This window comes from Ziziphus jujuba, chromosome 5, assembly GCF_031755915.1.
Source record: "Ziziphus jujuba cultivar Dongzao chromosome 5, ASM3175591v1".
In the NCBI taxonomy this organism is placed as follows: Eukaryota; Viridiplantae; Streptophyta; class Magnoliopsida; order Rosales; family Rhamnaceae; genus Ziziphus; species Ziziphus jujuba.
This window is the reverse complement of record NC_083383.1, coordinates 18,171,959-18,240,072: the sequence shown is the minus strand read 5'-3', so window position 1 is coordinate 18,240,072 and position 68,114 is coordinate 18,171,959. Positions and strand designations below refer to the sequence as shown.

Sequence of the window (68,114 nt, the reverse complement as noted above, 5' to 3'; positions counted from 1 at the left end):
TCCCTTCCCTTTTCTTGAATCCGTTCATAGAATATATGCAAGTAAGATGTCATGTTTTAAGTGCAGTTAATGTGCTCAATTACTTGATATTCAAGCGGCACTTTAAATTGGTTCTATAATTTCCAAGTTTTCCACACACTTTTATTAGGAAATTGCTTTCCCCTAAGTTATGATGCCTTCAACGTGATGGGTACAAGTTCATTTAGTTGAAGTTCCTAATAGTTTCTTGATACATGATAACTTGGGTTGATAAAATGCTTCTGCTTTTGCAGTGTAATTTTCTGTGAAGCCGTTGCCATATATGGTGTTATTGTAGCAATCATCCTACAAACTAAATTAGAGAGTGTTCCAGCAGCAAATATATATGAACCTGAGTCTCTTAGAGCAGGATACGCGATCTTTGCCTCTGGAATCATTGTGGGCTTTGCAAACCTTGTTTGCGGGTGCATCTCCTCACTCATGTCTTTCGTTTTGAATAGAAATTTGTGAAGAAACATTTTCCCTCTTTTTTAACTTCTGTTTGGCAATAGATTGTGTGTAGGAATAATTGGAAGCAGCTGTGCTTTGTCCGATGCCCAAAACTCCACACTCTTTGTGAAGATTCTCGTGATTGAGATTTTTGGAAGTGCACTTGGGCTGTTTGGAGTTATCGTGGGAATAATCATGTCCGCTCAAGCAACGTGGCCTTCAAAGACAGGGTGATTCAATGTGTTAGTACACTTGATTTGGTATTCATTTGGTATATTATATATATTACGTACGCCATTTGGACTCTTCTTGTTCTTAGTAGGCATCCAAGTCCTGACATAAAAATGCTGCCTTCAAATGAGTTTGTGTTCTAGTGGATGGAATTTCTGGACAAATGTAGCATTTGTACTGTAATGATGAGTTTACAACATTGTTTTGCCTTGCTATGTACTAGAGTATCTTGATTTTGTGCTGTATTTGAGCCTGCCAATCATCTTATTCCTCAAACCACCTTCTCGGATTTTCGTTGGAGTGTTAATATTGTTGATCAATTCTGTTCTTAGTTAATGAATTCTCACCGACTTTGTGTTTGGTGAGGTATGTGATCTTGACTTGTGACTCTTGTCTTGTATGCTTGGGCTAATGTCTTAAGTGTTTCGATACAGATATTCCATATAAATTAAAATATTCAAGTGTATATTACATTCATCCAATAATCCAAGTGTTCCGATACCGATTAAAGTAGATATTCCATATATATTAAAATATTCAAGTATATATTACATTCATCCAGTAAAGATTTCAAAAGGTCTATACATGAATTTGTTATTGAGCAATTGCATTAGATCATACTTTCGACATAAGCTATACCAGATAGAATGGTGTGGATAACTAAGCTTTCCTCTAAGAAGCTTTGATTGGAAAGGCCATGCTTCATCATCTAGGCAGTCATTTGTGCATAACGCGAATCAACCACCAATGGGACATCAGCAAAGAAAGGCATTTTTTTCTGTTGCAGCTCCTGACAATCCTCAGAACTAGCAGTCTTGGGATCAAAAGGTCTACGATCATGAAGACCTAAGCCTTGTTTTATACGACCTACTCGCCTTGAATGCAGGACTTGTTGCGAAACCACTGGTAGCCGAATAGATTGATATTCTTGGAGAGCTGAGTGTAAATTTTCAGGTCCCCATTTCTCAAGGCAGGTGCCTAAAACTGCTGCATCAAGCAGTGACATGTTTGTACTTCTCAAACCATGAGGAGTTGTAGGGTGAGCTGCGTCTCCGATTAGCACCACATTGTCCCAAACGAGTTGGTCCAATGGATCACTATCATATATCACATTTAAGAAAGGCTCCTTTGTTTGTTTGATTATGGTTACCAACTCAGGAACCCAAACATTTTCTGCCTCTTGGTGCATCTTCTCAATCATGTCGTCACTTACTTTCATTGTCACTGAGTTACCCTGAAACAGTTTTAATATTTCAATAAATTTTTGTCAGCTTCAATGTGGTCTGCACTCTGCAGCACCAAAAAGATCCAAAGCAACATAGCTTCTTGCTCTGTGGTTAAAAGCCCAAAAAAGAGTGGGGAAAAAAAAAAAAAAAAAACTTATTTGTTAATTAATTAATTAATTAATTTTTTTAATTCCCCCACTTTATCAGCTTGTACTGCTCTAGATATTTATCATGAAAATGATGAGCCAAAGACCATGTCCTGGAGAATGAATTACACTAAAACAAAAAAAAAAAAAAAATCTCTAGCACTATTTACCATAGAGATAATATCAATTGTTATGGAGGGGCTAAGAGAAATATGATCACCTTCAGTTGGGGCTCTGGTTGGTTGATGTACCAAATCCAATTGAGCCTTTTGTTGGGAAGCTCATATATGACGGAGTGAGTCCTAGAACCCAAGTCAAAGTACAAGCCATTCCCAAGTTCAGGATAGGCCTTCCTGATCCCCTTGATGGTTTCTGAGTTCTCGCTTCTTGAAAAATCAAGAACCCCTCTCCATGCACAATAACCTGAATACCTATAAATGTATTTAGCCATTAAAAACGCATAGCTTACAAATTCTCTAGCTTGGTATTTATACATTTCCTTAGCCTAGAGAGAAAACTTACCTGAGTTTAACGTCAGGGAGAAAAGTCCTGCGGATGGAAGAGAGACACCCATCAGCTGCAATAAGCAAATCCCCAACAATTTCTTTGGTCTCATTAGTTTGGATGACTTTGGCCTTAACCTTAACTGATTTTCTGTCACTTTCTATGCAGAAAGAAAGAAAATGATGACCCCATTGAAATATGTTTGGTGGAAGAGCATTGTATAGAAGACCATGGAGGTCAGCCCAATGTGCAGCCCTGAAATTGAATTGCTCGTCTCTTGTTAGTTTCCAGCTCACCTTTGTCTCTCCATCTGTTGCTTGATTCTACCCCAAAAAAAATGAAAAGGAAAATAAAAAAAACAAACACGCAGAAAATCAAAGTGGTAACTATAATTAAACAAAATGGTAAATGGTGAACTGAAGCTTTACCTGATCAATTGTGAGGGGTAAGGTTGCGTTGTGGAGAAGTTGGGGTTGTTTAAGCCAGGACCTAATTAGCCGCTGAGCCAGAGGGTCTAGTCCGAGTCCAGCCCCAGTTGGACTTCCAGTTGGGGCTGCGTAGGATTTCTCGAGCACTACCACGTCCCACCCAGCTAAGATGAGCGTGTGTGCGCAGGAAACCCCTGCTATGCTTCCTCCAACTATTATCGCTTTGGGAATTTTTTTCTGAGTCATTTTTCTCTTGTTCGGTTTCTTCTCCCCATTGTCTCTTTTACGGATTGGAAAACTTCTAAAATTTTTGTTGATTGATACTGGAGGAAATTATCATTATTATTATTTTATTTTATATAGTGCTTAAAAGTCATTTTTAAATATCTAAAATTTTTATTTTTTTAAAAAAGTTGAAAAGAAATTCAAGTCTAAATGAAACAGATAAAATTTTTATATCTAATAAAATTTTGTTGAAATTTATATAAAAAGTTATGTCAAAATATTTATATTAAATTGTTAATGATTTGGTTAAAAACTTAACAATATCTATTGAAATTTTAAAAATTTTCATATAAATTTTAAAAATATCTATAAATTTTTTTATAAAAAATTCATAAATATTATTGATCTTTAGTAAATTATTTTATCAAATTAGCTTTAGTGATTTTTTTCATTTTTTAATTATTTTTTAAATATTTAATAATATAAATAAAATTTAATGAATTAAATTGAATAACTTTGGTAAGTTCTATTTATTGATAAAGTATATATATATTTGCTATACATTTTATATAAGATACATGATTTAAATAATTCAATATTTAAAAATTGTATCTAAAATAATTGGAAAAGTATAAACAAGAATTGATATAATTTGATCATTATGAGCAAATCTAAAATCTTCATAGACAAAGCTAATCATTAGTTCCCAACTGTATGGCGAATGGAATCCTATACATAAATTAGCTAATAAAAGAATAGAAAATGTTTTTATTGTGTTGTTCAAGTTATATAGGAATTCTTGAACCCAAAAGTTCAAAAAATAACGAGTTCATTATTGGATTTATTAGAATCCCATAATTACAAGTTAATGGTAAATGATATAAGAATGCAAAATAATAATATAAAATCATAACATTGAAATATAATATTATATAGAATTGGTATTGATAATATTTAAATTAATAATATTAAGAAAATAAAAAAAATGATAGAACATATTATACTAAATATCAAGAATAATTATATTTAATACAAAATATATATAAATGACGTATTAATAATTACATAAAAATAATCAAAGAGATATATCTCTTAATAATTACTTTAGGTTTCACATCTCAAAATGAAAACAAAAAAGATACCAACAATTTTCAACCATCTATAAATTCTATGAGTATTAAGATGATATTTATTGAAATATAATATAATTGTAATAATTATTTTATCTTAATTAATAAACAGTTTTTATCAAATATATAATTTTTTGCATATTTTTATTAATAATAATTTATTTATGATTATTACTGCTTACTATAAATTAAATTGATTAAGAGAAATATAATTTCTATTCAATGTTTTTGTAATTTTTATATCAATTTGATAATTGATTGATTAAATAAATTTATTCTAAAGTTTCAACAGAAATTTTTATTTTCTAAAATAAATTTTCATAATTTTTTATGAGTTTCTATCGATATTCGATATTTTGCGATATATCCATGTAATTTTTCATATTTTGAACTTTTTTTATTTCCATCATTACTGAAAATTTTGAACTTCGATTAAAAGATAATTTAGTCATCAATGCCTATAAAAAGGAAAAATTCTATTTATTCTACAAAACCTATTAACACACTACAATTTTAATAATTTTTAAATATTTTAATAATGCCCATTGATAAGATATCATAAATAGTCTTAAACAGTATTAGCAACACTACAAAGTAAAAATCTTTTCTTTTGATTTCATGTTGCATGTTATCAATTAAAAAAAAAAATGATGTTTTGTTGCATATCAATCACTTCTTCGTATTTGCAATCCATTTTTTAATATTTCAGCTAAATCTAAAATCGCTAAACCAGGTATTTGAATTTTAACAAAAGCTCAGTTTATTTGTTTGCCGTGGTTGTATCTCTTATTTTGAATTTAACCTTGGAAATGGATAATTTGAATACCAAGTTTCAAATTCAAAAAAAAAAAAAATAAAAAAAAATAGGAGAATGAATATTTGAATAACTCTAGATAGTCAATGAATGCATGACAATCAATGAATGGTAAGAAGGAGAAATACTTATGCAGAAAGGCTGACGATTTTGGTTACACACACATAAGGAGATAGAGAGATGAGAAAATGAGGAAAAAAGAGGGTTTTTTTTTTTTTTCTCCTATAACAAATATTAGAACAACAATTTTTATAAAACTTTTATTGTTGATTTGATTTGATGAAGTGGAAGACATGAAGCTTTTTTATTTGATTTGGTTTTTTTCAAACCCTAAACACCAAGTAAAAAACAATTCAATGCTTCTATCCATATTTCGCTTTTCTTTATTTGGGAAAAATCAACCTTGGTTTGGAATTTTTGATAATTTTACTTGTAGTGTATTTAAGTTTCCTTTAAGTCATTAAGAGTAAAAAAGATATAGTGTATTAGCATAGATAGAAAAAAAATAAATTTTAATATGACTGTGTGTAGAATGTAGCATGTTAAATAACTTTGTAGTGTGAATAGAACTATTCATACAAAAATCATATACAATTATATATGTTTAGAAAGATGAGTAATAGGCTAAATGGCTAATAGCTAGTGGTTCCAAAAGGTGCTATCTTAGTCATTGTGTTTTTGGATGTTATTAGTCATTATTTTTAGAGGTATAAATGAGTTAAGTTGAACCAAGTATTAATATTCTTAAGCTTAATTCACATAATTTTAGAAGTAATCAAAATTCGGCTCAAGCTTGTATAATTTTGAAATTTCATATTCAAGATTGGTTGGCTAAGCATGTTTATGAAAAATTTAAGTTTAGCTCAACTTAACAAGTTTTTTTCTATAAAAATAAATATAAATAATATTACTTATGCATTTAAAGTTTTCTATATGTTAAATTACAAATTACAAATAAAATATTTATACATGTATGTAACATGTACATTCAAGCTACTTATAAGTTATTCAATATTAGCTAACTTATTATACAAGTTTCATTTATTGTGCAGGATAAGCTCATTTATAAGATGAGTTGATCATAAATCATTCAAGCACATTTGTAGCCCTATTTGTTTTATTATATGCTAATATATTTATAGCTATAATTTTAATGTTTAAAATTTTGAATTATCTTTGCAAAAAATATATTATTTACTAAAGCAAACTTATAAAATAGAGCAATATATGATGTAGAGACAAAGAGAAAATAGAAAGGAAACCATAGTATTTTATATATTATTATATATCTCATAATATGATGACCAATGTAGGTGAGTGCAAAAAACGTATTGGCAGACTATTTGGCATCCAATCTCATATCATTCGGTGTGAAATGGGGGATAATTCGGATATAAAGATAATCATTTTTATAGCGCTAAAACCTTTTCATAGAGGTTGGTTTCAAAATTCAAAAAATTTTTGTAGTTAAGCATGCTCTAGCAGGAGGATAAGTGACCTCTTGAAAAATCTGAACAAAAAACCTTATATGGAGTATAATGGCTCAATTAGGGACAATATCGGCAAGTGTGACAAGTTTCTCAGTAGATGAGGGATTTTACGAATAGTATCAGAGCATGTACTCAGTCGAAAGTATGCCAATGAGGATGCTTGGTTCCAAATGTGGTGGATTATGATGACCAGTGTAGATGGGTGCAAAAGACAATGATAAGCTATCTCATATCTAATACCAAATCGATCGAGCATGGAATGAGAGATGATTCAAATGCAATGATAATAACTTTCATAACGCCGAGACCTTTTTATAATGGTTGACTTTAGATTTGAAAGAACTTTGCAATTAAGCATGCTCGAGTGGGAGGATGGGTGGCTTTTGGGAAGTTTGGAAAAAAAAAAAAATCCATACCGAGTATGGTGGCTAAATTAGAGACAATATTGATCGCTATTTATTATTACAATAGGTGTCAAGTAGAAGTGCAATGATGTATGTAGAGTGAAAGGATTAGGTATTTCCCAAGAAAGTCTTAAAAAAATAAAAAATACTAAATGCTGTAGATAAATTGGCAACAATATTGGTGGAGAGTGGAGGTAGGGTGTTACACATAATTTCACCTTATATATATAAATTAAGGTTGCTAACACAATTGATTTGATTGTGGTCTAGTAATATAAAACCTTTTAGACTCAATAACTTGGGTTGGTAATTGTATGCTTCCATAATGAAAACAACTTATTAAGGATATACATACTTATCTCATGTACATGTTTCTAAAAAAATACAAGTAGACAATAATTTAGCAAAAAAATATGCAAAATTATTAGTTTAGCAAATTTTTTGGATATTAATTTCACCATTCTTTCGTAACTTTTGTATATAAAAGAACTCAATGAAATATACTCGATTCTCCCTTGTTTGATACATCTACTATTTATTTGTGTAATGTAAGTTGCATTATGCTTAACCAATATATTTGTTTGAGACTAAGCCATAAAACTCACAATGTGTTGAACCAAAGACCCCAAACATGCACACTCAAAGCCAAAAGTCTATAAATGATTTCAAAATATGACAACCAAAGCTTGCTTAACAAATCATATTACAGTACTTCCACTAAAGAATACATGACCAGCCTATGATTTGATTTGGTATTTTTGGTTTTGCAAGTACATAAAATCATAACAATTAATAAAAGAGTTAATAGAATATCATTTCCATGAGGATTTTAATGAATTAAGTATTAAAAATAATTTTTTCTCTTGTTTTTTGGAGACCAATTTTTAAGCGGTAAAAGCAGTAACTATAAAAACAAAGTCATTAAGTTCATAAAGTAAACAAACAAGGCAATCATGAGAATTCAATGATGATAACCTTATGACATATATCATTTCACATTTTCCAATCTAATTCAACTTAGTTGTTAGAAACCATAATCTTGTTAGCTAATGTTAATCATTATTGAATCAATTTTTGTATGTTAGCAAATTTATGATTCAAAATATTGAGTAGTAAGTGAATCGGTTTTAATCAATTTTAATTACAAATCTCGATTAGGAATGTGAAGTATCTTGGAAACTTTTTCTAATTATTAGATGCTTAGGAATACACTGTCTTACATAACATTTTTTCTAGAAAAAATGTAGTTTTTATTTTCACTGATTTTTATGTTTTTATTTGGATGTATGCTTAGGTATTTTGACAATAATTTAAAATGTCTTTTTTACAAAGTTTTCGGAAGTCAAAATAAGAATACTTGGCTAGGTTTGACTCATTATTTGAATTATGAGTAATGCTGTTTGAATAACACAAGTGTTATTCGAATATTGTATTTTGTTATTCAAACATGACACCAATGTTTTTTAGACATCACACTATGTTGTTGGAACAACACCTGGTATTATTTGAACAATTCTTTGCCATGTGTCATTTTATCGATGTTATATCTATTATTATTCAAACAACATCTTATTATTCAGACAAAACTCTCTAAGTCTTTTAAAATCCCATATTTCGTTAAGAAAAAGGAAGAGAGAGTGATCCCCAAGCCTTCATTGGTCACCATTTAAGTTTTTCACTATTTTTGTGAGTTTTGGATGTAACAATTCGTACGAAAATATCCCTGCTTATAAAGTGGAATATTCCAAGTGGAAATAATAAAAGAAAATAACTCTCATATTAATTTACCTCCATTATTTTGGAATGTTCCTAGTAGTTAAGAACTATTGTGGAAAATGTAGGCAATGAAGGAAATTAAATCCTTGCTTTTCTAGCTTTGAAAATACATAAGGAATTATTAGAGTTGAATAACTTTTAAGTCCACAATATATGACTACCTACTTTGTTTTTGATAGGACCACTTCTGAAATCCTTTCTAGACATTCAAAGTGGTCCTGTCTAGGGAAACCATATCGAGCTAGTAGCAAATAGTCCAATGGGACCTTCACATAAAATGGGTATAATTCAACAGTACAAGTAAGAATGTCAATAATATCTTTTAAAGATTTTCCATAAATCAACAATATCAAATCAAGGATTCCAAATCCAAATTCAATAAAGAGAAATAAAATCATGAGTCATATATATTAGATCAACCCACCAAAGCAAACTAAATAAATAAAAGAGTTTTAGATTAAATAAAAGACAACGTAAATGCTAAATCCAACAGAAGTATGCAAACAAAAAATATATCAATAATGGAAGAACATTGGCGATAAAAATATGAGATGATAAATATACTGGGTAGATGATGAAGTTGCCAAACGTAATGTGCTTAATCTATCAAGTAAGGCCTAAGGGAACAATTTAAAAATAAAATTATGAGACGAGCTTAGTAAGTGAAATAAGATAATAATATGAAAATAATCATTTAGAATTCAAACATTTTTACTCATAATCACTCTAAGAGAATGAAAATATGAAAATAATCACTTTCACTCTTTTGAAAAATTCTCCTTTTTAAAACTGTTTCACAAAACCTAACTTATACCTTAAAACAATATTATGGAAAGAGCATTTCATAATTAAAGAATTTAAAATATTGTTAACTAACTGAAATATAAAGTTAATGCTAAACAATAGACAATATAATCATAATTAAGAAATAGTAATGAAACTTAATAAAACTGCCAAAATATATATATCAGAAAGAACATGTACAATGTAGTATATGATATACCTAGCACTATTTGTTGGTGTATGGCATCTTAAAATACCACTAGATAGTAAAGAGATGCTTAGAAATCAATGTCATAAAAGAGTGGCATACAACTCATCATCACTTCAAGAGAATGGCATATAACTTATTATCATTCTCTCATATCGTGTCAACTTATCATCATATGGTCATGAGGGAATGGCACGCGACTCATCATCACTCTAAGAGAATGGTATACAACTCATCATCTTTTTCTCATATCGTGACTATATATAGGGTGACTAAGCCTCATCTGTCTAATAACATAAACAAAACTTCCTAGTATCATATGGTGCACCATTTAAAAACTACATTGCAGTATTTATAAACCACCCTTTTGGTACACCATCTAAAAACAACATTGCAGTATTTATAAATCACCCTTTTAAAATCATACTTTCTATTTTGTTAAATAAATATAGTACCATAAATTAGAATATAATATTTAAACCTAACTATTTATTTAAATACTTCAAATATTCAAATCATCATTTATACCAAAACATAAATATCAACAAGCAAAAATATATATTACCATAAGCCATTTTTTAAGCATTTTGAAATATAAACACTTAAATATGCTTAAAAATATGCAATTTTAAATCCATTTTCTACAAATAAATTATTTTTCAAAATGACTAAAACATCAGTTTAAATACTTAGATATTTAAATACCAAAATTTTCAATGTCACCGAAACTCATTTGAATTTAAAACCATTTAAAATATTATCAAAAATCGCATGAAGTGATAACACATATGTGTAAAATCATATATTTATACATGTATAAGTTAAGTATTTAAATCAAAGCATATATATATATATATATAATATTCAAACCATATATATATAATTGTACTAATATGCCCAAAATATTTAAAAATATATACTACTCATTGATACGGCTGATGTTTATTTCAATTCCTTTGCGGGGTCGCCTCCAAACTTAGTACAGATACCTATAGTATAACAAAAAATTTTTGTAGCCTTCAGAAATCAAATCCAAGACATTCATGCATACCTAATGTCTTAAAATACTTTATACAACGCTCAAATCATATACATTGGACATCAAAGGATCTAATTATACTATGACCCTTTAAGACTCCGTATCAAAAATTTGAATTTTTCACCCGGAGGTCAATGTAATGAAATTAAACCTTCTATTGAGTTTCATTAACACCTAATTATACAAATTCAACTTCAATTTTTTGCAATTTATTCAATTTTATCCAACACCACAATCCAATTTTTATCTATATTTAACTAATTGATCTAAAAATGGAAAAATTATTAAATGACATCTAAAATTACAAACTTTATATCAATAAAAGCTTATGTAATGGGTAATAAGAATATAAGCTCACCTTAATCCAAAAACATCGGTAGTGGCTGGAAAACACATCAGAAAATTTGGCCAATTTTAATATTAATGGATCTCTCAAATCATGAACAATTTCAACAAACAAAGGTGCCAATAGATTCAGAGGATCCATAATAGAGGGGAGGATATAGGGTTGAGCTAAAATGGCCAACCCACCGGAAACCTAACTGCTCACTGCTGCCAGCTTCGAATGGCCAATTCGACGCTGTTGGTGGCAGATCAACTAGAAAATTGGACTTTTGGTCAGAATTTAATGGCCTTTAGGTTGGTCCAACACATGTTGCTCCCCAGCGGTCATAAAACATTGAATCAGCATTGTCTTGGTTGGTGGTCGTGATAGATTGGGTTGACCCAGTTCACAAGTGTCAAATCTGCTGAAGGATTTTGAGACTGTTTGAATATTTTTCAATTTGTTTAACAAAGGCAAGATTCTCAAGGTAGATATGGACCTTGGGTTTACTAAAAGATAAAAATATAGACTAGTTTGGATACAAATAAAATACTAATATCTAAAAACTTTCCAAAATGACTTTTCTAGCCATAATCTAGAATTAGATATGCCATTAATATACGAACTTGTATCGACAAGCTCTATGCTATGGTATATTGGTTAAATCAAAATTCTTGATCATATAAAAAATCTAATTTGGAACTTATAAACGGTCCACCGGATCAATCTTAATCAAAAATTCAAATTCTAGATGTTTCTCTGGGACGGATTGTTACAGTTTTACTGTAAAGTGCATTTTTTTTCTTTCTTAGATGCCTCTTTCTCCTTCTTTATATATGGTTAGGATCCTTTATCACTCTCAATTATTAAGTTCCCCACCTTTTAATAAAATTCCATGCCCCTCCTTAAAAACTCTACATTTATCTTTTTATGATGCATAATTTTGTTTAAGATATTTTCTCTATCTAGTAAATTTGCTTTATTATTGCTCTATTTTCTTTTTGCTATTTTTGCTTACTATTATTCTATTTACTCTACCTGCTACTTTTGCTTCATTTTTGCTTTATTATTATGGAGTGGCAGATAATTATCTTACTTAAAGCACTAGGTATGAAAGCTAATTACATAACTAAAAAGCTAACTACATAACTAAAGTCCTCAAAAGTTTATCATTATTTGACATATGACACCAAATCATACTATAAAATAATATAATAGAACAATAATAAGCCATGTAATAGAAGAAAATTCTAAACATAAATTGCAAACATGTCCAACCAGATTCTACTATCCCTTTCCATTTCCTTTCCCTCCTACCAAATAAGAAAATATCCTACCTCAACACCTTCTATCCCATATTAGTTTCTTCCATCAAATTCCTTGCAATCATGCCCATTAACCACATCAAGTCTCCAAACTATAGAAAATGAGGAAAAAAAATAACTCTAGTGAATCCTAAGTTTTAACAACCCGCACCAAAATACCCCGCTTGTACAAGTTTGACCAAGTGAACAGTACGTGAATCAAAAGTTGACTTTTTCTTTGGATAAGATTTTTTGTTTGACTGATGTACCATTAAGTAGAGCTCGTCGATATGAGTTCATAGACTGGTGGCACGCCAAATTTTGAGTTACAGATAAAAAGTTATGGTTCTGTAAGATTTTAAATATCAGTTTTATATTAGTATCCAAACCAGTCCCAGATTTTCGTCTGTTAGTGACCCAAGGCTCTATATAAATGTTGAAAAGCATGACCAGCAGGAAACAAATTTTAAGAGACCCATTTTGTCTCCCAAACCTGAGATATTTCTCTCTAGATCCATGGATCTGCATCGGGTCATTTCGAACCCGTTTTACGCCAAACTGGATCATTGCCATTTTGTCCAATTTTGGCCACCCTCCTTATGCACACGTTGGACACCCTTCTTACCCACCCCTAGGTGACCTCACTGGCTAAATTTCAGGCTAAACCGCCCACCAATGGGTCGGCATCGGCCGTTTGAAGCTTGTGGCCGCCGTTTGGCATTTTTCGGCCGTTTGACTGTTTTTTGACCTTTTCAGACCAACCCATACATCTATCCCATCATTTTTTGGACCTTCTGAACTCATTTCTATGCTTTGTTTGCCAAGATTCCTCACCGTTTGAAAGATATATCATTGTGGAATTCGGTCGAATATTGCGATGAGTTTTCCCGCCACTAGTGACACTTTTAGACCGATGTGAGTATACCATTGCATTTCTTATCTCTTGGCCTTTCCATTGATATAAAGTTTGTGAATTTTGGACGTCGTTTGATAATTTTTCTATTTTTAGGTCAAATTGGACAAAATTGAAGTTAGATTAGTGAAATTAGATATTATTAGGATCCATTAGAAGGTTCAATTTTGAAAGAGTAGCCTTTAGGTGAAAATGCCCAATTTTAGGTACCGAATAATAAGGGTATGCGGTATAATTGGACCATTCGGTGTCCAGTTTATGTAATTTTATGGTGGTATAAATCATTTTAAGACATATGGTATGCACCAATGTCTTTAGTTTAGTTAATGGAGTCTGAGAAACATTTTATTATATTACAGGTACTCGAGTTGAGCCTAGAGGCAACCTTGCAGAGGAGTAAAAGTGAGCATCTGTAGTACTGAGTGGTTATATCATTTTAAAATATTTTGGGTATATAGTATAATATATATGTGCTTCGAATATTTTATGTATATACCATTTGATTGAAGTGTTTGTTTTATGCATATAAAAATATCTGCTTCCACATATATGTGTTATCATTTTATGTAACTTTTGACAATATTTTAAATAATTTTTAATTCTAATGAGTTCATAAATTGACTTGTGGTATTTAAATATCTTGGTATTTGAATCAAGGTTTTAAATCATTTGGGAAATTAATTGATTTGAGAAAACATATTGAAAATTATATGATTTTAAGCATTTTCTAATATTTTATAATTTTATGTGCTTAAAATTGATTTGTGATGAATATTTTTCATTGTGGTAGTTTTAGTCTTAGCATTAAAAGATGATTTGTAATTTTTGAAATATTAAAATAAGTGGTCGAGTTTAAATATTAAATTATAATTTATGATACAGTATTGTTGGAAAAGTATATAATCTTATAAGATTATTTTAAGGATACTGTATTAATTATTTTTTATTGATGTACAATATAATACCAGAGTTTTGGTCTAGTATTATATTATAGGGTGCGGGTTGCCACGGTGCCGTGAGGTTGATTTCATCCTATAAGTTATTTATTGCCACGGATTGTAAGGTTGGGTTTATATCATAGGTTTATTATTGCCACTGTACCATGAGGTTAGGTTCATCTCACAGGTTATTTATTGATGCGGACCATGAGGTTGGGTACGTCCTGACGGTTTACTATTTCTACGATGCCTTTCGTATATTAAAGATCGTGAGGTACATTGCATATGTTTTGAGTACATTGTTGGTTTTCAAATATTGTGGTTATTACTGCACTTTCATAATTATTTTGTGGAATTGCATTTATAATATTTATGCTCAGTTTTTACATTTTGATTAGGGCATTTTATATTATTATATTGATTGTTCACTTTACACATTTGAGCATCTATTTCATAATATTGGATTGGGGTACAAATTTGGATTTTTTGAAATGATTTTAAACGGGGAACTTTTCACACTAGTGGAACGAGAGGTCTTGAGAGAAATATTTTATAAAAATAAATTATTATTATTTTATTATACTATGCCACTCACTGAAATTTCTTTATCTCACTTTTTATTTGTTTTAAAGTCGTGCCCCTAGGCCCAGACAGTTAGTAGCAGACTCCCTCGCACATCACTCATCACTTGTTTCCTTTCACGACAATAGTAGTATTTATCCTTTCTTTATTTTATCTTTATATTTTTGGATGTACTTATTATTTATTTGTACTTATAAACTTTGCAAAATACTCTTAGAATGCTTAGAGCTAAATACTAGACTCAATAGAGACCATATTATATATGTGTGTAGTTATGGCCTGTAGTATAATAGGCAAAATGTGGACTTTTATGCTGTCATAGTTTTATTTTTATATATTGAGGTATTATTTATAATGTTTGTGTTCAGTTGTCTACGTTTTAAGTAAGGTTCCATTGGATATTCTTTAAGGATTGTTCAATGAGACTTCACCAGATTAGACCACCCTGGAAATTCTAGGAAGGTTCTTGAGACGGGTCCTATCATAAGTCATATCCTTGTACATAATCCATTTTGATTCAATCTTTTGTCTTCAGTTTACTAATTCTCAAGTCCTATCCATGTAAGAAATTCATATCAAAACTCAAATTAGAATTGACGGCTCCAATTGAAGGCTGGAAATGATGGTCTCCAATCAACAGTAGGCTTGTCCAGAGGAATTCATATTCATTTTTTGGTGAACAATGTTCAGAGGCAAGATTATTGGCTAGGGAAGAAAGTGAGATAATCCCTAGGTTGAGTTTAGAGAGAGCGAGAGATATGAAAGAAATGGTCGAAGCTAGGTTTGGGAATTCTAGGTTTGATAAGGGTAATTTTAGGGAAAAAAAAATAAAAAACATAGTTTGACATTGCCAAATAAGTGAAAAGTTAAAATTTTTAGCTTATTAGAATATGAAAAAAATATCTTATTTTAAGTGCTAAGTGGAAAAAAAAAAAAGCATAAAAGCTATTATATCTTAAAATAAGTCAAAATAAGTGATAAATGGTAAAAACAAATAGACTGTTAGTCACCATCCCCAAATTAGAGGGTATAGATGCATAAAAAGTCTTTAAAAAAAAAAAAAAAAAGAAGGGGGGGGGGGGGTTGGGGGAGGTGAGGGGAGGGGCCTATTATAAAATTTTATATTTAATAATATAAAACAATTTTTTTTTCTTTTTTTGTTTTAAAAAAGTAACATTACAAACCAACATTTTTGGAATTTGCATTTTTGTTTTTAAATAACCAACTCATTCAAAATTTGGAGCAAAAGATGTAAGATTTTATAACCACAAAATTCCTAAATACAAAACTTGTCATATCATAGGCATTTTATATGTGAATTTTACATGAGTTTGTGCCTAGGTATTTTGTAGCGTTGGTCCATTGTGATTTTTTTTTCTTCCAAAATTTAACATAAATTCAAGCCATAACTAAGGTTTTTAAATATATGATATTTCGAGCTATCGAAATTTTTCTAAAATTTTCATTTTTTTTTCAAAGAGTCGAAAAGAAATTTACATACTAAATGGCAATGGATATAATTTCCATAATATTTATCGAAATTTCTGAAATTTCATCAAAATTTCCATGTAAATTTTCATCAAAATATACATATCAAATTTTTAACAATTTGGTTAAAAAGTCCATAATATCCAACGAAATTTCAAAAATTTTCATTGAAATTTAAAAAAATTCCTTATAAATTTATGAAATTTTCATAAATATTATTGATATTTAGTAATTTATTTTACCAAATAAACTTTAATGATATCTTTTTTTTTATGCTTTATTATTTTTTAAATATTTAATAATATAAATAAAATGGAATGAATTAAATGGAATAACCTTAATAGATTCTATTTATTGATATAATATTTATATATATATATATATATATGTACTTGCCATACATTTTATATAAGATGGATTCGCGAGAATCTCATAGTTACAAATTAATAGTTGATTATATAAGAATGAAAAATAATAACATAGAATACAATATTAGGTAGAATTTATATTGATAATTTTTAAATTAATAACATTAAGCAAACAAAAATAAAAAGATGATAAAATATATTATATTAAACATCAAGAACAACTATATTCAATATAGGGTACTTATGATTGATATATTAATAATTTTATGAAAAATTATTAATAAGATGTATTTTTTTAATAATTAATTTTTACATTTACATTTCAAAATGAAAACGAGTAAGAAACTAATAATTTTCAACTATTTAATAATTTTATAGGTATTGAGATGATATTTATGAAATATAATATATAATTATTTTATTTTAATTAATAAATAATTTTTATCGAATATATATATATATATATTTTTTGTATATTTTTATTAATAATAATTTATTTATGATTATTACCTTTCAATATAAATTAAATCAATTAAAATAAATATAATATCTATTTAATATTTTTTACAAATTTTATAATTAATTGATTAAATAAATTAATTTTAAAATTTAAAAAAAAATTTATTTTTTTAAAATAAATTTTTATCATATTTTATAAATTTTTATTATTAAAAAATATATTTTAAATTTTTAATATTTCGCTGGATATCCAAATTTTAAATCTTAACCATAACTGGACCGATTCCTCGAATAATCAAATCCGCTCCAAAAGTTCAAACGACATTCTGACGAAGCTACCGAAAGAAGTATCTTTAAAGTTAAAAAAAGCCCAATTCGGTGTCCATAGATACAAAAAGCCTAATTCACTTAATCTTCCTCTCTCCCCGTCTCTCATATTTCATGCCCATCGTATAAGTTCGCATAATACACTGTCCCTACAGTTCGGCAACCTCAAGTTGCAAAAACCACAAAAACCTTGTTTGCTGTTTTCTCTCTCGAATGGGGGCTGGGCGTGAAGTCCAAATCTCGCTGGACGGAGTGAGGGACAAGAACTTGATGCAGCTGAAGAAGCTTAACACTGCTCTCTTCCCCGTTCGCTACAACGACAAATACTACGCCGATGCCCTTGCTTCAGGCGAATTCACCAAGCTAGGTTCGATTATGCTCCTGGGTCTAGCTCATTTTTGCATAATCTTTTTCTTGTTTTTGTTTATTCTGTGCGATAACGATGGTATTTTCGATTATTTTCATTGAAAATTCGATGGCTTCGTTTTGTTTTAGTTTTACTTCTTTGCTTATTGCTGATATGTGGGTTTTGCTTCTTATACTCGTATAATGCTCGCCTTAGTTGTTTTTGTTGGTACTTGAACTGGGATTTATAGCATTTCTGCTTAATGCATTGGAAACTGTTGATTTCATGTTTTGCCTATTTGGTTGCATTTATTATTGAAAAGAAATAGACGTGATGTGAAAGTTTCGTTCTGCGGGAGAATTAGGTAGTGATTAACCCCTTTACCTCAAAAGGGGACCAAATAAAAAGTGCTTTGATATTCTGCCCATTTTGACTGGGTCATTAATGGCTTGTTATAGTTACTGACAATTGTCTGGTAAATGAGTGAATTTCATTCTTTGGCCATTGGGTAGATCAGATGCCTGATATTAGTGCGGATGTCTGGTTTTGATAGTCTTTGAACCCAAAAAGAGTGTCCCCAGTGTGTGGCTTAACTCGTAAGTTTTTACAATACAATTGGACTGCTCCTGTTTGTTGCACAACACTGGATTTGTTAGCTGAATATAGAGGGCCCATGCATCTTTTTAGTTTCTCTCGAAGTTGGATTCTATAATGAGGTAAGCTTCATGTTCAGAAATGATTATTACATAAAGGTTCGTAATTAAATTTAAAAGTAACTAATAAATACTGCTCTTCCTTGAACATTTGCATTTTGTCTTAGATTTTAGTTCCTATTAATCCCATGTAGTTTGAATTATTGGTTCTTCTTACATTTTATTTATTGGGAAATTGAATTCTTTCTTTTGCTTCTGTCACCTGATTACTGGACTCTTATTCATCTTTCCATTTCAATAGTTTTATTATTAGGTTGTTTAGAATGATGGAAATGGAAGGAAGAACAAAATCAACTAACTTAGTTTTATGCCAGTTAGTTTTTATTGTGTCAATGAATTATTTTCGTTCTTTTTGTTTTTATCAAGGGCTAGTTTCTCAATTATGTTCTGAGCCTCTCTTTTCTTTCTTCCAGCACTGACCTGTATGACCTTCCTTGCACCATCTCGGTGCACTTACCTTGAAAGAAATAGAAATAGAAAAAGAAAAAGCGGGAAGCAAATACAAACTGCTCCAAGTCATACATATATCAAACAAGTTCCCCTTTTCATTCTAACTTTTTTTTGGTGTTACTCATGGTTCTTTTCACTTTGTTAACCGAGATTTCCTCTTTTAGTAGTCAAGTGGTTTAACATCCTAATTAGACATACTTCTATGTCAAGGACTACTGAAATTCACTACTTCAAAGGAAAATAAAAGCACAATTATAGAATACCCAGGGATACAGATTATATTTATTTCCGTTAGGGTTTATTTTGCCAATTAGTTAACTTGTCATTAATTTGCATGGTGGATTCTATTTTTCAAACAAACATAGTAACCTTGTTATTCCAAAGAAGAAACATGTGCATCTTGTAAAATAGAGGATAAGAGCCATTGGGGGCTTTCCTCTAACCAAACAGAGCAGTTAGAACATCTCAAAGCATGCTTGGCAAGCTTGTAAGCCACACAATTTTGTCCCTATGAGCAAAGAAAACACTTTATTTTACTATGTCATTCATAGTCCACTTTATTTGCTCAACTAGATTTCCATCTCCTGCTAAATAAACCTCCCTCTCCTCCCTCCTTTTAAGCATTTGCACCGTGCTAAGGGAATCACTTTCCAATACAGAAAATCAATTGGTTGAGTACATGCAAAAAGAGGCCCCTCACTCATAGCCATAAGTTCTGTTGCCAATGGAGAGTGAAGAACGGAAAGGTTTTGCCATAGCTGGTAGATCCCATCCAGTTGCATCACGGATGAGTATGACCACCCCAATTCCAATTTTTCGCATTCCTGAATCAACTGCCCCATCAACATTGATTTGTGAAAATGAGCCAAGCAGCCAATTAGATGTATTCTTTAACGATATAGATGATTATGTTCTTAATTTTATGAGACATTCTTATTTTCTGGATTTCAGTAAGGGGTGTTTTAAGTAACGATAATAGTTTTCATGTTTCATTCAACAATTTCTGGGATGTCAAGATCTTTATTTATTATTTTTCCTTGGTATGGCTTTGGCAGAATTTTGATGTAATAATCTCAGCAATTTCCAATTCCTAACATAGTCGCTTGCTTTCTTATGAACTGTAGGAAGTTGTCTAGAAAATATGTGCTTGTGTGTTCTTATGTTCTTTTCCAGCTGTGAAATTCATAGCTTTTCTTCTGTTGGCCGGTTGGTTGAGGGAGCAGTTATATCTCATGTATACTTGTAATAACTCATGCATGCAGAAATGTGAAGGACAATGGCTTCAAACTGTAAATGGTGGTGTACCTTTATGTTTTTATATGTGCAAGCTGTGTTCATCTTGTTGTGTATTTAACCTAGGAATCAATTATTTCTATAAGGATCGCTAATGGAGTGGTTTGCACAGTTTATTAATGCTTATTGACTGGGATGCCAAAGTGAATTTGTTATGGTTCCTCCATTTAGGCGCCTGATATTCTCAAGAGCAATAGATAACCTTGTAGAATGTTTACTGAATTATAAGTGCAAATATATTCTATATACCTCTGTCTGCATGCTATTATCAAGGACCTTCCTTTTTGAACACTTAGCATCTGTGTTTAATTTAACTTCCTGTGCCATATTTGCATGATAAGATGGCTACTTTAAACCTTTCAACAATGCTTGTTTTGTTCTACCTCCATTTCAGCATACTACAGTGATATTTGTGTTGGTTCAATTGCATGCCGGCTTGAGAAGAAGGATGGTGGTGCTATCCGTGTCTACATTATGACATTGGGTGTTTTAGCACCATATCGTGGACTTGGAATCGGTAAGCAAGATACTTATCTTCCTCTTGATGTAATTTTGGACTGTTGTTTGTGAAACCAAACGCAGTAAAAATGCATGAACCATGTTTAAGCAACCTAGCGTTCTGGGTTTTATGACACAATTCCCAACCAATTATCTGATGGAAATTATGAGCAGGATGTCAAGAAATATGCCCACATACTATTGTCTGCCAGTCAACGTGGACACTTAATTTATATTATTCATGTTCTCCCTTTATAAGATCCTGTTACTTTCTGCTTTACTTTGTATAAGTTCTGGAATTTGTGCAGGTACCAGGCTGTTGAACCACGTGCTTGATCTCTGTGCCAAGCAGAACATTTCTGAGATCTATTTGCATGTGCAGACAAATAACGAAGATGCCATAAACTTCTACAAGAAATTTGGGTTTGAAATCACGGAAACTATCCAGAATTATTATACTAACATTACCCCTCCAGACTGCTATGTTCTTACCAAGCATATAACACAAACCCAAACGAAGAAATGACATGGCAAGTCTGGTTCTCAGAGTGGGGACTCCCTATTGTTCGTATTGTTTAGCTTTATACTGCCTCTCAGTCATACTGCATTACAAGTAGAGTATGTCGAGGTTCTAAACATGCTACATTGCATTTTTGGTAGGCTGAGTTATTTGATGCTTAATCTGATTCTTAATGGTCAGATTAGTCTTACAAACGCTTAAAATTTTTCCATTCTCTTGGATTATCAGATGACGGTCTTCTGTATTTTTATTAAGCAAGCAAGCGTTGTGAAATATGGTGAGAGGAGTTGGGGATTGCCTTGATAGATTCTTGTTTGGATAAATGACATCTGTTTTTTGTTTTTTTCCTTTGCTTAAAATTTGGTTAACGATTATAAACGTTTGCCTATTCACTTTCCTTGATCTGTTATATTCATTTGTTTTTTGTTTTTCTTTTTAACGATCTGAAGGGGTTGAAACCCGAAGCAATTACGCACAAAGAAAGAAGGCAATGCCTTGCCATTCAAGGACTGGAACAACCTTATGTACAAAATCTACTTGGACTATACCTTACACAAATCTAATCCAAAGTTCATGAGGTAACTCTTAAACTAGAAAAGCCTGTAAGGTTACAGATTACCTACTCTGAAATCATCTATTGGCCTGACCTTCATGTTTCCATCCGTCTCGGAATGCAACTCTTTAATAAAGGTTAATTAGCACAGCTTAGAGGCTTCTAATTCAACTCAGAAAAATATTTTTATTATTCTTTGTCACATTTGGTTCCCAGTTAACAAGCTTTAGATAAAATAAATGGCCTTTCTGGTAATGTTTATCTTAATTTTTTATCAACTTTTGACATGCACTTCATCTTTGTTATCCAAACTCCTTATAACAGTTCATTTTAGTCATCCAAACTCCTTATAGTGAACTAGAATTTTACTGTGTATGTGTAGTAAAAATGCTGCCATTACAACTAATATGCTTCTCATTGCAGCTAGGTAACTGTATTAGGCCTTGATCACGATGAAAATAAGGGACAAACAGAAGTCTATGCTGAAGCAAAAGTACATATAGCTCCCTATCTATAAGGAAATGAATATACAATTGTTCAAATTTATAAAGTTCAACCATATGCATAATGAAAGGCATTAATATTACAGCACCTTATATTCACTATATACAAACACTACGGTTAGCAATAGGCAAAAAATATCATCGATGAACATCAAGCCAACAGATATTCGGATGCCCATTGTATGAGAGCGGCATTGGATTTTTAGTATGCCAACCCTCCGGCAAATGTATCACCATCGTGAAGTAAACTTTCTGTCAGCCAATAACCATCCCACGAACCACCAACCCTCTGTGAATAACATGCTGACACATGATCAGTACAAGTTTTGAACAATTGTAGTTTCTACAGTAATTCTCAAGCGAAAATGAAAATGAAAACCCGAGAAATCCACATATTGTGAATTAGATAGCTTATCATTTACAAAATAGAAAATTACAAATAAGGTTTATCATATTCAACAAAACTCTGTCCGGTCTACAACAATCATAGTTTATTTATTATTCAGTTCAGTAGTATCCATACCGAACAACCCTGAAATGCAGTGTTCAAACCAGTTTGATCCGGTGCTGCCTTACATAGATTTGTGTTCGACGTAAATCCATTACTAAGAAAGACTTCCTAAGTCTACATCTACTAGTTTTTCTTATGCTCTTTCATTTTCCCTCCCCCTTGGAGACAAGTATATAGTGCCCTTTCCTGACAAGCAAGGAGTTGCTTGCTTAAAAATTACTAGAATAAACCAAAGATACAGTCGCCAAACCTGAACCATGGTAAACTGAAAAGTTTCTTCTTCCTCTGGGCGACTTCCTCGTATCCAAACCCGTTGCTTAAACCGGTTCTAGTTAACAACACACAAATCCGCAACACTAATTAGATGGTAAAAATTATAAAGAACATCAAAGTACTTAAAACTCATAGGTTTGCAATTCTCAAGTTAGTTCACGTATTCTTCATATCATCATGCATATAATATACCTCCTCCACAGACAAACTACTCAAGATCTTTCTCTCCTTGTGACCTAGCAATACTCTATAGGTTGAATGGTGAAAAATCCGCCTAAAGCGTTCAAACTGCAGGCCAAATAAAGCAGAAAACCAAGAAAAAGAATTAACTATTTATCAATATTTTTAGTCCTGAAAATTTCAAAAGGTTAAGAAACTTTAACCAACCTGCCCCAAATCAAAGAAGGGTCCAAAATAGGTCGACCTTTCAAAAGGATCAAACCCAGCAAACTGCCATGCCAGAAAACAATATTAGTTTTAAAAGGCCATGGCTTATCCTTCATGCCAGAATCCAAAACCAATCAAAAAAAGCATAATAAAAAAAATATCAATAAATTACCCTGTACATAACCTCGATGCCATAATCCTGACGGGGTTGATCATTGTACTTCAATGCATCAAGTTGACATTGAACAGCTTCTTCTGCACTAAACTATAGAACAAGTCGCGTAAATTAACATACCATAAATAACCATAAACCAGCCAAAAAAATTTTTAAAAAAAAAAAGGGAAAAAAAGTTTACATTTAATCTTGGGCCAAAGGGTCTCTTCTTGCGAGATTCAAGCCTGCAATGTTATTGCAAGGCAGAGAATAACACATCCAGATATAATTTAGATAATCTCTATATACATATATGCATCAGAATCAGTTTCAAATACTGATATTTTACAGGTTTTATTTATTTATTTATTTTTTCTGCGGGGACAAAGAAAAAAGAGTATAAAAATTCAGATGATTTTGAATCTCAATTTAATTTTGATCGCCATCCAAGAATCATAATGAGTAAATGGATTCAGAAACGCAATGAAAGAGAAGAGAGGAAGAGAGAGAACCAATCTGCGGAGAGGAAATCCGGAACTTCAGCGGAAGCTCTGAGGCGAGTGCTGAAGGAAACGATGGCAGGCTTGCAGTCTCGGTTCAAGGGTTGGGCTTTGGAAAGTAGAGACAGAGATTGAGAAGAACATAGAGAAGACAAAAACGACATCGTTTACGGTACACTCCCTCTTTGATTTTCCCTCTGAATAGGAGAGCGAGCGGGAGCGAGCTATGGTTGAGCTAGAAAAAGGTCAGCGGTGTTTGAGGATGAGCTTGCATGGTAATTGGTGGTTGGTGAAGTCGTAGATCTTATACTGACCGTAGGATGCAAATAGAAGGATATCTGACGATGGAGATGTGAGGACGACGAACTCCACACATACAGGATAGTCGTTGATCAATTTCTTACATAAATAAATATAAATGAAAAAGCCGCAAATCGAGTGTAGTAGATGAATAATAAAAAAATCAAAATTAGTAACTAAAAAAATTATTTAAAAAAAAAAAAAAAAACACACGCGGCTTAATGAGCGTGAGCCTACGCAACGGCGCTGCCTGATTTTCCACAAGAGCTGTTTCTTCCTCGATGAGGCGCCGTCTTCATCCACTCCAATACGTCGTCGTCGTCCCTACCGACGCTTCCACTGCCTCCAACAGCACCGCCGTCATGTCTTCTCGGTCTCCTGTATTGAATTTATCTCTCACCTCTCTCTCTCTCTCTCTCTCTCTCTCTCTGTTTCTATATAAGTTTGCATTTAGAGCACTGGCTCTGAATCTTCTACTGATTCTATAAACTTTCTGTTCCAGTACCGCGGTGGTCTAAACCAGCAGCGGCGAACCTTCTCCGACCGGTCGTACAGCGGCGGAAGAGGAAACTACGTCACCGGAGACTCTCATTTCCAGTCCGTTCGGGAGACTAACCTAGGGTACCGACAAGGTGATAGCGGAGGTTTTGCCAACCGCGGAGGTTATCAGCCTCCATCTTTCGGTGCAAGGCCGTTTCGACCGCCTCATCAGAATCAAAGCCAGCAGTTTCGGCCGTCGACGGCGAATAATCCAAACCAACATCTTCGTCGTTATCCGCCGTTCGATCAGAATCAAGCTCGACGGATGCGTCCGCAGTTCATGCCCCGCCCTCCGGATTATCGTAATTGGGAATATGCGAAAATGGCACCACCTCCTGCTTCTGGTATTGTCTTTTCGAGTGTTTGTTGTTACTTGTGCTTGATCAACTTTTTTTTTTTTTTTTGTTTTTTTTTGTTTTATTTTTGTTTTTTGTTTCAATGGTTATATTTGCGTTTCATACAGAGCGGTTTACAATTCTGTCGTATAACATACTGGCGGACTACCTGGCTACCAACCATCGGAGCAAGCTTTACTATCACATACCTCTTTATATGATGGACTGGGAATGGAGAAAGAAGAAAATATTTTTCGAGCTGGGATTGTGGTCGCCTGACATAATGTGCTTTCAGGTGTCCCCCGCCTTCTACACCTCAAATGGTCGCAATTTTTCCATAGAAAATGCTTGTGATTCTTTATTTTATTGTATTTTATTAGACTTACACTTGTTTAAAGGTGTAGTCTTTAAGATTGGAATTGGTTACCCAAATAGAAAATTGTAATTGGAAATTTTTTAACCATGTCTAGCTTTATGCATATGAAGATTTGATTTCAAGTTAAACCATTACGATCCCTTAGAGGTTCTAAGCAGGGAGCATGTTCATACCAAAAACGCATAGTTTCTCCTTGAAAATTGCTTCCCCAGGTGGGCAGCGCATTAGATATTTACCTAAGCCAGTAGGTCCTTGAGGGGATACCGTCAGCCCCAAGATGTCTTTCTCTAGCTAGAAAAAGTAAATGCTTGAGCTTGAGAAGCTTCTGGTCCAGTAGGCCTGTTAAACTCACTCTAAGACTGGTACACAAACTCCAAGATGGCTAATAGATGAGAGGTGTTGATAATTTAATTTGGTATTACAAGGATGAGTCATTATTTCAGACATGGTGTGTAATATTTTGGTTGAAAACTTATGAATTATGTGTACAGTCAGACTTTGTTTGTTCCTAAGAAATACATTTCATTTTATTATTATTATTATTTCTTTTTTCTTTTTTGGGTTCATGTTTCATGGAGTTTTACGCTTAAATTTTGTATGCAAGTCAATAGGATGAGTGATATATGTATTCTTTTTGCACTCGTTATGTGGTTTGACTTCAACTTTTGGCTAGAAGGTAAATTAGGGGATGGGTGATTTCTCAAATCTAAACTTGATCCCATATCTGGTGGCATTTGCATGTGGTTGTTTTCATGTGCGGTTACGTGACTGTCTGTAAATTGAGTTTTGTTAAGACTTAAAGCTACAACTACTACTGGTAACTTGATATAAATTTCCTTTTAATGCCATTTATTGGTGTTGGTGTTGTAGCTCTTTTGTTCCTTTACCTTTTCTTCTCCAATGTTCTTGCTTAGTGTTCTGTATGATTAATGATTTACCGGTAATAGTGTGTTTGAAATAACCTAGTTTCACATTTTTCTATTTTTGTTGCTCAGAATTTTTTATGCGTTGCTTTTCTTTTCAGGAGGTTGATAGATTTAAGGACTTAGAGGAGGAGTTCAGGCTTCGGGGATACAATGGCGTTTGGAAGGTATGCTGATAAATGTTACTCTTGTGCTCTATGTTATGGATCAAGTACACTCATTTTCTAATTTTTCCTCATCTATATATGAATATATTATATATGTATCTATATATATATATGGTTTTAATATGGTATGGGACTTATGGAGAGGGATTAATCATCCACAGCTGTCAAATCACAAAAATATGCAAATCTGGCATCTGTGGATGCTGTCACTCAGAGTCCTTCTCCATAAGTCCCTTACCATTTATGATATACATATATATATATATATATAAATGCATAATGAGGTTCACGTGAGGATATTCCTAACTTTTTAACTTGAGGATAAATGGGCTTGTTGATTTAGAGCGGATTGCATGTAATATCACATCAAGTATATGTAATCCAACGACTCTGAATGATTAAGCACATTTATTCTCAAGTTAAAAAGTTGAGGATGTCGTCACTTGAACTGGACTGTGTATATATGTGTGTACCTGGGTCTTTAGAAGTTAAGACTTTTATCATGGCCATTGGATTCACAAAATTGGGCTAGGTCTCATCTTTTAAAAGCAAATCCAAGGGCATGATAGTAGTCTTTACTTTAAAAGTCATAGGTTGTCATCACCTGAGATCACTGTATATATTATATTTATTCTCTGCTTACAGGAATGTCCTGTATAACATACAGCCAGAAATAATCAGGAATATCAGTACATTTATTAAATAAATCTTTTTTTGATCCAGTTATTACGTGATTTCTACAGTTCAACTTTGTTATGTCTGAATTAAAGCTTACAAAATATCAAATTAATAAGAAAAAAATGTTCATGGTTTCTCTGAAAAGAGATCTCTTACTAGATGACTATGTCCAGTATTTTGGAATAAATCTTGGGTGGTTGCATGTCATATTTTTTAAGATGATGATACCATTATGAACCAATATCACTTGAAAATTGATTCACAATAAAAGTGAAAATATAAGGAGGATGAAGTTGTAAGCAAAGCGAGCTTTTAGCAAATGCATAAACATTAACAAATATTTCTTAGACAAAAAAGAACCAGTGAAGTGGAAATCAATTTGACATCTATTGTTTACTTAAAAACGTTCATTTTTGCACCAGGTTGTTATATTACGTATCAACTACATCAATAGAATATTCTGGATGAAGTACCGTGCTTGACATCCTGACATTAAAATGCTAAGTCAAGCTGGATTCAAATTTGTATTTTTGTTGGATTTGGTATAGTGATAAATTTTTAGCTTGTATTCCTCTTTTAAACATTGGTGGCAAGGCTACCTGAAAATGCTGTATGTTGATCATGATGTCCTCTATAAGTTTACAAATTAATCATAAAGTTATATTAGTGACTAGCATATTATAAGGCAACAATATCAATATATCTTGCTAATTTCAAAAAGGTGAAAGTAAGTTGTGTTGTTAACAAGAAGTATAACAGTATTTTGGCTATTTTAGATGCGGACTGGCAATGCAATTGATGGCTGTGCAATCTTTTGGCGTGCATCAAGGTATATAAACATGCCCAATAAGTACATGTTCTTAGAGTTTTGAACATTAATGAGTTTGATTTACTGTGCTACTGGTAAAGGGGTAGGTTGACTCACTTTTCTAATTTCAATTTATAGTCAAACTCTTCCAGCACAAGCTAATTTCGAAATGAAGCTAGGTTGTCTACTAATCTAGTTCTTTGTTGCATCATCAAGTTTTTCATCATTCATATCTCTTGTATAGTTTTCATCTACCTACTTTTGTAGATCATTATCATGGTATAATTAATGACCCTTTTTTCATGAAGACTGAACATATACTTGTATTTGTACCTTTATCTTTCCCAATCTTCAAATTGAAAGGCTGCTATGTGGAAGCACATATTAGATATCTGGTTCTTTTTCAATGCAACAGAGTAATAAAAATATGAACAGCACAGAAAGCATGACAAAAGTACAATTGAATCAAGTGACTGCATATAGTGGCATATATTTCCTGATTTTTAGGGTAAATTGAAACAATTCAATGTCTCAATCATATCGTCTGTGAGCCTGACAGTCTGTTAAGCAATTGTGATTTTGTAATGTAATTTTTGATTTAATTTATTTACTTCTTAACAGATTCAAATTACTTCATGAGGAATCTATCGAGTTCAATAAGCTAGGTCTACGGGATAATGTTGCTCAGATATGTGTACTAGAGGTACATAAGATATTATGCTCCAGAATATTATGAAATTTTCTTGTGTTAATTTGAAATGTTTCATCTGCTTTTACTTTTCTTAAAATGGTTTTAGCACAAATTGCATTCTTATTCTCTTCTTGGACAGATGATGAGTCGAAATTCTGCTGAAAATACTGCAGCTCTTCAGCGAAAGTAAGTTAGAAGTTTCAGATAACTTAATTTGTGTTCAATGTTGCAACCTCGGTTTAAAGTTATTTTAAATAGTATAAATGGAATTAATCAACATTTGAAGTAGACTTTGCTTATTTAGATGGTTGAAGAAACATTGGGTGAGGGGATAGAGCGTGGAGCCAATCTCAATGGTGCTCGCTTACAATATTCAGCTTTTGTGTTTTTTATTTTATGGAAGTCAGTTGCCATTGTGCTTTCCTGTGTTAGCCTTCCTCTCCTCACAAAAAGTTTACAATTTCTTATGGTAAAATTCATTTTTATTTTTGCTAGGATTTTTTTTTTTTTCTCTCTCCTTTGGAGGAGCATCTAAATTGAGTTGATGATATTCTTACTAGGTGGTTGAGCTAGTGATGATCAAACTGTGATGACCTAAGTTAATTTGGGTGGTGAAAACTATTGTAAGTGGTCTGTAGAAAATAGTAGTTTCTAATTATATCTCGCAATTGTTGCCTTTGTTAAGCAATAATTATTATTTTGACTTTTTTCCCCTTAGTTGATGGAGTTGGATAATGTCTCTTCTTAAGTTCTGGAGCTTTGCTGATATATTGTATAGTTAGGAATGCCTCTCAGGAGATGTTTTTCATTCTCTCTTTACATTTTGACTCCAGAACATCATTTTAAAAGATGTTTAAAAATTTAAGTTCTAATAGAAATTTGTCTTTGGCCTCCATCTATAGACTGCAAATTCTTGATTGATTCTAATGTTGATTGCAAGCTTGTTGATTACGTTTTTAATTGTTTTTTAAAATCTTACCATAACCAAGGCATGAAAGAAAAGGAAAGCAGAAATGAGTTTTGTTTACTAGAAGTCTAGAAAGATGATAGGAATAGGTGCACAATACAAGAGAAATCTTATAGTTGATTTGGCGACATTTATATCTGCCTTGGGAAAAGGAATTGTTCATTCTTCCAAATAATAAGTTAAATATATAAATCTTTGAACTACAATCAAAGGTGTAATTTGGTGTTCAATTACATTGGATGCTCAAATTTAACCTATAATATGAAATTACATCCACAGAATTATTATTATTATTTTCCCAAAAAAATGGTTTAACTCTTAGGTTGCACATGATGATATAATATTTCAGATTATGTACTTTTTCATTTCTGAGATGTTTAATGGGTGCTTTTCTGCTCTTTTCTTTACATATTATAATTTCTTTTTGGTCATAATAAATGAACCTTATTTTATTATGCTCGAGTAAAGGGAATTATGTTTCTGCATCTGCAGCTCAACAGATTCCAATAAAGTCGTTGTTTGTAACATTCATGTGCTTTACAATCCTAAAAGAGGAGAAATTAAGCTTGGCCAGGTAACTGCTACTTCAGAATATGGTATATAGCTTTTTCTCTATCACTTTCTCTTACAATTATTTTATTTGCTGTTGCATCACTTTATTGTAATTTTAAGTTGACTCGTGTCGCTAGAGTAGCATATTATGAGGAATGTTTTTTCTTTTCCCCCCTGAAGCGATGGAAGTTTAGCTTACAAGTTATTGACCTTTTCTTTTCTTTTTTTTTTTTTTTATAACATTATTATTATATTTATACGTATTGTCAGGCTTCACTTCCTAACAATTAGCTTTTTAGGACTTTTATTAATTTTAACATAATAACATAGTTGTAGGTCTTTTTTTTCGAAACCTTTCTTCCATAACTCAAAAATAGTTTCTTATTCTAGATGTTGGGCCTCCTTTCTTAATCTATATGTGGAAACCAAATATAAGGTGCAAAAAAGATAATCCCCCTTGTACAACAAGGCTGAAACGTGTAGGGGAAGTGTTAGAGTTGATATTCCATTCTCAGTCCACCTCATATAAGCTTGGAATTTTAAGAAAAGTAGTGCTTTGACATGGTACCAGAGCTGTTGTCTGATCCCATTTTTGTTGGAGCATCCCCAACTGGGATCTACTAAAAGGGCTACCACTACTAACTATTAGCATTGGCGTTGAATTTTTCATCTTCAGTGGAGAATACTATATTTTGGCAATTCATTTCTGGAGCCCAATATAGCACCAGAAATGGGCACTATCAAATCTTGAAAACTGAACTCCCCAAAAGTAAATTGGTAAGTGGATGAAAATTTGACATTGGCATTTTAGCATTTTCCGTTGAGTGCTATGCTAAAGTCTGGTATTGACAATTTAGCATTTGCATAGGAGCTCAATTCCAATTCTAAGATATGGAATTGGCATTAGTATTTTAGCATTTCCGATTGAAAGTACACTTAATTTTTCGTGTTGCATGTGTAAGCCCACTTCATCTTCTTCAATTGGAAAAGCATACACATGGGACACAGTATTGAAGTGTTTGTTTGTGTCAGTTTGATATATTGGGTCTACTTCCTAACAACTTAATGTTGATGGTGGCATAATATGTTGTTTCTTTTAGTTGCATTTTGATAACATTATGATTAACCATTAATGATTAAAGTTTTGGCATCAGATATGATACTGCAGTATGTGCAACTCCCTCTTTGTTCTTAAACCTCTTCTATTTCATTTTATAGGATAAATATGACCCAATGGTTGTGGAACCCATCTAATTTATTGTGCTGCTGCGATGTTAAACCTTTTCCTTTACGTGCCACTTGTAAATCAATATTTTCATGTTATCTTCCAAAACAGGTCAGGGTGCTTCTGGATAGGGCTCATGCTATTTCAAAACTCTGGAATGACGCTCCAGTTGTTCTTTGTGGGGATTTCAATTGTATCCCAAAGGTTTGCACTGTTTTCACTCCATTATCTGCTTTTATTTATTTATTTTTTTTTTTTTTGGGTAATCTGGAATGAGTTGTTTTCATATTTAACTGGCATCTTTAAGTCTAAATTCTAGTTATTCTTCCATTGACAATAAGATTTCATTTTACTTTGTTTCCAGAGTCCATTATACAATTTTATCTTGCAACAGAAGGTAATATTCTTGCAACGTCCATATTTGATGATTAAGGAGCTTGTGAATCACAATGACATTTTAATTAACTTTTGCAGTTAGATTTGTCTGGATTGGATAGAGATAAGTTATCAGGACAAGCTTATGCTGAAATTCCTATACAAAGAACTCATAATTATATTCCTGGGTAGGGTTTGTACGGTCTAGTTACTTAGATATTAATCTAGCAACCTCTGCTGGATTTTGGGTACAGCTATTGAACCTTGAAGTGATAGCTGGCTAAAATATTGCAGGCATGCTGATAATTTAGTTCAAGCCCCGTCAGTTGTGCAAGGCAAGAATGTTGATATCCAGCTGAGCAATTCTTCCCTAAACATACAGAAGCCATATCATTCTGATAGCAGTGTGGAGACTGTTCCCTCAGTTAACAATTTCTCTCAGCCTCAATCTTCTGACAGTCTTAATGTATTTGATAATCCATGCACCAAGGTAGAATATGGAAAGGATAATGGTGCACAACATGACATGAAAGAAGAAATTCAGCAAAATGCTGTGAATTGCTCGAAGGTTGGAGGGGGATCAGCATTCTGTGTTCCAGGTGATGTTGTAAACGAAAATATAACTACGGCTTATGGTGAAGCTTGCCTTTCTGTCCATCATTTCAATGATGATATTCACATATCTTCTCCTACAGTATCTTCCCATCCCGAAGAAGCAGACTTTAACATGACTGACATGGGGGACAAAGAAAGAGTGGATTCTGTCTCTAGTTTAGATCCTGGATTATTAAGTAGACATTTTGATTCAAATGATGACTTGAAAGACAAAAGCTATGCTGACAATCCCATGCTTTCCTTATATGGGGACAATCATTCTATGCAGGCCAAGGTTGACTTAGAGTCTCTGGATCCTTTGATTGCAGAAATTCCTTCATCAGATCCATCTCATGAAGCTTGTTTGTCTGATACTGTTGAGGTCTGTTTACTGCAATCTGGAAACATTTCCTCTCAGCCAATTTCTAGTGACGCTGAGGATAGCTCCTCTGATCCATGCAAGCTCAATGCCTCACCTGCATGTACTAGCATTGAAGCACAGGAAAAACTTGAGAATTTATGTCTCAATGAACTAGATGAAGCAATGACAGGAGGAAATAAAGCTGAAGATGTTACTACATTTTCATCTGCACTACACAACACTGAAGATGCATTTCCTTCTGACCATGGTGAATTACCAAGATCGGATCTCACAGAACCAGATAGGTCCAATGATGTCGACGATGATTTGTCTCTTCACCTGGACTCGGAGCCTTCTGATGTAGGAAAATATATTTATGACCCATCATCGTGGACTCCAATGGAAATAGAAACTGCAACGGGCAAGGCAGACTGTACTTCCTTGGAACACCCTCTAAAGCTTAGAAGCACCTACACCGAAGTGGAGGTAGAGCATATATTTTCATGTTTCCTTCACAGCTATAACTCATCCCTGGAATTTGCAGTTTGACATGCATAGCTATCCCAGATTGTTGAGCATCTCCTGGTCTTAGACATCAATTGTTTGTTTACACATACAAATCTAAAATAGAAAGATTTCAGTTATCATTTCTGTATCTTTGCAGGGTTCTTTGGAAACTAGAGGTTTAAGCGGAGAGCCTCTTGTCACCAGCTACAATAGGTGTTTCTTGGGAACAGTTGATTATATTTGGTAAAACATCCAATGATTCAGCTTTTTTATTAGCTTAAAATAAAGGGAATGCAAGTTGTTAAAGAACTTTGAACGTTACTATTGTTGACATAATATTCCTTGTTCTTAGTTTTGTGATGAGTATGAATTGATTGAAACTTGGTATTACTTTCTAATGATATCCAGGCATTCTGAAGGTCTTCAGACTGTCAGGGTGCTGGCTCCAATACCAAAACATGTCATGCAAAAGACTCCAGGATTCCCAACAAAGGTATACTTGCTGTTGAATCACGATGATTCGTTTTTAGGGCTATAGTAACTAATAGGTTTCCACAAATATTAATGAAATATTCATATATTCATCATGTAAGTTGTTATAATAGGAATAATTTTTTATCAATATGATTCTCAAAATAAAATTCCCATTCTGGTAACAGTTTAGTCCCAATGTTTATAATTAATCAAGCAGTTGAGTTGCATGAAGTCTTCCGATTGGATCCACCATTGTTTGGCTTCATATCCTACCCTAGCTAATGATCTTTATCAGAATATTATAAGTGAATAGGTTTCAATTCCCGTCGTAGATTGTATGAATAGTTTAGTATATGGTTCTTTGGTTTACATTGTTAACTGTTTTTTCAGAAATGGGGTAGTGATCATATTGCCTTGGCTTCGGAGTTGGCGTTCATTAGAGATGAGACCGATGACGCCACAGAGGTCCAGTAAAAATGGTGGGATAGTTGCACAGAATCGTGAGCTTCTAGTTTTGCTGGCACTATTTGTTGTAGGTTGTGGAGTTCATTGTTATTTTTCATACAAATGGAGGCTAGTCACAGTAGTTTTCTCCTATTTGTTTTGTACATATCTGGTTTCTAATCCTCATGGCAATTGTTTACGATTAAAAATTTTGTTTTCATTAGGAGAAATTTTATACTAACCTTAGTTATACCATGCAAATTAAATGGGAATGTTTTGGTTCTCTATCTAAACAAGCTTCGAGTGTTATCTGAATTATTATTTTCAATCACATGAGGTCTCTTCATGTGGAGAAGTTTATGACTTAAAGAGGAATAAATTCAAGGAAGAAATTAATAATTGATTGATGAAATTAATGTTGAGAATTAGCACTAATTAGGCTTTCCTTTATTTTCTTAATTACCTATATTTTAGAATCAATATATATATGTATATAATCACTAAAATTAATGTTATCAACTCCATTTGAAAAGAAACATTGTGTTCTCTCATTCTAAAGAAAACCGTATTTGGAGTATTTCAGTGGTCTTGAGTGCTTTTTCTTTTTTTATGAAGCAATGGTCTTGAATGCTTGTTCGTTCTATTCTATAGCTTTCTTACAGCTTGAAAATAATTGGCGTCGTTTGGACGGTTGACAAGGTCGACCAAATACTCTTGATCCGTTGAATAATGAATCCCAAGAAATGAAGGCTAAAAAAAAAAAAACAACAAAAAAAAAAAGGAAAAAGAAAAAAAGGGAAAAGTCGGGGTGGGGGAGGCAAAAAAGAAATGTTCTCATGTTTGGTTGATATGGAATTAGTCGACCAAGAATTTTTTTTATTTTGTTAGTGTTTGGTTACTAATGGAAAATATACAATTAAATTTATTTGTGTTTTAAAATTGGATATAAATTTATTTTTATAAAATATATAAAGTAAATTCTTAGAGAATCTAAAAATAACACTTTTTAAGTGAAAACAACTTTTCACCATATTGAATTTGATTTTTATGAATATGTATTTTTCATTTTTCAAAACTTCGCAAATATTAAAAAAGTACACTTTAGAAATTTCAAATTCATACTAATTTTTGACATAATTCAAATGGAGCCCAAAAGTGCTAGATTCTCCTCATAAAATTCTGTTTGTATTTCTTAATCCTTACAGTTTTTTTCTTAACCTATTAAGAAAAACTTGAATCCTCCCATTTTTATTTCTTTTCCATAGCATATTTTGGGTTTCAAACTTATAGTTAAGTAATTGAAAAATAATTCTCTATGAAAAGTAATGTGTTAGCTTGATGTACGTAAATAATTAGATAAAGAGAGTGATTAGATGTTGGAGACCCAAAAAAAAAAAAAAAAAAAAAAAAAAAAACCTTTATAAGCCTATTTTTAAAAGGACAGGCATGTAAATTTTTATATGCCTACATTTTGGTTGCCCTCAATTGTCGAAATATAGTGTGGTCCAGTGCAGCAAAATCCTAAACATATGTAACATTTTAAACAAACGAAACAATACAATTACCGCAACTATACAGCCTTAAGGTCATATCGGTAGTTCCTTTTAGTATTCTTCTAAATTGTTCCAAGTATATTATTAGATTTCTTCACTTGCAAGGACAAACAATGAATTTTACCGATAAGTATATCCATTTTGTCAACCTTAAGCTCTCATTCTTTTGTCCAAATGGATTTACCACATTCTTTTTTCTGTGTCAATTGAATTTATAAAATGAAAACCAAATGAAAATTTAATTAATTTATAAGCAATAACAAATGACAATTCAACACATTCACAATTCTGTACGACTTGTTCTCCATCTAAACATTTTCAAAATTGACGATTTGGATTTTTATCTGTTCTTGACATTTTTAAATGCATATATTGTCCACATGAGCACATCCGGATCAGTTGAACTTCACTAGTACTAGTTGACATGCTTACACAATTAATTTCCAGATATGACTTTTGAATAAGACAATGCAAGATTTAATAAGCCATTGGTTTGCATTAAATAAACAAAAAAATAAAGCAGAGGCTCACAATTACTAACCTTTGGGATTGTCGAGGAGAAGGCCTGGACAGTGGAAGCAAAGAATATCTGGGGTTGGGAGCAGGAGATGGCGGATTTTATTTGGGAACTTCAAAACGCTGAGAGATGGTGAATTTGAATGGGAAATCTTGAAACAGTTCAAGATGGTGGATTTTATTGAGAATTTTGAAATTTTGAAACGGTGAAAGATGGATTTCGAAATTTTGAAATGATGAGGTCCGTGAACAGTTGTGCGGCACGGGAAAGGAAATGATTTTTTATTGTGGGATGATTGCAATTTCTCATGTGTAACATGGAAGTTTCTAAGCTGTTTATTGGATACGTTGAAATCCAATGACTGGGCATTTTTCCATGTTTTTGGACCTCACCCATTATAATAAGGACCGACCTGACCATAGAATCTATATATATATATATCTCCCCTTAATATTGTGTTAATAATGATAAGTTAACGGGTTGTGAGTTCATCTCTAGGTTTTACATAATTTCTTTTAACATTAAAGACATTTTGCATTTTTAAAATATGCAATGTTTATTTATTTTTTTTTTGTTGGGGGTGTACTAAAAAAAGGGATTAACGAACCAAACCAATCCATATAATCCAATCCAACTTAGTTGATTTAGTTATTTCATAATAATTAGATTGGATTTGATAAGAGGAATATAAAATAGAAATGATGAAAAATAAATGAGAAATAGAAAACCAGAGGAATGGGGAAATTCATATTTTTCCCACCAGATATTTTGTACGAGATGAAATATGGTAAACTACTGTCCATCATTCATTTAATATAGAAGTGAGAAATAAAATGAAGAAAAAAACTTTATGTAAATTTAACTATTTTTAATTTATAGAATGTTTTTCCTTCTAAGAATTCCTCCATACATAAAATAATTGTTTTAGATGGAAAACTCATCTTCTAATTTTTTATTCATCCTCTTTTCCTTTTTAATCAGACAACAAGCCTATTTTTCCTTCTACTTTTCCATCTATCTTCTTCCTTCCTTGCACTTTTTCACCATAAAAAACAAAGCAAGCCTAATGTGCACGCTTTTGAGCTAAGCCTATTAGAATCTCTCTACTAGCAAAAGAACACGAGAAATTCACATTGCATGCTAACAATTGCTTAATCTCTTTCACTAGAAAGGAATTCACCTCAAATCATCACTAGTTCGTTTATCAATTTAAGCTGCAACGTGTGAATCACTGATGACCTTTCCATCAGAAAATCCCACTTGTAGACAAAATAAAACAGCATCCATAGGCCCATAGCTCAACAAGCGAGACGCATAAACATATGTTTATAAATTATATTTTCTTTCAGTTTTTCAATTTAATTCATATATAGTTGTTTTTTTATGACAAATATCTTTCATCAAAAAGCATATTACTTGTATTATGTGGTTCATTCCGACCAAATTTCGAATAGGTAACAGCTAAACTAAAATGAAAATAGACTAATAATTCAGTATATAATTGAAATTTTTTTAAAGATTGAGGTATAAAATGGAATATACTATATAATTTCAAAGTATAAAATATTTTTAAAGGAATATTTCATTTTGAGCTCTTGAGGTTTACATTAATTTTAAAAATTACAACTATTATATTAACAGAAAATATATATGATATTTTAAAAAAATGTGAATAAATAACCAAAAAAAATTTGGAATATAAATAGTATTTTTAAAACTACAAAAATTAAATTATATTTAAATCAAATTTCAAATAAAAATTAAATTATATTTAAATTAAATTTTAAAATGAGAAAGATAAAAAGATAAAATTAACCTATCTTTAACCATTTGCTTAAGTTTCTATATGTAATTTATTTAATTATTTAGTTTTTAAAGAAAAGCAGATTCCTCAATCACGCCTTCTTGTCTTTTCAATAGGCATTGCTCAACATTTTGATTTTTGTAGACAATAATGGACCGTCACAATAGTCTTTCATCAATCATATGTCAATAAATTTATGATTACTATAATATCCCGCATAGCCTTTTTTTTTTTTTTAAGATTAAATTTAGTCCTATAAATATAATAATAATAATAATAATTTATAGATATTAATACGATTAATGACACTTTAGTAATATCAATGGAAATAGTTTAATAGAAGTGTTCACATTCTTTCACATTTATAATTTTAAATTTGAGTAATTCAAAATGAAAAAAAAATAAAATTACACTTTAGCCATTTCCATTAAATAATTACATTTTAAAAGCATCTTTAACAAATTTTTTAAAAGTATTATTTTTTATTTTAAAGAACCATACTCCATTTTCATAACTTCAATAAACTGTTCAAATTAAAAAAAACCATTTGATTCTTTAAATGTAGCAATCAAATTCATTTTTTTTTTCTACAAAAGCATTCAATGAAATCATTTATAATTTTACAATTTTCTATGCATAATTTTAATTAATTTATTAATTATATTTCATATTTCAATTTTTTTTAAATACTACTTTGGTATAAGAAGGAAAAAAAAAAGAAAAAGTAAAAATATGAATCCAATTATTTATAAAGAAATGCAAAATAAAGAATTGTTATAGAAACTACTACTGAAGTTAGATAAAAAAAAAAAATCGTACTGTTTATTATTTTAAAATTCTTTAATATAAATTTTATTTTAAAAATTATACTCTTTGAAATAAAAAAGATCTAAATAACTTCTATTTTAATGAAGTTATCCAATATTTAGATATAATTTATCACAGTCTAAGCTTTCTAATTTTAATATATTATAAATTAAACCATCTATGTTTTTACATTTTAATAATTTTAAACAATTAACGGTCATTTGTTAAAATTCTATTCTAAGTAAATTCAAATTTCGAGGCGTAAATTGAAATATGAGAGTTGAAAGCGTTATTTTAAGGCATTTTAATAGAACAAGATAAAAATTTATTATATTTAGGCTTTCAAAATTTTATTTATGATGAAATATATTATTTTATTACAAGTTTATAGAACACGTGAAATTTTGTGCAACCTCGTCGGGATAACAAGCATTATTTCTTACTTTTATTTTTCATTTTTTTTTTTTTTTTTTTAGTTTTTCATTATTTTTTTATTTTTTTATTTTTTTTTTTTGGGTTATTGGGATTGGGGTTTTGAAAGAAACATCCGTCCTAAAAATAGTAGACGTGGGTGTCTATGGTGTGGGCATATGCGACTTTCATCTTTCCAATGTGCCTGCAGATATCCATGTGTAGTGTATGTGTGACATACTGATAAAAACAAGCCTGTCTGACCCACCCACAAGGTGGATGTGTTCCTTGTGACCTTATCCCACGTGGCGAATATTTGAATTTCCCTTTTATTTTCTAAGAAAATAGAAAATATTTGAAATCTTTAATGCATATACTAAACAGTAAACACCTACTCGAATTTTGTTGCCTTTCCTTTTAAAATTGGAACAATGTGAAGCCATTGCATTCTGACAAAAGTCCATGTTTAAATCTTCTCTTCCGAATATCCAAAAAATATAATAAAATGATAAAATAAAAATTCCATTTGAGTGCTCTTATAACAATAGAATTCTTCTTCTTTCTCTAATGTAAACCATCCCAACATTTACCTTATTCAATCTTCCAATAGCCAGTAAAAACAAAATTTAATTTATGCTTACTTTCGTAGTCAATTCCACTTTCAGGATCATTAGCATGTATTTTCATACTATGCATGATATGTATGATTATAATAGATATATTTTAAAAATAATTTATAATAATTAATTATATTTAAAAATCTATTTAAATTTTTTTTTATTAATTATATCTAGATTTTTTTTTAATATATACTATAAAAGTTTGTTAATAACTATAAAGTTGATCTCTATATATAATATTATTTAATTATATAATTCAAATTTAAAAATATTTACCTATTTAATTTTTTCATTTATGAAATTTTCGTATCTAATTTGTTTTTATTTATGGAATTTAAATACATTTATATAATATAATTTAATTTAAATTCAAATATTTTTCATCTATAGAATTTAAATTTAAATTCAAATTCAAATGTATTTTTTAATTTTTTGTAAATAATTAATTTTCATATATTAAATACTAATAATGTAATTTATTTATTTATTATTATTATTTATTCTATAAAAACATTTTTTTCCATATAAAATAAATTATTTATGGAATTCAAATTAAAAACTATTTATCTATTTAATTTTTTTCATTTATAAAATTCAAATTCAAATTTAAATTTAAATATATTTATATAATTTAATTCAAATTCAAATGTATTTATATAATATTATCATAGCTTTAAAATTATCTTTTAAAGCAACTTAATATATATATATATATATATATATATAAGTCCTTTTAAGTATTTGTTTTCTTTATTAACGTATATATATCTATATATAAATGCATCTTAAACATTTTTTTTTGGAAAATACTAAAAAAATGTATTATTTACAATAAAGTTTTTGATAAGAAAATAAATCTCATTATTTGTTATTGTATTTTAATTTTATTATTTAATAATGAAATTCTATTTATTATTGACCATATATATTTATGTATATATGTATTATCATAATTTTAAAATTATCTTTTAAATACAATTTAAAATAATTGGACAACTCCTCTATTGAAAAATATATATCTATATTAAGATAAATATACATATATACATATATATATATATATATAAGTACATCTTAAACATATATATATATATATATATATCATTTGTTAACACACACACACACACACATATTCTTGGTAAAAAAATAAATCTCATTATTAGTTACTGTATTTTAATCTTATTATTTTAGTAATAATAAGAAAATCATTTATTATATATATGTTTTTTACCAAATAAAAAGATCAATCTCATTACTAATTTATTTATGTTTACATATATATTTAAGAAAATCAAATAAAGAGATCAATCTCATAATTGAAATCTATTTGACTTATTTATAGCAAAATATATTTGACTTATTTAGTAAATAAAATAAAATAAAATATCTTGTTTATTTGAATTTTATTTCAACATTATTAATGTATGTAGTTATTAAATGCAATAAATATTGCAATTCCATTATTATAATAATGTACTATTTATTATTATAATATATATATATATATAATTTAAAACGGATAATAGGTGCGTTCTTGGGTAATGATCTCCAAGATTTTCCCCATTGGTCCGAATATACTTTATTAAAATCTAGTCTTCCTAAACTGTCCATCTAATATAATAATAAAAATATATATTAATTGTTAATAAAATAAGATAAATAATTTGTTTTGAAAATATATATTATTTTGCTATATTTAATAATTATTATTTATGATATTATGTTTTTATATCTAAATAAAAGGATATCTTTATTAATTTTCATGCAACCATATTTGTATATGTAAAAATATTTAATTAAGAAAACTATATATATGCAAATACATTTTACGTATTTGACTTATTTGGTAAATAAAATAAAATTAAATATTTGGTTTATTTTAAATTTCTTTCAAAACTATTACTATATGTCATTTTTTCAATTGTTTGATAGTTATTGATATTTATATTAAAAATTGATTTTATACATATTTGGTTATAATTATAAAAGATAAGATAATAAATAAATAAATAAATAATGCTTTTAGAGGGAATTTGGAATAACAGTATACTGACATGTAGCACATACTTTTTTTCTTTTATATATTATACAAATATATAGATTTATACTACTTACTTTCCTAGTCGATTCCACTTTTAGGGATAATTTACACTTTTACTTCTAGAGATGCTAATGGAATGGAGTTGAATGGGGTGGCCTCCGCTGTTTCGCACCCTATTTGAATTCTCCATCCTCGTTCCATTCCTCATTTGGTGGCAGGACAGGGGAGGACATAGATTCTTCAAGTCGAGATGGGGATTGGTGGTGGGATAGAACAAGGTGGAGACTTTCTTGATCGAGGTGGGGGTCCCCATTCCCCATCCTGTTTTCCTCTCTGAGTTAGGATGAGGATCGATGGCGGGATGGGACAGGGTGGGGATTTTCTAGGTTGAGGCTAGGATGCCCACTCTCTACCATATATACCTGTTTAAATATTTAATATTTTATTTTCTTAAAAAAAATTATCTTTTTGATCTAGAAATTATATTTTAAAACTTAATAATATTGTTATTTCCTTTTTCCAAACAAAAAAATTATGCCACAAATGCATACATATTTTTAAAAAAACTAATAAGTTTTATCTAATATATATGTATATAGGGCAAAGATTATATTCTCTGTCCTTACCCCGATCTTGATCTAAGGTAAAGAATTTTGTCCTGTTCCCACCCCACCACCCTAAGTAAATGGAAAATCCCCGCCTCGTTAGGGGTGAGGCATTGTAGAGATGGGACAAATCGGGTTATTTTACCATTCTTAGTTATTTCTAGACCTGGCAATTTGTGTTCATGGATCGGATTCGTGTCAACCCCTTTAAAAATTGGGTAAAAATTGGTTTACTCGAACATGATCCATTTATTAATTAGGTTAGGTACTTAAAATACTAACCCGACCTGTTTGTAAACAGGTTAACACGACACGATCCACTTAAGATGATTACTTTAATGGATTTTGTTGGCCTATTAACCTGTTAACCTGAAATTGACCCCTTAAAAATTAATCTATTAACCTGAAAACTAACATATTTACTGAAATAACCTGTTTAAATTGCCAAAAATTCTATTTCACAATACATAAGTCTCAATACATGTGCTTAAAAAAAATTCAATAAAAGAGAGAGAAGAAAATTTTTAAAAAATTAAAAGAAACATAAATTAAACAAGAAACAAGAAACATAAAAACTTATTAAAAAATTAAACAGGAAAGGATATCTAAGTCTTTAAACACAACCACGTGATGGGAGCCACGAGAACTTAAAAACATGAAACAACCTTTAAGGAATGTTAGAAAATAATTGTAGTAATATTGATTATCATATTAAAAAAGTGAAAAGAAAAAAAAGAAAAAAATGAACAGCCATCTACTTCCAGAGAAAATGGCATAAACATAGAGAGGAAAATAATGTACAAAACATAGTACATATATAATCAAAAAAATTAAAACTAGTCAACCAACATCATCTATAATAATGTTAGCATGGCCTGCCTTAGGTTGAAAAGGACAAATGGAAAACTCCACATGCATGCTTCAAAATTCAGATCACGGTTGGAAAGAAGTAAAAGAAAATATACAAAAAAGAAAAAGAAACAGATTTTTTTTGGTTAAAATACTATGCACCCCCCAAAGCACTCACTTGAAACAAGTGGAATTGGTGTACTGAGTGAAATGGGTTTTCTGATCCTGCTTGGTGCAAACTTTCCTCTATTCTTTCAAGATCTAAGGTACCACCGAAGAAAGAAGAAAAAATGACCAAAACTAAGACCTAGTAAAGAGAGATAGGTTATTGCAGGTCAATTTCGAGATACATGGGTCAATCCGAAAATGACATAGTTAATAATTGTGTTAAATGAGTTGATCCGATTATAATCTGAACCCATTTATGATAAATCCAAGTCCATTTATTCCGTGTCATTTTCGAGTTGTATTGACGTGTCATTACCTAAATTGCCACCTCTAGTTATTTTTTATTTCTACTTTTTAAGCTTTTTGAAAAATTATTTTTACAATGGCTTTAATTAGAAGCCCTTCTCAAGATTTGGAGAACTTGCGAAAATTGGTCAAATGCTTTCAAAAGTAGTTTTTGAATCTCTAAAGTAAATAACAACTTTCCTAAGCTATACCAAGTAGGATGTAAATTTGCTAATTAAAATAAACTTCAAACTTACTTGAGCTTCAAAACTTTTATGTTTGGAAGAGTGTCAACATTTGAAATATCAAAAATTATTTATGTTAGTTTAGTAATTGTGGTTTTATGAGTGGTGTTGGGGAGGTTATACTAATACTATGGAGCTGGCGAAAGTTTAAGTGAAATAGGTAAAGTGGTGCCATGCCTTGAGGATTTTAAGGGGCAACATTTGCTTATTGTACATTTGCATATAGGAGATGATAAATTTGTCGTAGAGAAAATTATTTGTAGGAGAAAGCTTAGGATAGATAATGATAGTATTGTCCCCAGGGTCCTTCCTGGATACCGAAGTGACTCGGTCTAGGAAAGCCTTATTGAAAATTCAATCGAAAATTCAGTAAAATCTCCTTAAAATTTAGATATAATCTAACAGTTTTAATAAAATATCATAAACGATTTTAGTAGAATTCTCACAAAATAATCAATCATAAACATCAAGGATCCCAAACCCAATAATTAAGAAAGAAAAAAAGATAATATAAGAGTTATACATATTAGTTAATCCATTCAAGCAAACTAAGAAGTACAAATAAACGAATACAAAATATCATAAATGTTCAATATAATTTATATATTAGATTGAGCGAAATAAAGAATATATACTATCATCAGAGACAAATGAAAAGAATGATACATCAGCAATTTAATAATATACGAACAATGAAAGATGCCTAAACATGATGTACAAAATTTGTCAGCAAAGGCCAAAAGGAAAAGTTAAAAAAAAAAAAAAAGCCAAAGAGAAAAAAAAAAAAAAAGAACTAAGTTAAGTGAGTGGAGTAAAATAATAATATGAAAATAATTATTTGTCTTCAAATCATTTATCTCAAAACTTTATTTTACTCTTTTGAAAGTTCCTCTATTTTGGAATGTATCTTTCAAAAAATGCATGAATTTTTTCCAAAAACATAACAAAACTCATATTTCATATGAAAGTATTTGTAAATATAATATCAGTTATAAACTCAAGTACTTAAATAAATAAATAAATTATATTTTTTCATAAACAAACCATAAGTAATAATAATAGTTTCATAACCATTATGCATATAATACCAAAACCTAGGTGTCTTGCCCATGCCAAATCCTATTATATGATTCTTCGCGTCATAAGGCATTACAAAACTAATGGGTGAAAGGAAAACTATCATATGATCCTCGGCATTACAGAGTTAGAACCTATCAACCAACTAACATCATGTGACAATATCAGAGGGCTAAGTAATATATATATATATATATATCTATATCTATATAAATATAATAATAATAATAATAATTGTATCTATAATTGTATCTATGTATGTATTTGTAACCATAGTATTGCTTGGCATATAGTACCACAAATCCATATCTCATGTTCATTCCAGAACAAAAATATCATTTACTCCATTATGACCTTCCCAAAACTCATTGTAAATAATTGGAAAACTGGTTAAAATTTGGTGAGTTTGTAAACCTCAATCATCGATTCTAGACTGCCAATCTGAGCTTGCGCAGTCGTTATTTGTTGTGAAAATTTGGATGATGGCTGGAAATTCTATGGGTTGCCTTTTGCAATGGCATGTGTAGAAGATTGGTGGCCGAAGAATGGTAAAAAAATGAAAAATGATAAAACCAATTTGCAATGGTGGTGGGTCGTGGGGTCTCCAACAGGTCAAGTTTGTGTCATGGGTTCCTAGAGTTTGTTAAACGTTTTGGGGACTTGTTGGGTATTTTTTCAGTTGTTTACTCCTATGGCATACCTCACCAAGTATATATAGGTCTTTGGATAGTGAATAGACATTAGCTTGGACTGGTTTGGATACATATATAATGTTGATGATAAAAAAACTTCCTAAAATTATAACTTTTTAACTGTAACTTTGATTTAGGTGTATAACTAGTCTATAGACTCATATCGACGAGTTTTATGCAATAACATAAGAATCAAAGTCAAATTCCAATTCTAAAGAAAATTTAAACTTGGTTACATGTAAAAGTCCAATTTGATTAAACTTAGTCAAATAGCTTAAAAATTCAAATTTAAAGGGTATGAAGAGTATAATACAATAAAAATTTCATAAAATGAATAATTTTGCTAAAATAATAAAATTGTCCAATCATAATTTGTGCTGGTATACTAAATTAATAATCTAACTAAATGTATAAGATGCTAATTTTATTTTGAAAAATTACTTTAGGAAACATTCAATATATAAATTAATAATTATCTAAATTTATAAACGCGAATACATATATAAATATGAAAAATGTTATTTATCACTACTGATAAATGATCACCAGCGGAAACTGTATATCAAATGACATTTTAAATTATTACCATTAAGGTGTTTATTTTTAAAATTTTAAAATAAAATAAATAAAATTAAATATCACAATTAAAATTTACCATATAAGCTAATGATTGTTATTAACGATGACAAATAATAAAAATCTATGAGCATTTACTCATATTATACAAACTTTTATTTAACAACCTTTATTTATTTTTTTATTTTTTTATTTTTATTTTTTTGTTGCGGTTGTTGGCAAAATATACATCCTAACGTTCTTTGCTTTTTTCTTCGTATATGAATCGAACTCAACTTCATCTTTAATTTTTTCAATGTGCATACTCCACATTTTTTTTTTCTGCAGCAAATAATTATTTAAAATTATTACAATGTGAAGTGCCTCTTTTTGGAAAAAAAAAATGGTAAAACATAATTGTCTTTTGGATTATCATCATTGATAGACATGTTCGTTATTTGTTATATAATCTTTTCGTCAATAGGCAATTTTATCATGTATTGCTTTCACTAAAATAATTAAAAATGTACTCGACATCTTGGTAAGTTATAAATATGTTTTGGGTAAAATAAAAAAAATACATATATAATTAAATAAAAATTACATATATAATTACTAAAACTATTTTTCAAAAAAATATATAATAATAGTGCATTATGGGAGAGATAACAAAATCCCAACTAGGTTTGTGGGTCGGGACATTGGGGAAGCTAATTTGATGCAAAATGGCGTTATATGGAGCTCGGTGGAGGATTTGATGATTATTAGGCATTTGGGTGCCTCTCAGCATGTTTGAATGGCCCCAGTACCAGGTTAGACTAAGGTGAATACTCATGGTGTTTCCCAGGTTGCTCCAGGTGTTTCGGGTGGGGTTGGTGTTTTTCGTAATAACTGTGGTTTTGTTCGAGGCTGTTTTTCTATTATTATTATTATTATTAGTATTATTATTATTATTATTATTATTATTATGTACTACTTGGGCATATGAAGCTTAACTTCTTGTAGCCTTGCATGCTTAAATTAATAAATTAATAATTAAATTATAGTTTTTTCAAAAAATATTTAAAATTCTTTTTAAATTAATAAATATTCATTTATTGATAAACAAATCATCTTTCTAAATTAATAAATTCTAATAATTCCGTAAGTATTCTTTTAGAGGTTTTAATTTATTAGAACTCGTCTCCATATAAATAAAAACAAAATGAAATAAAAGTTGATATTTTGTTAGATTGATTATCATTACGATTAATATTATCCTTTTTTTTTTCTCTCAAAATTATAATATATTTTCTAATTTCGTCTCCCAAATTATAAAATTTTTCGTATTGCCTCATAGAATTGCTTTTATATATTTTTTTTCCGGCAAAAAAAGATAAATTGCTTTGTTATTGTTTTAGTCAAGTCGGACATTTTTTAATAAAAGAATTTTATGAAATTTAACCACGCACAATTTATATAACTTATTCTAAAACAATTTATGATATTTTATTTTATATTTGTGCAATATGTGGTTAATTTGCCAAATTTATTGTAGAAAATGGTACAATTGGATTAAAATGATAAAAACAAAAATAGTTTGGAGACAATGACAGAATTTTTTATAGTTTAAGTGTAAAGTGCAAAATATATTATAGTTTTTGGGAGTGAAAAGAAATTAAGCCTTATTATTATATTTTTAATAAAATTTCTTAAAAACATGCAAACGAAGAGATGAAAAAAATGTATAATTGAAGATTAACAATGAAGAAGATGTTATAGGCATCTAACATAAGTTGTTTGATTTTTCAACATCCTATGTGAGAATCTTGAATAAATTTTTTGTACACGACAACATATATTCATATGTATTTTCATTTATGTTTGTATCCTTACACAGTTTTCTCGCATAATTTTTTTTTTCCCCCAGAATTTCCATAATTCTTGCATTGAAGGAAATATATATATATATATATATATATAAATTCTCACATCAAGATTGTCTTTCCATTAGGATATCCCTTGTCAATTTTTAGATCTCTTAATTCTAAAATGATTTATTTTGCCTATTTTGTGGTTTTAGTATGTTATTATATTCATATAAATCTAAAATATATTTTTAAATTTTAACAATTGAAGCAATCCAATAATTAATAATATCTAGATAGAAGACTGATTGTATATATCTATTTTTAAACTTTTTTTTTTTTTATCATTTACAAAAATTCCCCCAATATCTTTTTAAACTTGCATATTTACTAATTCCATATGTTATCCTAGTAAAAATTATGGATTTAGGAAATCTTTTTACATACTCCTACAGCATCTTTCTACCAGTTAAATCCATGGCTACTATTGTATCAGTATTCCCAAAATAAATTTGTTGTTTTTAGATATTAGGTCGTAACTAAAGTTGTTATCTATAATACAGTTAATGAAATTACTAAAATTTACTCTAAGTGTCAATTTGTTGAGCATTTTAAGTGTTTAAACATCTATAATAACTAATATTAAAGTTCTATTACTAATTTTAAATGTTATACCAGTGAAAATTAAGTTAGGAATTTTTTTTTTTATAAATTCCAACTGCACAAGTAAGTCTTTTATCAGAGAATCCCTAATTTAATTAAATAGAAATGTTTATGTAACAAAAATTTAAATATTAAATAAAATAATAATTAATATTTGAATTCAAATATAAAATTCTATGTGAGATCCAAAAACTGTTAATTATTTATTATGTAAAAATCTCTTATTTAATAAAGTCAGAAATTTCAAGAACTCTTTTAAACCATAAAAAATATATATATTTATTTTGTATCGAATGGCATGGGTAATGGAAGTGGTTGGGCAATAGGTTTTGAAAATTTTTTAGCTGGTGTGTTGAAGAAATGTTTGGCTTATAACTTTTAAATTTTAGTGACTAATGGTTATCTTGGTTGATGCCTTGGCGAATGCCTTTTAAGAATGCTTAATTGATGCCTTGGCTAATGGATTTTCAGAACTTCCATGGCTGATGAGTAGAGTAAAAAGCATGTTGGTTGATGGAATTGAGAAATGCCTTCGTTAATTGGTAATGGTGGGTCCATGGTCATAAGTAGCCAAGTATTATTATTATTTTTTTTTTGTTTTGGTCTCTTTTCTAATAGCCAAGTCTTTTTTTTTACTATTTTAACAATTAAGTTATTTTTTGTTTTTTTCGATAAGTTATTTTTTCACTGTCCATTAACCAAACTGCTTTTTAGTTATCAGCTAGCTACATATTTAGTTGTTAGCAAACACCCCAGTTAAAAGATATGGTTGAGTCCGGCTAGGATTGTTTTCTATAAAAGAAGAGACGTAACAAAGCAAGCTAACAACCAAAACAATACAAATTGAGTTGAATTGAATTTTCTAAGATGGTCAATTATAGAGTTTTATTTGGATTAAAATTTCTACGCGCATGAGTATCTAAAACTATAAATACAAGTATCACCAATTAGAGAAAGATATGCCTACACTTTTAACAAATAACTTTTCCTATTATTGAATATATTTAAAATGAATTATAGATTTTAATGGATTACAATGGAATTTCATAGATTTTATAAAAAATTTATAAAAATCCAATGAAATTTTTGGGATTAAAGTTGGATTTCATATTAACAATTTTTTTTTTCATAATTTCACTGTTAAAATCTTTTCAAATCTATTAAAATCTATCATGATCTCCAAATTGTAAATATAAATGGTTCACCAATTAAGTTAATGTAACTTAACAAATTTAGATGTACACATGAAAAAAGCAAAACTGAAAAGAGCTACATGAGTTCCATATAATTAATTTCATTCAATCCAATCGACATGTTAAAATGCATAATTGGATTTAAATGACAATATTATAATAGTTAAAAATATAATGTAAGTAATATTTAGTTTGGATGATAATATTTCAAATATACTATGGTTTAAGGGTGAAATATAATTATAAAAAATAAGAAGGAAAAAGAGAAGTTTGTTTTGCAATTTCACAAACGATGGTTCTATTCACACTGCAAAATTTAATAATCACACTACATTTTAAACACACTTTTTAATTTAGTTTTTACTACCTACACCCATATATTATACCTAATTTACCCTTACATACAATCAAATAGATACATTCGTTTTAATCTGAATTATATAATTTGGATGGAAACCTAATACATTTGGTATACAGAATTTAACAGGTTCAAATCCTCCAGATACTGTGTATTGGACCACTACTTCTCAATTTAATTTGGGGATACAAAATAAGATACGTCTAGTATACAGAACCTGGACGTGTTCAGATTGTACCGATTATATATATTTGACGATTAGATATATCGTCAAAGTAATTATTTTTCCCTTTATAAAAAACACAAACCTATTCAAAACATCCAAACTACTGTACCAAATGACTTCAAAGTGATATGGAGAACAAATATAAGATAAATTAAAAAAAAAGAACTAGATAAAAAAAATTTAGAGGAAGAGAATATATAAATCATAAAAGAAAGCTAGATACTTACATTTTCAACGTTGAAATGAATGATTTGCCAATCATTTTCATTTTTTTGCTTTTTCTCTTGATCATTAAACTCTATTATTTCCATTATTAGGGATAATTATTTTTTCTAAAACTCCATTGTATTGTGCTTAGTAATTTATTTTTATTTTTTTATGTGCTTGAGGGTAGTTTTGACCTTATAACAAAGGACATCTTTGAAATATTAAGAGGTGATAAAAAATGTGGTGTGGTTTTTAAACTTCTTGGTGTGAATAGAGTCACCGTTCCATTAAAACTAAATTAAAACCTTCATAAATGAATATCCATAAAACTATGAAAAATTATTCATTTAAAAGAGTTATTTATTTATCAGTAAATAAAAATTTTATTAATTTATTGATACTTGAATATTCTTAATTTAAAAAGAATTTTATATCATTCTTTTAGAAATAATTTTGCTAATTATGTAATATATAATTTACAATCATAGGAAAATAAAGAAAAAAGAATCACCAGAGAATTCACTATACAGAGAAACCAAATAATGGAAAGATTAAAAGTTATTAAGTAAAATTTTCATAATATATAATAAATGTTTATATATATTATTTATATTTTACGAATTTAATTAATTATTAATTAATTTATTTTTAAAATAATTATAATTTTATACATTAACAAATTTATACATTTAATACACCAACTTATGTTGAAACTTAACAATTTTATTTATTTAATAAAATTATTTATTTACTGAACATTCATCATTTATTACCGTATAGACACAATTGCATACATTTTAATTACTTAAAATACCCTTTTTCTTTTTAAACCCTAATATATGTATATATATATATATATATATTTAAAAAAAAATCTTTTTTCCAGTACTAGCAGCCATCATTGTGAAATGTTTAACGACATTTCTAGACTTTTTTTTGTTTTGTTGTTTTTTTTTCTAACAAAAATATATTTTAAAGTTTATTTATTTATTTATTTAAAAGAAAATCCTAGAATTGCTGCTAGCAGATGACCACTGCGGCAATAGGCAGTTTATTGCTATGCTGCCAATAGTTTTCGTCTGTTGCCACGCTCTGTGATTGCTAGTGTTAAAAAGAAAATAAAACTAGTTTCACAAAAGTAAAAAAGAAAGGATAATTTGGTAAATTATAATTTGTAGGGAGTTTATATAGTCAAAATGGAATTGCAAAAATAAATTTTTTTGGGTTAAATGTGAGTTTTTATATTATTAGATTATTTAGATACCTCCAATAATTTTGTATATTATCAGACTTTTTTATTATATAAAAAAAATAAACAGTTATAAAAAACAAAAATATTCTCTAAGTTTGTTTTAACATTATATTAAACTGATATGGTAATTAAGAAAAAAAAAGCGTTATCAAGATGACTTTTTATTTTTGAAAGATTAATAAAAAATTATAATTTTTTTGAAAAATTAAATTTATTAAAAAATGAATAAAAATATGTAATTAATTTAATAATTATAAATAGAATTTTACACGTTAATATTAGAAAATAATTTTAAAATAAATTATCCATTTATATTACTTCAATTTATATGAAATCATTTTTTTTTACATAAATATTAATCTATATTTATTATTGAATATGCTTTGACGTGCCTTTGGATTTTGGATAATCTAGTTCAAATTCTACTAATTTCTCAATGGTAAGTTCAAAGTACAAAACACAAAACCCAAATAAAAATAAAAATTAGACTGCTATTTCATTTCCCCTTTTTTTTTTTTTTTTTTTTGGAAGAAGAAAAGTTAAAAAAAAGAAAAAAGAAAAAAGAAAAAAGAAAAGAAAAAGTACTCCTATTTAATGTGCTGCCTTGAATTTGTCATCATTATATAGTCGTGTCATGTCATATACGAAGTTTCACAGGAGGAGTGGAATGGAGAAGACTAGCCGATGTTTATAAACAGCTTCGACACACCATACGAGGTGCAGGCGTTACTGAAGCTCATTTGGAATATCATTTCTCACTTTCTTTCTCTCTCTTTGTGTGTCTCTCTCTTACCATCTCCACATGACTGACTGATAAACCATTGGTCTGATGCCCAGGTATAACGCCTTGTTGTTCTGGTTCTCCGTTTGAGGTCAGTTTTCTCATCGAAGGTGTTTCTCAAAATATTGATTTTCTCATTTGGGTCCCTTGGTAATTGCATGTTTGATTTTCTTATATACATTGGTTGAGCCTTGTGTTTTTTCATTCTTTCACATGCAATTTATTAAGTTTAACCATATCTCATCTGATATAGTTTAAAATAAAAATGCATTGCTTTTTTGGGCACAGTGTCATATAAAGTTCATGTTTTTTGACGATGGGTCATTCATTTTGCAGGGATGTCCTGGTTCTTTGAGCTGCATGTTCTGCTTCTCTTTTCCTGACAGTTTTCTTATTGTCAGCGACTGCAAATTTCAAGAAAAATTCCAATCCTCAATGGTCTCGACTTTTTTTTTTTTGGCTCACAAAAGAAAGTCTAGCTCAAATCAACAGTATAACTTTTTTTTTTTTTTTTTTTTTTTGGGGCTATTGCAACCATATAAAATTGATTTTTATAAATAACCCAGTTTATGTATTCTCATCTCCAGTAAAATGAACTTCCTTTAATTCTAAGTTTTTATTTCAGTTTTTACAGATTCATAAAGATCACCAAACTTTCTACCTGATATAGCAATTTGATCTGTTTTTCACTTTTAATTGTCACTTCAAAACTCCCCAAGAAATGTCTGAATCCGACCCAAATAAAACTTGCATATCTCCATCCTCATCATCATCGTGGTCATTGTCAACAAGAAAGCTTCCTGATTTTAAACAATCTGTGAAGCTGAAATATGTAAAGCTTGGGTACCATTACCTTGTCACCCATGGAATGTATCTTTTCCTATCACCTATGGTTGTTCTTGTGGCTGCACAGATATCTACATTCTCACTTCAAGATTTCCATGGCCTTTGGAACAATCTGGAATTCAATCTCATATCCGTTATCCTTTTCTCTACGCTTTCCGTCTTCTTGTCGACCTTTTACTTCCTTACTCGACCCCGTCCTGTTTACCTCGTCGATTTCTCTTGTTATAAGCCTGAAGATGCTTGGAAATGCACGAGGCAGATGTTCGTGGATAGGTCCCGTATAACAAGGATGTTCACTGATGAAAACCTCGAGTTCCAAAGGAAAATTCTTGAGAAATCAGGAATTGGGGAATCCACTTATCTACCAGAAGCCATTTTAAGAGTCTCTTCTAATCCATGTATGGCAGAGGCTAGGAAAGAAGCTGAGATGGTAATGTTTGGTGCAATTGACAAGCTGTTTGAAAAAACGTCAGTGAATCCAAAAGACATTGGGATTTTGATTGTAAATTGTAGCTTGTTTAATCCAACTCCATCTTTGTCTGCTATGGTAATCAATCATTACAAGCTTAGGGGAAATATTGTGAGCTATAATTTAGGTGGAATGGGATGTAGTGCTGGTTTAATCTCTGCTGATCTTGCCAAAGATCTTCTTCAAGTCTACCCAAATTCATATGCATTGGTAATTAGCATGGAAAATATCACGTTGAATTGGTACTTTGGGAATAATAGATCAATGCTTGTTTCAAATTGCTTGTTTAGGATGGGAGGGGCTGCAGTTTTGCTGTCTAACAAATCGTCTGACAGAAACCGATCCAAGTACCGATTAGTCCATACTGTTCGAACTCACAAAGGCAGCGATGACAAGTGCTTCCGTTGTGTAACACAGCAAGAGGATGAAGCAGGGAAGATTGGAGTGTCTCTGTCAAAGGATCTTATGGCAGTAGCTGGGGATGCATTGAAGACCAACATCACGACTCTCGGTCCTCTTGTCTTGCCAATGTCCGAACAATTACTCTTTCTTGCGACATTGATTGGCAGGAAACTATTTAAGATGAAGGTGAAGCCTTACATCCCAGATTTCAAATTGGCTTTTGAGCATTTCTGTATTCATGCTGGAGGAAGAGCTGTGTTGGATGAATTGGAGAAGAATTTGCAGCTTTCTGGCTGGCATATGGAACCTTCAAGGATGACACTCTACAGGTTTGGCAACACTTCTAGCAGCTCCCTCTGGTATGAATTGGCTTATACAGAAGCCAAAGGGAGAATGAAGAAGGGAGACAGAATATGGCAGATTGCATTTGGTTCCGGGTTCAAGTGTAATAGCGCAGTTTGGAAGGCTCTAAGGACCGTAAATCCCGAGAAGGAGAAGAATCCATGGATGGATGAGATTCACCAGTTCCCAGTAAATGTTCCCAAGGTTTCGGCCATCTCACCTTAATTTCTATGGTGGCTTGAACAAGACTGTTCTAGCAAGTCTTGCCAGGAAGTGCTGGTGGAGTTTGGTCTGTGTTCTTTTTGTTTTGTTTTGTTTTGTTTGTTTTTTATTTTTTTTTTATTTTTTGGTAAGGGGCGGGGGGTGTGTGGTCTTTTAAGAGTCAAATGCTATATAAGAAACTTGGTTTGTAGTTCTTTCCCGCATGTGCATTAAATTGTGGTATTTAGTTAGACCATGGACTCTAGAATTGTCAAATAATTGTGTAATATATACAGTTGGATGTTGTAATAATATAGTTTAACAAGTGGGAGAAAGCCTAATTTTGATCTGTTTGGAATGCGAGATTACAGTAATCCAATGTGATTGGACCAAATTTAGAGTAATCAAGTTGAATCCAATCTAATATAATCTTGCATTCTAAATAGGTATGAAGTTTTTATAATTATTCTTTTATGCATGCAGAAAATGGAAATCTCTTAATGCTTCTTATATGTGATTTCAATCTTCAATGCTAATTTGTTCTACTTTCTCAGTCCTTATATGCCTCACCGCAAGATGCTGGTTCACGGGAAACACCAATTTTGGATCGCAAAGAAATAAAAACCGGTCTGGACGGCTGCTTGCTGAGAAGATCAGCAAGCTGGTCAGTTGAGTGGACATGAGTAACTCATAGTTCCCATTAACAGCCTGACGACAAGGAAAGTGAAAATCGATTGCTCTGTGCTTCACTATTTGAGAATGAAAAACCAACCCATAAATATGTTGCACAATGTTATCATAGTAAATGACCTCACCGGAGGTCTGGTGCACAAAATACGTAGCTCATATAGAAGAGAGCGTATCCAACACTTCTCAACAGCAGTGGGCTATTATTCAGTTTCAGTAGATGAGCAAGCAAGAGATAGTTGCTTTCAAGAACTCCACGAAATAAGATTACTTCTAAGAAAGACAATATATGCAGTAGTACAAGTGCGATATCTTTGGTAATATCTTTATTACCAATCCAGTTAGTATCAGAAAAGGCATGAAGAGACAAAGGAGGTTATCATTGAAGATGAATACCATGAGACTGAGCACCTTTGAGATAACAAAGAACCCGCTTAACATCAGATCAATGAACAGAGTTTAGCTTGTGCATAAACTGAGATAACTTATTTATAACAAAGGCAATATCCAGACATGTGATGGACAAGTACGGTAGATTACCCACAGCCTATCTATAAACCATAGCATTTGAAAAATTAGCACCATCATTTAGAGAAAGAGAAGTGCCCAAAGAAATTGGAGTTTGAATGGGATTGGCATCAATCATGTTGGTGCAAGCAAGGAGATCTCGCGTATAATTTTGTTGAGACAAAGGTACCCCTTTGTAAGTATATAAGACACATCAACACCAGGAAAATAATGAAGAAGAGCCAAGATCATAAGTGAATACAAAGTAATCAACTCGCAAACATTATTATTGATCACAATGGAATTACTACCAGTCAAAACAAGATTATTAACATAAACCAGGAGACAAAATGTAAGACCTTGATGAGTGTAAATAAAATAATGAAGTAACATATTGAGAGTTTAGGCCAATAGTGTTAGGAAATTAATAAACCTAAAAACCAAAATTTGTGTATATATATATATAATATTTATATCTACAAAATAAATATAAATATAAATATCTCTCTGTGTATTAATATATAAAACAATATATAAATAATTATAATGAAATAAAGAAGAAGAACTCATAGATATTGTGTTTGTAGTATAATTCCAAACAAATTGATCTTTATATATCGATCAAAGCAAGAGTTGAACTTTTTTTTTTCCTTAAGATAATATCCACTTTGCTATAGTGCTCACAGTTTTACAGTGATTGTCTTCCAGGATACAATGATTACTTCTTTGAATAATAGCTTTCCAAATTCAAAGAACAATGAACCAGACAAAGATTTCAATTATCTCTATACACATGTTTGTTAATTGTTTTCATTGCCTTCAACAATAGTCCCATATGGTATTTATAGACTTCAGAAGGATATCAAGAAGAGACATGATGATTCAAATAGACATATTGTTTCAAGAGAAGACATATTGTTTTAAGAGAAAATACATTGTTTTATAGAGAAAACACATTGATGGGGAAAAGACACATTGATTAGAATATAGATAGACTTATGGAAAATATTACAACTATTAGTGATGAAACGATGTAAGTTGTAACTTTTTTGTAAAAAAGTCATAATGTTTCAAAAATAATTTTTATTCATTATAAATTTCTAACAATCCCCCACATAAATAAAAATTGACATGCTTAAAGAGAATCCACTGGAAAGTAATTGGTTTAGGAAAGATAGCTTTTGGCTTTGAATATTCGTTAGTGACAAACTATCAAATTTACAAGCTAATAAATGAACATGATGTCTTGAACTTTTAGCCATTGTTGTAAACCAAGACAATAGAATTCATACAATTACTCTCTTAAATATTGTTGGTTCTTTCAGTTGTGTTCATTTTGGCCCTGAACATTCCTGTTTTTTTTCATGAGTGCTCTAGAAAATTCAAGCCTATGAAAATTCTCATAGAAGTTGCCCCTTCACACTTACATAGGTGACGTCCTATTAAGAGTTTCCTTTAAAACCCCATTTGGATTTCCAAAGTATTGCCCCATTTGGATTTCCAAAGTATTGAAGTCATTAAAAGCAATGCTTATCCTAACACACATTACAGACAACACTAATTGTCATAGAAATGGATAGAGTTATATAACTATTAGTGTTTTTATAGACTCAGTCAAGATTTGGTTGTCCCTTTGAACTTAGATCTTATGATCTCTAGTCAACTAGGTAGTGTTGCCATCAAGACAACTCTAAATTAATGGCTTCAATCCCATTCACCTCGATGAATAGTAAACTTGCTCATTTGTTAAACCTTTAGTAATTGGATCCCCAAGATTATCCTTAGATTTCACATAATCTATAGATATTATTTCATTCGAGAGCAATTGTTTTATAGTATTATGTTTTCAACGTATATGTCGAGATTTACCATTATAATTTTGACTTTATGCCCTTCTAATAGCATATTGACTATCACAATGTATGCAAATAGCAGGTAGAGGTTTTGACTATCTTAGAATATCCTCTAGAAAATGTCGAAGTTATTCCACTTCTTCTCCAGCTTTATCTAAAGCAATAAATTCATATGCCAATGTGGACCTTCCAATACAAGTCTGCTTCGAAGATTTTCAATATACTGCTGCACCTCCAAGCATAAAATCATATCCACTAGTGGATCTTGAATCATTTGAGTCAGATATCCAATTAGCATCACTGTATTCCTCAAGTACAGCAAGATATCTTATATAATGTAATCTATAATCCATGGTATGTCTTAGATATTTAAGAACTCTAATTATTGCTGTCCAGTCATCTTTACTAGGACTACTTGTGTACCTACTCCATTTGCTAATTGAGTAAGCTATATCTGATCTTGTACAATTCATAATGTACATTAGGCTACGAATGATTCGAGAATATTCTAATTGTGATACATCATTCCAGTGATTTTTATACAATAGAAAGTTTGGGTCTATTGGTGTTTTTGAAATACAATCACTATCTTTGTCTTACCTATTAAGCAACTTTTCAATATAGTGTTTTTGAGATAGAATAAAATCATCTTGTGTTTTAGAAATTTTAATTCCCATAATTACATTTGGGATACCCAAATCTTTCATCTCAAATTTACCAATCAAAATTTTCTTAATGGCTCGAATTATTTCTTTAATGCTACCAATGATGAGCATATCATCTACATTAAGACATACAATGACATAACAATATTTAATGTCTTTCTCATAGATACATTTATCATATTCATTTATTCTAAACTCGTTTGACTTCATTACATTGTCAAACTTTTCATGCCACTATTTTGGAGCTTGTTTTAAACCATATAATGATTTTACAAGTTTACAAACTTTATTTTCATTTCTAGGAGCTACAAATCTTTTAGGTTGCTCTATGTAAATCTCTTTATCTAATTCACCATTTAAAAATGCTATTTTTACATCCATTTAATGTATTTGTAAATTCTTTAATGCAGCAATAGCAATTAACATTCTAACAGATGTAATTCTTAAACTGGTGAATATGTGTTAAAATAATTGATACCTTCTTTTTGTTTGTAGCCCTTTGCCACTAATCTAGCCTTATATTTATCAATTGATCCGTCAGCTTTCAGCTTTTTTTTTTAAAGATCCACTTGCAACCTAAATGTTTACTTCTAGGTGGAAGCTCTATGATTTGCATGATGGACTCAATTTCACTATTAATTGCTTCTTTCCATTAAGGAGCTTCAGTTGTAGACATTGCTTCTTTAAAATTCTATGATTTAGTTTCTAACATGTAAGTTAAAAGTTCCTGACTAAAAGATTTTGAAATTTTCATTCTTTTACTACGTCTTGGCTTACTGTCCATTTCCTTTTGATTTTCATTCTCATTGTAAGTTCTTTTTGAAGAAGGATCATGGCCATTTTACAAGGAGATACATCTTCATAAAAATATACACTTCTAGATTCAATAATTGTAGTAACATGCACATCAGAAATTTCAAATTTATACCCAAGGAATCTATAAATATTACTATTAATTGCATATCCAATAAATATACAATCAACAATTTGAGGTCTTATTTTAATTCTCTTAGGATGAGGTATTATTACCTTAGCAAGACACCCACACACTTCGAAATATTTATAGGTAGGCTTTCTTCCTTTCCATAACCCATGACGTGTCATATTAGATTTCTTATTAGGTATCTTATGAAGAAGCAAATTTGCAGAAAGTAATGATGCCTCCACATATTTTGAGGTAAACCAAAACTTATTAACATAACATTCATCATCTCTTTTAAAGTTCGATTTTTGCGTTATGCAACACCATTAGATTGGAGTGAATATGGAGCAGTGGTTTGGTGAATAATTCTATATTTATAACAAAATAAATAAAAAGAGTATCATATTCATCACCTTTATCGCTTCTTAACACCTTAATCTTTTTACGAAATTGATTTTCAACTTCATTTTTATATAAATGCTTTCGAAGCCTCATCTTTGGATCTTAATAAATACACATAACAATAATGTGTACAGTCATCAATAAATGTGATAAAATATTTTTTACCCTCTCTTGTTTGCACAAGTTTTAAATCAAATATATTACTATGAATTGAATCTAACAATTGAGTATTTCTATCAATAGTATGAAAATGTGTCTTTGTTAATTTAGATTCAACACACGTTTCACATTTATAATCTAAATCAATATCAAAATTTCGTATTAAATTTAAATTAATTAATCTTTTCATAGTCATATAACTAACATGTCCTAATTTACCATGCCAAATATTAGAAGATTCAATTAAATAAGCAGAATTGTTAATATTATTAATAGTAGGCATTACACTCATTACATTAAGTTTAAAAAGCCCTGGCTCAAGTAACCTTTATTCACATACATACCCCCTTTCAAAAGTACAAATTTATCAAACTCAAAAACCAACTTAAAACCATTTTTACTAAGTAATGATCCAGTTACAAGATTTTTTGCGAATATTAGGAACATGTAACACATTTCTGAGGGTAACTTCTTTCCGGATGTCATCTTAAGTATAACCTTTCCTTTTCCTTCAACTTTAGAAGTAGATGAATAGTTATTCTTCCTCTTGATTTCGATTTTGATAAGTAGTGAACATATTCTTGTTAGAACATATATGGCAAGTAGCCCCAATGTCCAACCACCATGACCTTGGATTCCCTACCAAGTTGGCTTCAGAAACAACAGCAGATATATTCATCTCATTGACATCGTTAGAAAGATTTTCAATTTCAGGGACATTGGCATGAATGATCTTTCTCTTTTTGTTCTCTTGGCCCTTACGATTACGATAATCCTTAGTGCGATGCCCCAACTTGTCATATGCAAAACATTTGCCATTGAACCTTTTAAATCCACCGCCAGTAGACCCTCCATTGGAACTTTGATTTTCAAATTTCCTTTTCTTGTTCTTGTTGGTCTTATGCCTTTGTTCCACTACATTTTCCTTGCTTTCCATCGGATTTCTACTTTTATTTTTAGAAATTCAATTATCTTCTTCTATTCTCAATCTCATAATTAAGTCCTTAAGCCCCATCTTTTTATGTTTATGTTTTAAATAATTTTTGAAATCCTTCCTAGATGGTGGCAATTTTTCAATCACCATAGCCACTTGGTAAGACTCACTAATTTTCATTTTTTCAGCATGTATTTCATGAAAAATGAGTTGGAGCTTTTGGACTTGATTCATGACACTCTCTGAATCAACCATTTTAAAATCCAAAAATTTACCAACAACAAATTTCTTTGTGCCAGCATCTTCCATTTTATATTTTTTCTCCAAAAATTGCCATAAATCTTTTTTAGTTTTAACACTACTATATATATATATATATATTATATAGTGTGTTACTTAAACCATTGAGAATATAGTTTTTACATAGACAGTTTCAATGGTGCCATGCATCCACTGTTGCTACCGTTTGAGCATTAGTCTCATTTTCATTAAGCACGGGAGCAATCTCATTGAAAAATTTGGCTAGATTTAAAGTAATAAGGTAAAATAACATTTTTTGTTGCCGATTTTTAAAATTAAAACCACTAAATTTTTCAGATTTATCAGCATGACCAAAAAATATAGGTAAAGTAGTAATAGGTAGAGATGCATTAGATGCCACTTTTATAAAAGAAAATGTTACCAAATAATTACTAATTAAGCAATAATTAAACTAAACGAATAAATTTAATATATGCAACAGTGTATAAATATATGTACAATATAAATATTTGAAAAATCTAAGGATGCAAATATAAAATATTTAATTTCCACTCTAATACTTATTATAATACAAAAAGATATGCTTTATATATAAAATACTTGATAAATATTTGAAAGAAATAAATATAATATATAATGAACACTATACATGCAAATATATATATCGAATATTAATATATGATATTTAATAAGCACTGCACGACATGTAGATATTAAATATATATGAAACATTATCTAATAACTACACAAGTACAAAATATATGTATACATATATCTATATATATATATATATATGAGTGCACGCAAACCAGTGAAATAGAAATAAGAGGTAGGAGTTACAATAAGACTACAACTGTGTATGTATTATTATATCAAATAATAAATATATATATATATATATATCAAAGAAGTGATAAGAAGATATATATATATATATGGATAAAATTTCTAAATTTCACTAAATGTATATATAAACAATGCAAAGAGTCCAACATTTCGAAAGATTATTTATCAAATTTAATTTATTAATATAATATTGTCTTAAAATTGCTAGGAAATTAATAAACCTAAAAATCAAAACGTGTATATATATAATATTTATATCTACAAAGTAAATATAAATATAAATATCTCTATGTATATTAATATACAAAATAGTATATAAATAATTATAATAAGATAAAGAAGAAGAACTCACAGGTTTGTATTATAATTCCAAAAAGTTGATTTTTATATATCAATTGAGGCAAGAGTTGAACTCTTTTTCCTTAGGACAATATTCGCTTTGTTACAATGCTCACATTTTTACACGATTTTCCTCCAGCATACAACGATTACTTCTTTGAATAGTAGCATTCCAAATTCAAAGAACTATGAACCAAACAAAGATTTTAATTCTCTCTATACATACATTTGTTAATTGTTTTGAATGCCTTCAACAATAGTCTCATATGATATTTATAGACTTTAGAAAGATATCAAGAAGGGACATGATGATTCAAATAGACACATTGTTTTAAGAGAAGACATATTGTTTTAAGAGAAGATACACTATTTCAAAAGAAGACATATTGTTTCAAGAGAAGAAACATTGTTTCAAAAAAAAAACACATTGATAGGGAAAATACACATTGATTGGGATATAGACAGACACATGGGAAATATTACAACTATTAGTGATGAAACGATGTAAGTTGTAACTTTTTGTTAAAAAATCATAATTTTTCAGAAATAATCTTTATTCATTATAAATTTCTAACAAATAGTGCATAGATAATTTCTATGTTTATAATACCATGCCCACGTGCCTGTTTAAGATCATACAATGCCTACACAAAGTTTAGCCTGTCCTCATCAACAATTTAAGAGGTTAAGCCATATAAACATCTTCAGAGAGATGACCATGCAAAAAGGCATTGTTTATGTTTAACTGACAAAGAGTCCACCACTGAGGAATAAAAATGCACAAAATAATATTCACAATTGTATGCTTAACATTTGGACTAGTGCACTGAGGAAATAATACTCACAATTGTATGCTTAACATTTGGACTAGTGGTATCATGATAATCCAAACCAAGTCAATGGTGATGTCCTTTGACAACAAGTTGAGTTTTATACTTGTCGGTTATGCCATCAAAAAGTCACTTAGTTTCTAATACCCATTTGCATCCAACAAGATTTTGATAAAGTATAAGGTGGGACAAGCTACCATGTACTGTTTCGCAACAAAGCATTATACTATTCACTCACTGTAGCATGCCAATGGAGAGAACGTAATGCTTGGGAAACATTAGTATGTTCAACCATGGGATCATGAGATATGAAACATGTAAAATTTTTTAATACAACAAAAAATTTAGAATTGAGCTTAAGGATATTATTTTTAGAGTGGATTACAAAAGTTGAACAAGGAATAATAGAAGTACAAGGGTTAATAGTACCTTAAGTGGACGAACCCATACTGGTTGGCATTGGTGGAGGTAGAGCCGAAGACGATATGGATGAATGATCCAATGTTAGGTTGGTGGGACCGATTCAACCATGTTGCTGTGGTAGAAAGTGACGTTGAAGAAAAAGAAGCCAAAGTAGTGGGTGGCACCAGTGATTTAGATGAACGAGTCAGAGGATGGAAATGAGCTGGAGTTGATTTTGGGAGTGAAATAACTAGTAGGTCTAAAAAAGAGAAGACCGAAAATACTGGGTTAAGAATTGGGTAACAGAGACAAGGTGTTGAGTAACTTGTAGGAAAAGATGGACTTAACAGAAATTGACATGACAATAAAAATAGAGACACTGGATTAAAGGATCAAAACATTTACATGCACTTTAATTTAAAAAGTACCTTAGAAACACACAAGGAGATAAGCGAGATTTAAGCTTGTTTGCAGTGTATGGTTGAAGCCACGAGTAACAAAGGCACAAGGACCCTAAGTTTTTTATAGTTACTTGAAGTCTTAAAAAGAGTTTGAAATGGTTTGGCCACTGACAATATAGGTGCAAGTAAGCGATTAATTAAGTATATAGTAGTTTGAAAAGTAAAAGACAAAAAAAAAAAAAAAGGTAGGAAAGCTTGTTTCATAGGTGTGAGGCTAGGTTGTGCCTTTATAAAGTACCCATTATGTTTAGGGGTATGTGGTGGTGTAAGAAAATGATAAATACCATCAGTTTCCCCAAAAAAAAAAAAAAAAAAAATTAACTTCATAAACTCATAACCATTGTTGGAATAGAAAGATTTAATTTCCTTTTGGAATATTTTTCAACAATTGCTTTAAACTTTAGAAAAATAACAGTCTAAGATTTTTGTTTCATTTGATAAAGACATATATTTAGAATAACGATAACAAATAAAAGATAATACTTAAAACCATCTTGTGAAACAATGGGAGAAGGTCACCGAATATCTAACTAAATTAAATCAAGGGGAGAAGAACTGTGTAAAGACTAAATAGGGAATGGCAACTTATGCATTTTATTAATTTACAAGTGTTACATGACCTGGATGGAGTAGTAGATAGTAAAGGTATACAACATTGTTTAATTAAATGATGAAGAATTTTAGAGGATAGATGATCTAATATTTTTTGTTAGTCATGCATGCAAGCTTTGACATTTGTAAATGCAAGGTGAGGAGAAAATAAAGTGGATGCTTTTGTTGGCCACTCGTAAATAGCATCCCTCTACTGGACTTCTAGTAGGAGAGCCCCTGTATGAAGATCTTTCACATAAAATGAAGTGGGTGAGAATTGAATAGGAACATCATTTGAAGCACATAGTTTATAAACAAAAAAGAAATTTTGTTTCATATGTGGAACCTAAAGAACATCAGACAATTAAAAGGATTTAGTAGGATGAGAAAGTTGGGTATCGCCCATGTGAGAAATAGGAAGAGTTGTACCATCTCCAAGAATGATGCCTTTAGATCCATTATGATCCGAATGAAATGAGAAATTAGCATGATAGAAGGTCACACGATGAGATGCACCTGAATCCACGACCCAAGAATTGGATGTTGAAGAAGGTGGTGCGGCATAGCAGAAGCAGGATTGAGGAATTGTAGGTTTTAAAACAAAAAACACAGGAAAGATGAAAAAGAGGAAATCTGAAGCTTAATCTAATGCAAAAACTAATCTTCATTCATTCATGGGTAGAAAATATATAAAAACAAGTTTATAATAGTAATTCATCTACACTGCAGTAATCATACTGCCATAAGTAAAATCATACGTTGGCTACATAATACATTAGTTTTTTTGCTAAAAGATTAGTTATAAGCCAACTAAATATTTCCATAAAATAAATATCAAAAGAAACTAATGACAGCACTGTTGTTGAAAATGCTAAGATTTCTTAATGTTTCGAACCCGTTTCTTAGCAATGCTTTTGTCAAAATATCAATAATATGGACCTCAGACCCATAATGAATTAACTTCATTTAACCATTTCTTTCAACTTCCCTCACAGTATGATATTTGACTGGAATACGTTTTGTTCTTCGATGTCAACCTGGATTCTTTGCAATGGAAATTGCAGACTTGTTATCATAATATATAATCGTAGCTTCTTCTTGCCTTTTATTTAAATCAACAAACAACTTTCTTAGTCATAAAGCTTGATTCAAAGTAGTTGTAGCAGCAATATATTCAGCTTCAGCTATGGATTGAGCAACTGAATGTTCTTTTTATGAATTCCATGAAAATAGGCTTGAACCAAGAAAAAATAAGTACCCTGAAGTACTCTTTGAATCCTCTATGTTGCCAGCCCAATCGCTACCAACATAGGCTTTCAATTTGCCTTCACCTTGCTTCGAAAATCAAACACCATAATCTGCAGTTCTTCTAATGTACCTTAGCACTCTTTTGGCTGCAGAATAATGAATATGTAATGGAGCATGCATAAATCTAGAAAGAAAACTCACATGAAACATAATATCAGGTCTAGAAATAAATATAGCAAACTCAAAATATGGCTTCTATAAGCTGAAACTTTAATCTTGGCTGCACATCTTCAAGTTCAAACTTCTGATTTTGAACCATTGAAGTATCAATTGGATTACACCTCTCTATATCAAACTTTTTAAGTAGTTCCACAACATATTTCTTTTGGAATAATAAAATGCCATGACTAGATGGACATCTCTCCATGCCTAGAAAGTAGTTCAGTAATCCTAAATTGTGACATTTCAAACATCTTTTCCATTTCAAACTTAAACTCCAACACATTTTGTGAATCTCCTCCCGAAACAAACAAGTCATCAACATATAGAAAAACAATTAATTTTTCATCATTTGAATTTGACTTCACATATAAAATAGGCTCATTCTGACGTCTTTTAAATCCTTTTTTTCATAAGGTGCGAATTAATTATGCCAACCAAGCTTTAGGAGCTTGTTTGAGGTCATAAAAAGCCTTATGTAGCTTGTAAACTTTGTCTTCCTTTTCTTGAACAATAAAATCGTCAGATTGTTCAACATACACTTCTTGTTGCAAGTAGCAATTTAGAAATGTAGATTTCACATCTAAATGGTATATTTTTCAACCCTTTTGAGCCGCAAGAGCTAGTAGTAATTTGATTGTCTCATGCCTTGTAACTGTTGCAAATGTATCTCCATAATCAACATTTGGTTGCTGCACATAATGCCTTAACTACCAACTTTGTCTTATGCTTGTTTATTGTACTATTTGCATCAAGTTTGGTTTTAAATATCCACTTCACTCCAATTGCCTTTTTACCTTAATGCTTGTTCACTAATTCCAAAGTTTTGTTTTTTTGTTTATCATGCTGATTTCAATTTTAATGGCCTCTCTCCATGTCTTAAATTTATTTACATCACAGAAACTAATTAAAATAACCAAATGCTAGGCTGCATCTCTCATATAGATCAGTTAAGGATCTCGTATCTCGGACTCTAATAGCATTATCATCATTTGAATCATCCTCCTCCTGAATTTCATCATGTTCTTGGATAAACGTCTCTTCTAAGGTCTAAATTTCACTCTTTTTTCAATTCCAAACAATAGTCTCATCAACTTTAACATTCTTACTAACAATCAGTTTGTTAGTCTTCAAATGATACACTGTATACCCTTTTATATTGTTGCTATAGCTAATAA

At 30.4% G+C, this 68,114-nt stretch overlaps 6 protein-coding genes across 9 annotated transcripts in view; 4 read left to right on the top strand and 2 right to left on the bottom strand.

The window, feature by feature from the left end:
- Nucleotides 1–1,079, top strand: part of LOC107421253 (V-type proton ATPase subunit c''2) — a 2,321-nt gene extending 1,242 nt beyond the window's left edge. The window contains exons 3-4 of the mRNA XM_048475985.2: nt 273–443; nt 531–1,079. Of these exons, the coding sequence (XP_048331942.1) occupies nt 273–443; nt 531–702 (343 nt within the window). The 3' untranslated portion in view covers nt 703–1,079. The remainder of the gene's footprint in view (nt 1–272; nt 444–530) is intronic.
- Nucleotides 1,080–1,198: 119 nt separating this feature from the next.
- Nucleotides 1,199–3,325, bottom strand: LOC107421255 (uncharacterized). Its single transcript, XM_048475984.2, has 4 exons — nt 3,004–3,325; nt 2,594–2,898; nt 2,292–2,502; nt 1,199–1,933 (listed from the first exon to the last, which is right to left on the bottom strand). Exons 1-4 carry the CDS (start codon nt 3,247–3,249, stop codon nt 1,409–1,411), a joined length of 1,287 nt encoding a protein of 428 aa, XP_048331941.1. The 5' UTR covers nt 3,250–3,325; the 3' UTR covers nt 1,199–1,408.
- A 14,291-nt stretch (nt 3,326–17,616) lies between these two features.
- LOC107409208 (uncharacterized) lies at nt 17,617–21,793 on the top strand. The gene is made up of 3 exons (XM_048476048.2): nt 17,617–17,943; nt 20,773–20,895; nt 21,185–21,793. The coding sequence occupies exons 1-3, from the start codon at nt 17,790–17,792 to the stop codon at nt 21,400–21,402; spliced, it is 495 nt and encodes a 164-aa protein (XP_048332005.1). The 5' UTR covers nt 17,617–17,789; the 3' UTR covers nt 21,403–21,793.
- Nucleotides 21,794–22,429: 636 nt separating this feature from the next.
- Nucleotides 22,430–24,579, bottom strand: LOC107409207 (uncharacterized). 2 transcript variants are annotated; one of them, XM_048476046.2, is made up of 7 exons: nt 24,290–24,579; nt 23,980–24,022; nt 23,796–23,888; nt 23,624–23,686; nt 23,429–23,524; nt 23,214–23,291; nt 22,430–22,741 (listed from the first exon to the last, which is right to left on the bottom strand). In XM_048476046.2, the coding sequence occupies exons 1-7, from the start codon at nt 24,439–24,441 to the stop codon at nt 22,655–22,657; spliced, it is 612 nt and encodes a 203-aa protein (XP_048332003.1). In that variant the 5' UTR covers nt 24,442–24,579; the 3' UTR covers nt 22,430–22,654. The 2 variants fall into 2 exon arrangements, with proteins under 2 accessions (XP_048332003.1, XP_048332004.1); XM_048476047.2 differs by lacking the exon at nt 23,980–24,022 and having other exon boundaries at nt 23,796–23,883.
- Nucleotides 24,580–24,709: 130 nt separating this feature from the next.
- LOC107421231 (carbon catabolite repressor protein 4 homolog 6) lies at nt 24,710–34,890 on the top strand. Of its 3 annotated transcripts, XM_016030427.4 has the most exons (16): nt 24,710–24,957; nt 25,080–25,461; nt 25,581–25,747; nt 26,853–26,918; nt 28,373–28,425; nt 29,026–29,107; nt 29,235–29,281; nt 30,555–30,636; nt 31,951–32,043; nt 32,204–32,236; nt 32,314–32,402; nt 32,509–32,813; nt 32,910–33,655; nt 33,834–33,919; nt 34,085–34,169; nt 34,541–34,890. In XM_016030427.4, exons 1-16 carry the CDS (start codon nt 24,859–24,861, stop codon nt 34,622–34,624), a joined length of 2,499 nt encoding a protein of 832 aa, XP_015885913.2. In that variant the 5' UTR covers nt 24,710–24,858; the 3' UTR covers nt 34,625–34,890. The 3 variants fall into 3 exon arrangements, with proteins under 3 accessions (XP_015885913.2, XP_015885911.2, XP_015885912.2); XM_016030425.4 differs by having other exon boundaries at nt 32,509–33,655; XM_016030426.4 differs by lacking the exon at nt 32,204–32,236 and having other exon boundaries at nt 32,509–33,655.
- Nucleotides 34,891–53,252: 18,362 nt separating this feature from the next.
- On the top strand, nt 53,253–55,945 carry LOC112491970 (3-ketoacyl-CoA synthase 11). Its single transcript, XM_048475299.2, has 2 exons — nt 53,253–53,441; nt 53,687–55,945. Exon 2 carries the CDS (start codon nt 54,072–54,074, stop codon nt 55,632–55,634), a length of 1,563 nt encoding a protein of 520 aa, XP_048331256.2. The 5' UTR covers nt 53,253–53,441; nt 53,687–54,071; the 3' UTR covers nt 55,635–55,945.
- The last annotated feature ends 12,169 nt before the right edge of the window (nt 55,946–68,114 follow it).

What these genes read in the sequence shown, in the direction of transcription:
- LOC112491970 (XM_048475299.2), top strand. Translation starts at nt 54,072, where the DNA reads ATGTCTGAATCCGACCCAAATAAAACTTGCATATCTCCATCCTCATCA.
- LOC107409207 (XM_048476046.2), bottom strand. Translation starts at nt 24,441, where the DNA reads ATGTCGTTTTTGTCTTCTCTATGTTCTTCTCAATCTCTGTCTCTACTT. An exon ending in CCTTCTTTGATTTGGGGCAG is followed by an intron (nt 23,525 to 23,623) that starts GTTGGTTAAAGT and finishes TTTGGCCTGCAG; the next exon opens with TTTGAACGCTTTAGGCGGAT. An exon ending in TTCAGTTTACCATGGTTCAG is followed by an intron (nt 22,742 to 23,213) that starts GTTTGGCGACTG and finishes TGTTATTCACAG; the next exon opens with AGGGTTGGTGGTTCGTGGGA.
- LOC107421231 (XM_016030425.4), top strand. Translation starts at nt 24,859, where the DNA reads ATGAGGCGCCGTCTTCATCCACTCCAATACGTCGTCGTCGTCCCTACC. An exon ending in ATTTCAATTGTATCCCAAAG is followed by an intron (nt 32,044 to 32,203) that starts GTTTGCACTGTT and finishes CTTTGTTTCCAG; the next exon opens with AGTCCATTATACAATTTTAT. An exon ending in GGAACAGTTGATTATATTTG is followed by an intron (nt 33,920 to 34,084) that starts GTAAAACATCCA and finishes AATGATATCCAG; the next exon opens with GCATTCTGAAGGTCTTCAGA.
- LOC107409208 (XM_048476048.2), top strand. Translation starts at nt 17,790, where the DNA reads ATGGGGGCTGGGCGTGAAGTCCAAATCTCGCTGGACGGAGTGAGGGAC. An exon ending in AGGCGAATTCACCAAGCTAG is followed by an intron (nt 17,944 to 20,772) that starts GTTCGATTATGC and finishes CCTCCATTTCAG; the next exon opens with CATACTACAGTGATATTTGT. An exon ending in ATATCGTGGACTTGGAATCG is followed by an intron (nt 20,896 to 21,184) that starts GTAAGCAAGATA and finishes GAATTTGTGCAG; the next exon opens with GTACCAGGCTGTTGAACCAC.
- LOC107421255 (XM_048475984.2), bottom strand. Translation starts at nt 3,249, where the DNA reads ATGACTCAGAAAAAAATTCCCAAAGCGATAATAGTTGGAGGAAGCATA. An exon ending in CTCCCTGACGTTAAACTCAG is followed by an intron (nt 2,503 to 2,593) that starts GTAAGTTTTCTC and finishes ATACATTTATAG; the next exon opens with GTATTCAGGTTATTGTGCAT. An exon ending in AACCAGAGCCCCAACTGAAG is followed by an intron (nt 1,934 to 2,291) that starts GTGATCATATTT and finishes AAACTGTTTCAG; the next exon opens with GGTAACTCAGTGACAATGAA.